The 72,089-nt window shown below is 39.9% G+C and overlaps 3 protein-coding genes and 1 non-coding gene across 11 annotated transcripts in view; 3 read left to right on the top strand and 1 right to left on the bottom strand.

Moving 5' to 3' along the window:
• The first annotated feature begins 2,452 nt into the window (after positions 1–2,452).
• frmd6 (FERM domain containing 6) lies at positions 2,453–38,816 on the top strand. 2 transcript variants are annotated; one of them, XM_067613509.1, is made up of 14 exons: positions 2,453–2,595; positions 22,633–22,949; positions 24,079–24,169; positions 26,590–26,669; positions 27,803–27,879; positions 28,005–28,191; positions 29,388–29,543; positions 29,733–29,798; positions 30,154–30,222; positions 32,881–33,055; positions 33,202–33,510; positions 33,821–33,952; positions 34,232–34,323; positions 35,204–38,816. In XM_067613509.1, the coding sequence occupies exons 2-14, from the start codon at positions 22,851–22,853 to the stop codon at positions 35,492–35,494; spliced, it is 1,824 nt and encodes a 607-aa protein (XP_067469610.1). In that variant the 5' UTR covers positions 2,453–2,595; positions 22,633–22,850; the 3' UTR covers positions 35,495–38,816. The 2 variants fall into 2 exon arrangements, with proteins under 2 accessions (XP_067469610.1, XP_067469609.1); XM_067613508.1 differs by lacking the exon at positions 2,453–2,595 and adding an exon at positions 8,402–8,605.
• A 1,877-nt stretch (positions 38,817–40,693) lies between these two features.
• Positions 40,694–68,877, top strand: LOC137200479 (guanine nucleotide-binding protein G(I)/G(S)/G(O) subunit gamma-2). 3 transcript variants are annotated; one of them, XM_067615353.1, is made up of 6 exons: positions 40,694–40,773; positions 41,667–41,748; positions 48,011–48,123; positions 59,653–59,730; positions 65,919–66,049; positions 67,889–68,877. In XM_067615353.1, exons 5-6 carry the CDS (start codon positions 65,963–65,965, stop codon positions 68,015–68,017), a joined length of 216 nt encoding a protein of 71 aa, XP_067471454.1. In that variant the 5' UTR covers positions 40,694–40,773; positions 41,667–41,748; positions 48,011–48,123; positions 59,653–59,730; positions 65,919–65,962; the 3' UTR covers positions 68,018–68,877. The 3 variants fall into 3 exon arrangements, with proteins under 3 accessions (XP_067471454.1, XP_067471453.1, XP_067471455.1); XM_067615352.1 differs by lacking the exons at positions 40,694–40,773; positions 41,667–41,748 and having other exon boundaries at positions 47,904–48,123; XM_067615354.1 differs by lacking the exons at positions 40,694–40,773; positions 41,667–41,748; positions 48,011–48,123 and adding an exon at positions 48,265–48,355.
• A 1,436-nt stretch (positions 68,878–70,313) lies between these two features.
• Positions 70,314–72,089, top strand: part of dusp23b (dual specificity phosphatase 23b) — a 6,965-nt gene continuing 5,189 nt past the window's right edge. The window contains exons 1-2 of one of the 5 annotated variants that reach the window (XM_067615349.1): positions 70,314–70,476; positions 71,209–71,303. The gene's annotated coding sequence lies outside the window, so the exon portion shown is untranslated. Of the gene's footprint in view, positions 70,477–71,208; positions 71,304–71,860; positions 71,949–72,031 lie in introns of those variants that run through there. The other 4 variants (XM_067615350.1, XM_067615351.1, XM_067615348.1 and 1 more) reach the window with 4 other exon arrangements.
• Positions 71,866–71,948, bottom strand: trnal-cag (transfer RNA leucine (anticodon CAG)). The gene has a single exon. It is a non-coding gene; the product is annotated as a tRNA-Leu (tRNA).

Below are 72,089 nucleotides of genomic sequence, written 5' to 3' on the forward strand. Positions count from 1 at the left end.
TACAGTGGTGGTGCAGATACTGAGAGTTAACAATGACAGCAAACAAACATGAACATTCCATGCAGTGGGGGTGGGGAGGAGCTGAGGGAGAGAGGTTTGTTTGTTTTGTTGCTTCCAAGCCTCCAGCCTTTCTATAGCCTCCAGCTTTGTGACCTCTACGACCGGGAAGGATCAGTGATTACAATCAACACTAATCCCATACACACCAACAACAGATATTCTAATCCCCGCTGTGACAATCCTCCATAAACCTGATGTTGGACAAGTTTAGCCCAGGTGATTTATGACTCAGGAATAGCCAGTGACCTGTGGTGGGACAGACAATAACCCGCTGACTGACAGCTGCTGTTGAGCTTTCACCAAAAGGTAAACATCTTAATTCATGTTAATGGACTTCGGATGTGCTTCTTGGTTTAGGAAGTAACAATAAACTCTATCCTTTCTTAGTGCAGCTAATCGCCCGTAACTTGGGTGACAGTAGCTGATGGACTTGAGGGAGGAAAAGGTTTTCAAGGTGTCCTGTGTTTGTGCACATCAGTCACAAGGCAACTGCTTGCTCAGGAGCTTTTCACTGGCACATTTTAACCTTGACTGCCAGACAACACATAACATTAATATATATATGGTGGTTATTAATAGCACAAGTCACAATTTATTCACCAGCCCCAGGTAAAGAAATCTCATAGTCCAATTGTGTGCTATTTTTATCCCAGTGTTCAATACGTATTTACAATGACAACACGCAGCAAGGACTCAAAGTGACATGAAAAAATTATTGTCGACCCAACAGTGAAGCAGAAGATAAATCTGGTTGTGACAGCAAAGGATAAAGCTTGTGTTGAACTCAGCTTAAATTTGGCCCCAGGACAGCCATCCACCCGTTCCCTCTCTCTAACCTTGCTCAAAGGCACAACGACCAGCTGCGACTGACTAGCATCAAGTCACACAGAGTCCTTGATCTTTGGCTCTGGTCTACCACAGCAAAGTTGGGCCAGCACTGACAGACAGAGAAGATCAATAATCGTTTATGATTGTTATAAAAAGGTCCATTAGCCATCTATCTTACTAGTCTGTTCAGCACTCTCCTGTCCTGATCTTTTAGTGGTCAGAGAAGTCACACATGGGCAAAGCACATATAAATTTTGCATCACGCAATACTTTCAGAACTGCATTCAATACTTGTAATGAATTATTAATGGCATATACCCGTCGATGATCTTTATGAAAATAAGTGCAGTTCCAGTCAATGTTTGATTGTTTCAAAGTCAAATATCCTCTGTTTTAGAAGGTGACTCCTACTCTGCCAAATGAGTTGTGGAGCAAAATAAAGGCAAATGGCAAAAAAAGGTAGTTAAATGTACTTTTTAAGGTTTTAGTGAGCAGCTTCAGACCATAGTTGACAAAATTCAACTCCCAACTATCAGCTGCAGTGACATTAGATGAATAATCTATGAAAACTGGACATTAATCCAGTAATACAATGATGATTTAATTCACTATCAATGAATAGAAGCATTTATAGTTACTATTTGGTGCTTTACGCACACATCTTTCCCTGGCACTCAGGAAATGATGCATTTTACTTGTGCATCAAAGGCAGGAGCTGCTTGTTTGGAATAAATAAAAGAAAAAATGGACAAATGGAGCTCTATCTATCCTTCAATCTATCCAGATTTCATCACTACTTGCTTTATCACAGGTTGATGCTCAACCTGTGAGAAATTCAGTGTAAAAACACCACAACAATAACTGCTTCTTACTGAAAACATCCCCAGACTTGATAATTGTTTTTCTTAAATGGAGAGTATTTTGTATTACACTGATCTTAGTCTAAATGGACCAAACTGAACTAGGAATACAGTGCTGACAAAGTCCCAGGTGGCAGCGTGAATGGGGACAAGGCCAGGTATGACAGCTGGTGCTTGGATCTTGCCCGTATTGACTCTCAGCTATTAGCATGACCCCATGTTGCTACATGTGCCACGTGGATGCCGTATCAAAACAACAACATCCCTCTGTTCCCAGAAACACACACAGCCATACTGTATATCCTGACTCATACTACCACAGAGCCTTGCACACACTGAGATGAGACATTCAGATGATTCTCAGTGATGACAGTCTGCGAAAAGGTGGGAAAGAAAAATGACTCAGGTAAGATAAAGGCTTGATAAAATCACAGACTTTTATGTAACCAGGGAGCTACCCCTCGCCTAGCTAGCCTCTGTTCATCTATGAGTAATGCTAACAAAATAATGATGTTTTATCCAGCCTGGTCTCGCCAGTATGAATAACACTCCAATTTCTTAAAGATGCAGTATGTAGAATTTAGTGGCATCTAGCGGAACAGACTTGGCAGAAATGGAATATAATACTCATACGTATGTTTTAATTAGTGTATAATCAGCTGAAAATATGAATCTTTGTGTTTTTGTTACCTTAGAATGACCCCTTTATATCCACATAGGGAGCGGGTCTTCTTCCACAGAGCCGGCCATGTTGCACCACCATGTTTCTACAGTAGCCCAGAATGGACAAACCAAACACTGGATCTATAGAGGGCCTTTTGCGTTTTTCGCGAGTTTCACAGCCACGGTAGGTTCTCCTACACACTTGGAAGGGGAGGGTGAAGGGAGATGTATTCAGTTTGTTGCAATCTGCATCCTCACCACTAGATGCCACTAAAGCATACACACTGCACCTTTAAGTCATTTCACGTGTCATTTCACACAATTTCGGTTGTAAATTCCGTCCACAAAAGCAAACTATAGTTACGTTTGAGTGACAGGGGAAGTGAGGCATTTCAGATGACATCAATATAGTGTGACTTTATTTTGTTTAATAAGGTGATTTTAGCTTGTTAGGAGGAGGCGAGTTGGGTGAATGTCTAGATGGTTAGTTGGCAAAAAGTTGCTAAAGCAGCAGGTGAGCACTGTTTGAGACCACTAACCTGACATTCATGTCATGTTGGGACATTTTTACCACATTTTACTGATCATTTTAACCCAATCCATGATCTAACCAATGACGTGAAATGACATGACAAGCTATTTATACACCATCCCATAAGATCACGTTCTTTTATCCTTGTTAAAAAAAAGCAGAATGTTAAAATCTTACTGTCCAGTATATTAGTAGATGCCATTTTACTTTAGAATAAAGACAGAAAATCTCAGTATCATTTTCCAGCATTTTAGAGGGTTAAAGATTAATGAAAGAAGATTTCTATGCTCACAGAACAGAACGGCTGATGGTCTAGGCTAATGCTAAAACTAGACAAACTGGACTCAAATTTCCATTTGCATTATTTTCACACCTCTACTGGTCAATAACAGCACTGACAAGCTTTGGATTCTCCAAAAAGTATTACATGAAAAACTACAACAATAATGGCAATCAAACAGTCAACTTATGTCCTTATTTTATTTTCAACTAATGGACTGAAATCTGCCGACGTGTCTGTTGAATAATTCAGATTTACTACAGCTTGGGTCTTATTTTTGTATGTTTAGCCATCATTGAGATAATGGCTGAGATGTTGGAACCTGGCAACATTGCAAAAGAATTTCAACAGCTAGGAAAAGAAGTACAAGCAAGAAATTTATTACCCAAACTGTCTGTTGTGAATAATCCAAATAAAGTGGTTTACATAATCTGGCTGCTGGAGTTTCTTGCCTGAAACGTGTTGATGTTTAAACAAATCTCAGTTACTTTGGCGAGTGCATTATTATCATGACCATTAGAAATGATGGCCAAAGTAATGAAAATAAGACCTAAGTTGCAATTACAGCAATGAATGGTTTGATCAATTGAGTTGAAAATGAACTATTATTGTTATTAACCATTTTTCGACAATTGAAAAATTGCTTGTCAATCGTTAGGTAAATGTATTGCTGGTTGCAGCTTCTAAAATGTGATGATTTGAGGCTTTTCTGTGTCACAAGTGATAGTAAACTGAATATCTTTGGATTGTGGACTATTGATCAAACAAAACACCATGAGCTCTATTAAATTCTAACAGGCATTTTTAACTGTTTTCTGAAATTTAATTAACAAAACAATTCATCAGTTAATTAAGAAAATAATAAATAGGTGTTGCAGCCCTAGTTGTAATAAACCCTTTAGGCTTGAGTCTTAAGACTGAAGACTGAAGATTTTTATCTACAGATAGCCTGAAAGCCATTTTATATTATATTATATTATATATACGGATAGTACGCCAATATAGCTGTGTGTCTATAAATAAAATATTATGTCTTCTTGAACTATCCTCATGTGATGGTTTTGCAAATGATATCCCAGGCCAATGATGCCACCATAACGCTACACTCTGCATCTGAACTGTGTATAATAGCAATAGTATTTCAGTATAGGCTTACATAAGCACATTGAATGAAAGCAGTATAGCATTACCATTGTGTATTCTTTTCACTGTACCATCTGGTGACTTGCACCCCTCCACCCCCCCTTCATCACTCTCTCACTTTCTTTCTCTTTGTTTATATTTTGCTTTCTCCCTGTTGTTGTCTGTGCGGCACCGTCCGTCCTCCAGTGAGAAGCGCATTGAGAGACGAGCTGGTGACTATGCAGATGTGAGCATGACTTGAATGATTTAGCGGCAAATGCTTGGCTCTTTTGTTTCAGCGATACAGGAGCCATTGTCTCTGCTAAACAATGAAAAAAAGGTCAAGGTGCTGTTGATGAGTTGCTCTTTATTAACAATGAGAACAAACAATTTTCAAGTCTAAGGGGAAAAGGGGGAAATATGTTGGGGAAATAGGGTGTTTAATATCAAAAGCTGCATCACAACAGTTTTGTGTGTATAAGAATTAGACAATATAACAAGCTGCCTAATCTCTGCACCACGATTTCTGCTTACAATGCCATTACTGGTGCCTTAGAGAAATTAACAAATTCTCAGACAGCATCTGAAGAGGGTTTTGGCACAATAACTTAGATCAATGTCCTCATCTAGCTGTCTGCCTGCAGGGATGTCAGTAAGTTTCTACAGTACTGTTCTTCAACAAACTTTATAGTGCACCAGGGCTTTAGAATTACTGCTGCATTTTCCCTCCCAATATTGCAAGATGAGGACGTTCATTCTTAAAATTTTCAAGTGATCTGCTACAGTGCCGCACTCCAATAGAATTACTGTGCTCTAGAGTGCACCTCGTAGCTTTTCCCTTCACCATAACACTTTGTAATTCATCTTCCAAGCAGATATCCCTCCCCTATTTCCCTGATATTTCCCTGAGGGGTGAGAATATTGAATCAAGGGTCTCATGCAACTGACCAGCCATCTGCCTTATTGCCTGAGAATAGATCTTTGTCCAAACTCATTCAAAACAAAATCACATAAAATAAACATGGTCAGCGATATCATTCAGAAAGTAATGTTTTATCTGGCTTTCAAAGCAGGGAGACTTCAACACTCTCTTGACCCAACACTAAGATTGGTATGTATCCTTACGTAACGGAGCACCAAATGACCACAATTAGACAACATCTGCTGGGCTTTGATTGAACGGACGGCTTCTTAGATTTCGAGTCAGCTTTCAAAAGCACATGTTTGTTGTCAGATTTAAACTGCAGCAGTTAAAACGCATTCCTTCGCAAAGGCAAAAGAAAAATAATCAAGTCATCAAGTTTAGTTCAAATAAGCACAATTGTCTAGCGTGCAGAAAGTTTCCAGTAAAGGAAAGTGAGGAATGCACGGCCTCTCCAACAACACCACAACACCTTCCAAATACAAAAAGGTGACCACACAACTATTATGTTCTAACGAAGAAAAAAAAGGTGGCGGCAAATTTTGGTTTGGCTACAGAGATAATCCTAACCTGAAACCCCTGTCCACATACTTCTGTTTTAGTTAGTTAGTTCCAGTTAAGGTCAAATCTTATTGCTACAGCATACAGTGATATTTTAGACCATCGTAAGCTTACAATTTTGCGGCAAACATTTGGTGAAGGTCCCTTCCTCTTTCAGCACAACAATGGCCCTGTACACAAAGCCCGGTCCATAGAGAAATGATCTTCCCAGTTTGGTGTGGAAATACTTGACTGGCCTGCACATAGTTCTGACCTCAACTCCATCCAACACCTTTGGGAATAACTACAACAAAACAAATCCCTGCAGCCAAGTTCCTTATAGAAAGCCTTTCCAGAAGAGCAGAGGCTGTCATGGTTTTGAAATGAGATGTTCAGTCATCACATATGGATGCAATGTTCAGGCGTCTGCATAGTTTTGTTGTATCCTATTATGGTCTCCTCGAGCAACTACACTGAATCCTTATCTGCTTGCTCATCTGTATACTGCTTTAGATAAGATTGACTAAAATGTAAAATGTGGCGAGCCACAAAACGTCATGAATTGTGGCTCCAACCATGCTTGTGGGGGTTGAGAGTAGCTACATATGTCACATTAAGCCAAGGGAAGGGCTGATGGCATGGATATGGTGGGGTGGCGACTCATCTTACCCTGGGGAGACAGAAACGTAGAGAGAGTTATTTCAATTAGTCAGATACTGCCACAACAAAAAGCCCAACCTGCCCCCTGCTCCACCTCCAGAGGAAGCTAATCAAATCAAGACAGGGAGGATGCAGACAAAGACTGGAAGCACTCTGCGGTTTTAGAGGGAGAAAGAAGGGGGGATATAATCTGAGGTACATGTCAGGTGAGTCACATTTGGAGTGACATTCGTTAAAGTGGTTTTGGAGTATGTTTAGTAGTTCTACAGGGCAAAGACTCTTATTAGGGATGCAGGCCACAAGAAACTGGTGGGCAGAGTGAGAGAGAACAAAGAAAACTGCTTAGATTACCAAAATTATGAATGAAACAGTTTTAAATATGTTGTATAACTCAGTTGGTATTGTCAGCTTTAATGGTTTTTTTATTGGGACATCACACACAATGTGTCACTCTTAATTATCCACCAAATGATGTTAATATTTACATTCTGAATCATCGTTTCTCACTTCTGAACATGACGGTAACCTGATCAGTTCAATGTCTGATCCAGGGATTATGGATTTATGGTCTGCAGTTTTTGGGGTTTTTTTTTTGAAGATAATAGTCTCAGGGTAGCTTTGTTGTTCACAGGTCCCTTTCTGATGTCACTTCAAAGCAATCTGGGCCAGAGGGGGTTTAGCCTGGCTTGACCAGCTTCACTTCTGCGCCCCTTTTCATGTTTGGCACTCCATTTCTCCGTCTGACAAGCAGTTAGAGCAGAGTCCGGCCCCCGAGCACTAATTATGGGTCAGCGTGTCAACAAAGGGGGGCCTCTCCCCACTTATAAACCCATGGCTGACATCATGAAGGGGGAGGATTGGTCTCTAGGAGAAATATGAGGATCCAATATACAAACAATTCATCTTAATAAACAAAGGAGATGAAGCATGTGTACATTTATTACTGTAGCACAGCTGGTGTCCACTCAGGGCCTAACATTTTTTCTCTCTGTATGGATGGCAGGGGATTATTTATCATTATAACATCCTTTCTGTTTCCCACATTCCTATTTCCCAAACTAACTGTACTTGTTGACTCATGTTTTTATTAAAAGTGAGAAGCACAAAATCTCCTTTATTGCTTGTTTATTCTACAGGCCATCAATGATTCAAGGTATAGCATAGCCTTGATATTTTAATACCCGGCAAGTAAGCCACTCAGAGACCTTATTGTGAATCATCTGACACAATTGTATTCGATTTAATTTATTTTTGATTTAAAGCGCATTTGATTTATTTTATTTAATTGACTCTCACAACAAATCTCTGCTATAATATCCATGTATATGCACTAAAGTTTTGACTGCTCATTAAGTTCAAAGTCAGCTTATGATAGGCTGCATTATGATCATTTTATGTCCCATGATATCACATAATTGGGTATTTTATAATTGGGTCTTGGTAAGATTTATGACAAGGTTACTACATTTTTTTCTGAATGATCTAGCTCAGAAAAGAAAAGGCACATAAAAGAAAACCAGCTGCTGGGTGTTGGTGATCTGGACGTAAAAATAAACTGGCCTACATCACAAAACTTTTCTGAGCGCGCTTTTAATACATACGGGCGACGCCGGTACTATTTCTCCCCGCCGCGGCAGAGTTCCAGTCCAGCACAGTCGGGAGGAATGGAATGAGAGGCAGCCGTGGGCGATACCAAATCTGACTGGCATTAGGGGGGATACGCTGCGAGTACCACTACATTTCTCAACATTAAAAGGCATAAATACCCACTAACAACATCAAGCATATTATCAACTGATTCTAATTATATATTAAGCTGTGACTATGATTATTTGACTCCGCATTGTTGATTTTAGCCAAGTATGAAATCTCCATCTTCATCCCGCTTCCCTCCTTGTACGCTCCCACTCACCGCACATGTATTTCTATCTGGTAGTTACGGCTCCAGCAGGGACAGAATGTGGCTGCCGTCGAAGGCGTCCGACCGACGACTGATCTCCGAAACTTACTGAACTCTTTTTTTTTTCTTTTTTCCTCCAAGTGTGGATTTTTGCTTTCTCTCCGCTTTCCTGAAAGAACACAAAGCAACCCGGTTGGATTAACATTCTTTAAGGGAATAACTTGTTTTCTCATTAAAGGTGAGTTTTGCTTTGAATATCTTTTAACGTTTTTTTTTTGTATTTCTTCGCGCTGAGAATCTTAACGGTTACGACTTTTTGCTAACAGTGGCCGTGACGTCATTTCAGCAACTAGAAGCCATTTAAATGTTTTAAAATGAAGTCGTTCATGTATATTAATGTACAGTTATCAGTTAATATGTGTGATTTAAACTGTTTGAAGCTGTTATAAAGCCAAGTTATGGGCAGCTAAGTTGCCTTGCTTCTTACCTCACCAACGGTGATGCTGCCAGGATATTTTACAAGGAATGTTGCCACGAAATATGAGGAACCAAGTCGAGTGTTTTCCTGTTAGTTTAGGCATTTTGTCTTTATTTTTACGCCTTTAACACATTTCATCTAGTAAAGTAGGGATAATTTATTTGATAGGAAGTTATTACTTCAAATGTTTGCCCACTTTTAACACCGTTCCCTTCTCTTGAGACCAGTCTGGTGCCCTCATGGAAAAGCAAATACGTCGTGTAGGAATGTCTTTACTCGTTGTATATTGACAGTAAAGTCTAAAATCATTTAAAAACTATAGCCGAAATTCCTCCCTTGTTATTGTTGTGTAATTACCATGCCACTAATGCCCCACACATCCAGCGACGTCACCTTCAGTTGTACCGCAAAGTGTTGCGGATGTCAGTACTTGAATGGCACAAAATGAAGTGTAACCTATGTTAATCGATCCTGTTTGGAGCTGCAAATTCCCGTCTGCTTTGCCATCACTTTGACCAAACTGCAAAGTGGTTTTGTTAGAACTCAGGAATGCCAACAATTCCCTCTTCTGTTTAATATTAGACCAGAGGGTAATCGGGAACAGAAAGGGAATGGGAATCCTCACGTTTTCCTACAAAGTTTAACTTTGACATTGATAGGGTCCACCCCTTCTAAATGAATCAGATGGCTCGAGCTGTATCTAAATAATGTTACTTTCAAACCAGATTATCTTTACCCCTACCCTGTTTCCAGTGATGTTAAAGGTCAGAGTCAGAAGGTGAGGTGAGCACTCCCTGGAGCTACCATAGAGGCTTTAATATCTTGCTCCAGGGCACTTCAGCTCTGTTGTGTCCTGTGGTTTGTTTTAACTACTCTGTCACTCATATGTCCTTTGCCAAGTAATTAAAGGTATACTATGCAGGATTTTCCTAAAAAACAATGTATAGACAAAATACAGAAGTAATCGCTCTCAATCATCATTTATGACCCACTAAAAGTGTGTGGCGGTGTATTTATCTGTAGAGGCTCTGCCCACTGCATGTATTTTCTTACTTTCTTATTAATTTGCTGTGTTTGGGAAGCTTCTGAGTGTTACCCTTCAGGCGGTGGGTGTGTAGGACTTGTAGCGTAGCAACCAGGTTACATCACTGTCTCCGTCTCTCTCCTCTGCTCTCTGTCTCTGTCATGGACGTATAAAGAGCTGCAGGTCTGTGTGTCTGCTTGACCGAGGGCGGGGCTGAGCTACAGACACACACGCAGAGCAGAGAGGCCACAGCGGACGGGATGAAGCTCTGCATTCACACAAAATCTGGCATTGCAGCACCTTCCCGCAGGGTTGTGCAGAGGTGTGGGTGTGTTAATTGGTGCTTTAGAAAGTAACCGCCGTGAAACAATCAGAAAATAAAGTTTTATTTATCTGATTCACGGCTTTGCTCTCGCCAACGCTTGTTTTGTTCACTCACTCACTAGCTCACTCGACCACTCTCCAAGGGGCCAACTTCGAATGCTAACTAACTTGCCGACAAATCCTGCGTTGTTTACCTTTAATGTATTGTAATAAATCTTGTTGCACTATGTACAGACGTTGCACAATAATCTTTATTGCATTTCTCAAATTAGAAATTTACAAATGAAATCAAGATTCTTTGCTTGCTCTGCAGACATCAGCTCCAGTCAGGGTATCCCCTGTATTAGGATTGTTATTAACACTTGAAACTCATCCAGTACACATGGCAAACTAATCAGCTACCTTGTGTGGCCTACTCCTCAGCATATATGACATGCTGCTCAGGTCTCCATTCCAGCTGTGGTGGAAAACGGAAGAAAAACAAAGCATGTTTTTGTGTCTTGGCTCGCTGGTGTAACAGGGCAAAGTGAATGGGGGCCAAGAGACAAGAGAGAGATATGGTGCAGGTGCTGTCTGGACAGGAAGACTGCGGCTTGAGTAGGAAACAAAAAGGAAACGTGTGAACAAAGATGGTTGGTGTGTGTGTGTTGATGACTCATTCATATGAATCTGGGTAGGAATGTATGATGGGATGGCCCATAATTGCACAAGGCAATTCCCCATCCAACTTCACCAATTATTCTTTGTGTGTAACGGATATTGTGCAATCTGGTCTTGGAGTTTTTTTTGTTGTTTTTTTCCTTTTCACCATTTTACTGTGCTGTCACATAGAAACCACACATGACATATGACATTTCTTGTCACATACGTGCTTAAGTGAATGCTGGATCTATTGTTTTTCTGACTTCATCTGCTATTTCCTCAGTATTAAACTCAGCATCAATAGCTCAACTTAAACCCTAGCCCCAGGGCTGGCTTTCTCTGATGCTAAAACTGATGCAGTGAATACAAAAACTGTTAGACACAGTACCTGAACTGAAGAAATGTCTCTGGTGCTATACACAGGTAACGGGTGATAACCTGTTCTACGCATTTTACATAATCATCTCCTCGCAATGCAAATTCTCCCAGGGAAGCCCGATACAAGTTCAGAGGAGATTTTCATACTGTGTTAGAAACTTGATTATAAAATGCTCCCTCCTGAATTTATCATTCAATCAGCTATTACTAAGAGGAACCATATTTTGAATCTCAGGACAATGTAAGGGAGGAAAGAGGGTGCCACAGCTTCATGAGAAAGGATGAGATTACTAATATTGCCGTAGAGAAGGAGGAACTCTCTTACCATCCTATTGCAGGTGTTATCGCCACTGCACTCTACAGTATGAGGGTGTCTGTGAAGTTAGATGTTCTTCTTGGTGTAAGCTATACAGGTGCCCTGGGCTTTCCACTGCTATCAGTCTACACTATCTAGCTCATCAGACTGCTTTTGGATGCATGCATTGTATCTCAGGAAAGTGAGGTTTTTATAGTGTTGAGAAAAACAGAGGGATTACAGAGTAGTGACTATGTTTTTAAAAATTTAACCTTGTGTTTTGACTTGATTTATGGTCTGAAAATGATCAGAAGACCGCACAAAACCTGATTTTATGTAGGGTTGGGTACCATTCACATTTGAACCGATACCCGCACTAGTACCTCGTATTTGGTACTGGTACCCAACGATACCTTTTTTTGGTACTTTACTACCTTTGTAATAACAAAAATGTCATTTAAGCTGTAAAAAATAAGTCCAAACTTCTCAATTTCAACATTATTTATTAAGAACATTTTCTTGTGTACGGTAAAATAAACAATAAATAATAAATTAATAATAAACAAGGTAAAATAAGTTGTTTAGGTGACCTGTTGGAAATGTTCTGTTTGCCGAAAATGGCCTAATAGCCTGTTGTCTGCAGCTCTTCATCAACCATTGGTACTGTTCCTCTCTGCAGTATTTCTAACTGATCCGATGAACAAATAGCGCTAAATATCCCCAGATCTTGGTTTGTTTTTATTGAAGAATAGCTCCGCTAACTTAGCGGAAAAACACATTTAATTTCCTATAAATTCTTCACAGTAAAAGCCTTCCATTAGTTTGTCAGCGGACAGCTTTTAATAAAAAATGAAAGCAGCAGGAAATGTTTTCATCAGCAGTAACTTAACACTGCTCTGATACGGCTGAAAGCGATCAGGAAACAGTAAAATAAGGCTGATATCTGAAAGTACAAACAGGAACGCAGGAGATGAAATTTCAGGCGTACGTGTGTCGGTAAACTAGGAGGGATTTTTCAAAAGGCTCATAAGGAATCTTATCAATATTTATTTGAATTCACAACACAACCCGCTCTCAAAGTACCGAAATTTGGTACCAATTGATCTAACGTGAATAGGTACTCAGTAATACCAACGTAATTCGGTCAGTACCCTTAAAAGTGCTGAGTTCGCTACCCAACCCTAATTTTAGTTGCATGCTTTTTCTGCAACTGCAGGAATGTTGCATGACTCCTCATATCCGTGTCTCAAGCGCACCAAAGGGGACAGAAGAAAAAAAAAAAGGGTCAGTTCTTCCGGCATTTGTCTTCCTTTCTCCCTTTTCCTTAGATTGTATGTTTTTTTTTCTCTGGTTTCTATAGTGAAGCTTGAGTCCTTTGAAGGAAGTGGACCAGAGAGATTTAACCTGCCAGCATCCCCTGAGGATATTATCGGCTTATCTCACACGCTTCTCACTAAAGCTCTCAGTGTTTCCTGAAGGATATTTTGTCGATTTTGGTAGGATTGGTGGCAGGTGGACATGCTACTGAGACCCAGGTTCAGTCTAGATACCACAGTTATCCTGTAATTCCAACTGTCAGTCTAGTATTGGTTTTGCTGAAGGCTGTGGATAGCCCGATGCTGTAACACTACCAAGTGATTGGGAGAGATGAATTCATGCATGTTTGTTGTGACACACTCTGCCAAGCTTCAAACATTTACAGGGTGTTTTTTTCCTTTCAGTTTCATGGAATGCAGCAGATAACTTTCGGCACAGTTAAAACGTTTTTCCTGAGAAAAAGAAAGCCACGCCACATTTCAGTCTTGTGACTCTCCTCAGGTGTGACAGTGTAAACAATAAGAGACAATCCTGCTACAAAAGCTTCACACAGGAAACAGATCAGATCACCTTCAACAGCCCTTTTGACTCTGTCAAAACAGAAGATCTTTAAACAAAACAGCAGGGTTTGGTTGGGGTTTGTTATAATTGCAGCCCGTTTTTTAACCCTCTCCTTTAAGGCTGCTTGCTCTATTTTGAGCATACGTAATGGTCGGGTTGACATCTCCGCGGTGTGTTGCACTGGGATTGCTAGTTTTGCAGAGTTACTCATGCACAGTCCAGGCCTGAATGCTGGGCGGGGAGCGAAGGGAGCGACTGCTGACTCTGTTCTAACATGTCTGGCAGTGCCGGCGGTTTGAGATGCTGTGTGTGTGTGTGTGTGTGTGTGTGTGTGCTCTCTCACTCCTCGCTCCTTGGTCAGAGCCACATGGAAGCCAGATGTCATGGATGTTGAAATAATTTTTCCATAAAGGTAGCTGAGCTTAAGTTGCAATTCATTGAGAACTCTCCAAGTTCTAACTTTGCTTCTTGAGCTCTGTTACTTTTTTATTGTTGTAGATAAATAACCATTTCACCTCATCATTTCTTACATGTTACAGGAAGTGACTTTAACTTGGGACGGGGGAAAAACGATTCACACAAGAATGATTCACAGTTCCTATCTTCTACAATTCTGAATCCATTCACAGAAAGTTTGTTTTTGTAGGTTATTAATAATGTTATGTTGACTGTAGAGGCTCTACTCCACTGTGAGGGCACTGTGCAGCAGCCAGATGGTGAGCAGCACACACACTGTAGAGTTAGCTAGTTCGTCTTCAAACAAGTCAAGTGTTTGGATCCCCTCCACACATGTATTAAGACATATAAAATTACTCTGCTTAGAACAATAATGTGTGTCTGATATGTTTTTTCCACAAAAAAAGTATAATTACCATGTTGAAATCCTTTATAGTGCATCTACTCCTTCTCCCTCATTAAAAAGTCCAGAATCCATGAATAATGGATGCATGCTTCAAGTTTCCAAATCAGACTTGTGTAAGTTGAATATTGGACCAAGATTGGCTTCCAAACTAGTTGTGATGTCACAAATCATGCTCATAGGCCCACCCCTAAAAATCAGATTTACAGTGAGCGCAGAGAAAATTTAAACTTTGAGCAGATGAATGCGAAAAGAGGCTTCTACTGTCAAACTCTGCACATACATCATCCTGCACAGTGAAGCTCAAACATCCAACTGTAGGAGTAAGAAGAGAAACACAGTTCTGAGTGGAGAAGGACTTTAATGATTAGCTTTTCAAGATGTATGGACTCCACAATGTAGTGGATAACGATGGCTTTCCTTGGTGTGATGTAGGGCTGCATTCAGACCAACATCAGCCCTGCATGAAAAAATGCAGTCCTCTTATCTTTTGAATGGGGGAAGCACAGCGGGGGTGACAACACAGAGAGCCCCGGCAAAACAATGCAAACAAAAAAGTTGAACCTAGCTCAACTTTTGCTGCAATGCAACATGACGTAATTCGGCAAGGCACTGCGTTGACTAGTCACATACTGAACATGCAAGCGCACATTCCTGTTGGATTATTATTATTATTATTTCATATTTCTCCTGTTTACCTTGCGATTGTCGCGGCAAAACATGAAATAGCAATAACTTTCAAGAGATGTAAAATCCTGTCTGTGAGTATTACAAACCGTTGTGCAATATTTTGGTGTCTGATAAGCCTTTAAAAGTATTAATCTTATACTCCAACTAGCCTTCCTTGATCATATTTCATTGTCTCACTGGTACTTAAAACAACATGCCCTCATCAACACCGCTACGTACAGTTAGCTTAACTGTCAGTTTTGTTTCATATTGCATTGCAGTAATAACTGAAAATAATTAAGTAAAAACATGATTGTGAGAGAAGGAAAATAGTACCCCTTTTCTATTTATCGAATCGTGACACCAAGAATCTGAATCTAATGAGATTCCCAAACATTCCCACACCTAATTTTAACCTTTATCTGTCCATGTAGCCTTCGCCACGAATGAGCACTTCTCTTTGTAGTGATAGCTGATACCATAAGTCTTTAACCGTTGGCCAACAAATGGTTATACTGTGGCAGTTGATCAAGGTTGTTACTGAAGGCTTTCATTGTCACTTTCATTATTATATCTCCATCAAGAATGAGGGTGACTCATGAAGCAGGAAGACGCTCCAGTTTCTTAATCCGGAGTGATTCGTGGACAAAGGATGCAAGACTAATTGAAAGTCAAAAGCCCAATGATGTGAAAAGTCTTTAAAATTCCTTTCCAATGAGATTACCTCTCCAGTGAATTCAGATAATGTGCACTAAATATTGCAGCTGCATTTACTACATGAGTTGCATTTTAGCCTGAGGCTGCCCACCATCCACTCCTCAACTTATATCTGGGAATTATATAACAGCATAACAATTACAGTAGCGTGCTGTGTACAACAGCTGACCTTCAGCAGTTAATGAGCGTGACATTTTAATTCGTGTTTGATTGACACACAGGAATTAGCCTCTCAGATCTTGGATTTGTATGAGCAAACGTCTAAATTATGCTCTTATCTTTACTGGGTCTGTCTGTGCTGTGGATAATTACCATAATTAATATCCTACATGTCAACAGTGTGCGATAAGTCCTTAAAAATCTTTTAGCTTGACTCTGCGCCAGAAACAGATTGTTTACCCTCCCTGCTAGCTGGGTGGAAATAGAGGAGGAATTTTGACAGTCAACATTCAAATATCTTGTAGATGATCTGAGAGGCAGAGGATCATGGGAATCAAGGTCTTAAATAGAGCAGCGTGTTTTCGCTCCGCATGAGATTAGGCTTTAAGGCTAAAAACACACACACAGGGCATCCAGGTATTTATGGGGGAGAAGGGAAACATGCTCAGCAGGCTCTATTAATATCAGCAACTTGTCACAGTTATTTGTTTACACCGTCTATATACTGTTGACAGCAAAGAAAGGCAAATACATAAAAGACAGCATTATCAGAGTCAGAGCAGTTTTATTTGCCAAGTATAATACACATACGAGCATGTTTCCGGTGCAAAATGACAGCCACTTCCCGACATCACGACAAGCCAGCCAGAATTCAAAATAGATGTTTAGACGATCCAGAATTAGTGGTTCTGGTGGTCAAGCATGTCGCCAAACGCTAACATGCTTTTTCCTGTTTATTTTTTAACACTCGGCCCCTCCTTTCAGTGTATCAGAAGGTTTAACAGAGAACAGGAGGGATGTTTGGCTGGCGAGCCTCACTGTGAAGGCTAATGCCATCTTGTGACCAATGTGATTTAGAGCTACTCGTCAGCTCAGCAACATTTCTCATCAGCTGAATAAACAGATATCTTGGCTGGGAGCTGAGGGGAAAAAAATGACCTGTTCCCACTCAGATCCAGTCTTTGGCACTATTTATAAAAGTCATGCTCTTTGAAAGGGAGCCCTTTAAATATTTCAGCAAGGGCGATTTGTGTCAGCATCTGCAACCCATGTAACAGGCCTCTTTCCTGATTGGTGGAAATTAGATTTTCTTTGTCTTTTTGCCACTTACGATCCAGCCCATTATAAAGTCTTTTTTAGCTCCTACAACAGTTCAACTCCAAGAAATAAAAAGGCATAAAATATAGAATTGGATTTGATTTTATGGTTAGTTAGGTGAACTTTTAAATGGCTGCAGGTGTTGTTAAGAGATTTGTTGAATGTCTTTGCATTAGATATGAGTCCTGAGCCTACCTGTAGTGTTCTTTTAAAGATCTAATAACAGTTTAGTTTAGTTTAGTTTGCATACGTCAACTTAATTAAACTTAATTAATATAGCAGTTTAAACATTCACAGGGTGAATCTTACTCTAAATGCTTTACAATACAGGGAGAAATACAACAAATTAAAGTAGAGGACATGAAAATAAAGTTATATTAGAGCTAAAAGGATTAGTTGATTAATGGATCATCTGAACATGTATCGGCAACTATTTTGATAATCAATTAATCATTTAAGTCTTTTTTCCAGCTTATCAAATGTGAGAGTTTGTAGCTTTTTCTTGTTTTCCTTTATTGTAAAATGATTTGCTGTTCATCAGGCCCAAAAAAATACCTTAAGCTTTAGGAAATGATGAATGGTCGTCTTCACAATTTTGTGACCTTTTATAGACCAAATGATATAAAAACTGTACATTTTTCATGATAAACTGACAATGAAAATCATTAGTTGCAGCACTAAATTGTATATTCATGATATTCAGTGCATGGACAGATGACAAACTCCTACAGAGAGACAACAAACAATGGATGGCTTCAGAAGTAATACAGTCAAAAGGTCAAAGTCAATATTCTAGTTTAGGAAAAGTAATGAAAGAAAGTCAGTTGACTAGGCTTTTCTGTACCTGAACATACTGTGACTCTACCTGAATGGTCCCGATGCAGTAAACTCATCCATTAAGTTTTGAATTGTATTAAACAAAACAAAATCAATTAGTTAAACTGAAAAAAACTTATGTGCAAACACATATTTAGCTCCAGATCTGAGCCTTCCCCAAGGATTACAGTTAATGTGTGTTTTTCCAGGTTTAAGGATGCTGTCAGGGGATGCAGTTTGTGGGCACATGGAGACGGTGGCGGTGCTGCTCGTTGTGTGCATCAGGAATCAAAGGCCGCCATTGTTGGAATGAGAAGCAGATGTTAGCGAGGAATTCTCCTGACTGCAGCAGTTTTTTCTTTTTTCATGCCTAAGCTTTGAATGCTGCCTCACTCCATCTCCCTCCCCTCTGCTCTCTCTCTCTCTCTCTCTGTGCTCACTGCTGTATTTATTCATCCTGTGCACTCTTCTTTTCCTCTCTTTTTTTCAGCTTTGACACATACTGTACCTGCAGCTATTCTTAAGTCAGCGTGGTGACAGCCTCCTCCGGTGGGTCTGAGGAAGTTTTTCTCTTGGCTTCACCATCCTCCGCTCCTGTAGTTCTGCAACAGTTGGGGCATACAGACTCTCCACCCCTCTGATGTCAATGGAGGAGGGAAAGAATGAGAAAAGGGAGACGCATAGTTGTGACAGGGGCCCTTTCTCTGTATCCCAGTGTGGGATTTGGTGTCATGCCTGACTCTGAGGTTTGCCACGTTGACAGAATCCCTGTTTCGGGCTGAAAGGCAGGAGGAAGCTCAGTTGGGTGCTTTTTGTGTGTGTGTCTTTACATGTGTTACATGTGACTTCAGTGTTGCATCACACTTTGCATGGCAGTGAAGGGGGGGTGGTGGAAAGCAGCAGTAATTTCATTATCCAGCACTCCCTTTCCTCACGGTGCAGAACGTGTAAGAGAATCCACCCTTTCATTTCACGGCGGTGAACGTTGACATTCCCTCTGTGGTGATGTCTCATGTGTAGACCAGACATGACACAATAGACCTTTAAACCCATTAGAAATGACTATACTCAGTTATGTCTGAATTATCCCTTGTGTCTGCATGAGACCAACATGATATCCACTTTCAACGTTAGCATTCAACGTTGTTATAAACAAGTCATTACTGGGATGTATCTGTTGAAGTCAGGAATCATATTTCTGGCTGAAAACAATATGATCTGACTTCAACGGGGCCTGCTTCAAGGGCCATTAAATTTTGCTGGATGTGTGAATGTTTCCACCTTGTACACCCTGTAAAGATTTCAAACCATGGCTATAAAAAAACCAGGCTGAGACAAATAGTTTTTAAAATACTTCTTTAAACCATTGGGGGTTTTAGGTGGATGGTTGTAGATGCTGTAGCATCAGCTGAGTAGTTCTAAAGAAAACCAAATACTTTTCTATGATATCATAAGACTACATCCAAACTAAGCTGTCTAAACCAGGAAAACACTGTTTACATGTGAGCGTCCAGACTAGCAATTTCTGGTAATTTTTGAAAAGCTCACTGTCCAGACTAAAACACCTCAAGTAGGACAGACACAGCTGACTTGAGTCTTAGCTGTCATTTCCTCCATTCTGTCCCTCCTGCTGCTCCCCAGCATCACTCACACAGTGTTTAATTATAGCCAAACTCACAGTTTAGCTTTGTCATACTTAAACATGAGGCTGGCCTTTTCAGATTCATCCACTCTGGAGATTGTTTTTTAAGAGATCTGTATCTCTTTGTTTTAAATATGCTTTGGGGAATTTTTTTCGTTATTGGACAGTTGAAAGTGGAGAAGCAGACAGGAAACTAGGGGACAGAAAGGGCCATGACATGCAACAAAGGTCCCCTGCCGGTGTCAAAACAGGACCATTGCAGCTATGTGGCATGTAACCGTTCAGGACCATTCAGAGATCTGTATTTTTGAGTTTAGAAATGTTTGCCTTTGTTTTTAAATGTAACTACATATCGGGGTACAGAGCTCCCAGGTGGTAGACCGCAAGAAATGTGATTGGTCCAAGTTTCCAAGACCAGTAGAGATTGTTGATAGTGAAGAAAACGTTAAGTAGTTAAAGGGAATAGTTCGACATTTCGAGAAATATTCACTGTCTTGCTGAGAGTTAGAGAAAATTGATACTGCTCTCTTATCTGTCCGGTAAATATGAGGCTACAACCAGCAGCCTGTTAGCTTAGCACAAAGACAGAAAGAAGGGGGAAACAGGTAGCCCCACTTTGTCCAAAGGTAACAAACTCCACTTACCAGCTCTAATTACCATGACAGAATGACAGATTGTGGCTTTGTGGTTGTTGGACTATTTCTCTGTCGGACAAAGTGACTTTTTGGAGTCTCCACTGGTTACGTGACAATTTTGACAATATTGTGTCATGCATTTACAAATGCCCAGCCCACATGGGCTTACCAGACACTATTTAACAAAAAAAAGACCAGATCTTGCATCCCATATGATTTACAATACCACTATCAAACAAACAAACCATCCTGTCTTTTTCCAGGCTTTAGAAACAAAATATGCCAACTTAAAGACACTAAAATTAAACAGCCAGTCCGTCTTTTCTTCATCAATGCTCAAAATATTCCTGAATTTGTATCATAAATTTCACTCATAATTCTCATAACTCTGACTCTTATAACTGGGACAGCACAAAAGAAAATGTGATTCATCCTCAACTTTTGTTCACACAGCTCACACAACTGTCCTCCTCCTCCTCCAGGATGTTTTTAAGCCTGCCAACTTCCAGAGCCAAAGGGAGGGTCAGTATTGAGACAAAGCAAACCTTCACTCTATATCACGTGTGGGGAATATAATTAAAGCTTGATACACGATGAAGTGTGACGTCTGATCACACACAGACATCTAGTGTTGCGGTGGTGTTATCAACGGGTGAAAGCCGATACTGAGCTAGAAATCCGTTTTCCGGTACTTTGTCTGATCCATTACCAACCTTAAAATATTATATCTGTCCTGGCTCGCTGGCAGCACTCTCATTCTCTGGAGGCGAAGCGAGTGATGTATGGAAGTGATCCAATTAAATAGATCCCACTTCTAATTAACCCAATGGCATCACACAGCTCAGCTGTTCTATAGTAGCACCTGACATATGGTCATGGCAAGAGAGCAGGAACATACTGAGTGTGTGTGTGTGTGTGCATGTGTGTGTTTGTGTGTGTTGATGGGCTTGTGGATGCATCTGATGCACATGTGTCTCTGTTTTGTCTTCATGTACATGTTTATGTGGGAGTGTGTGACTGAGTGAAGTAAAGAGGTGTTTAGTCAATGTCAGCAGCAGCGCAGAGAGCCGTCCCAGTCATGGCTCATCAGCAGACTTTGCTGAGTAGCTGGTTGCCCGCCACAGTGCACATCCAATGACCAGCTTTAATGAGAACTGATGCTGTACGTCAACAGTATGTGTATTTATGGCCCGTTTGCCCACAATGCTCCCTGTCTCTGCTGCAACATAGCGTTGTTGTATGTCAACAGGAGGCGTACTGAATGGCTTCTTAGTCCAAAAAGCACTTTCTGACTTTGCAGCAGTAGTCCAACTCTACAGTTAATGCCGTTGTTTATTGGTATCAGTCTGGTTGGTAATTTAAGTGTTGTTTCCACAGCTGAAAGATGGTCGTTTGCTCCTGGCTTCATTAAAGTAACGATTGATTTTAAAGCACTTTTTTTTTTTTTCTCTTTTACAGCTTTTAAAAGCAAAACTAACACTGCGTGCCTTAAATTCACATTTTTATGTCTTTGAAAAGCTGTGAAACCTGCATTTTTATTTATGGTATATTGGTACAATGGCTAGCAGAAACTCTCAGAGTCAAATTCCTCAGCTCTGTGTGTTGTGAAGAAACCTAAATTCTCCAACTGCGTCTTTTCAAATGCTAATTGTTTGTCACTCTGTAATGTGATCTGTTTTTAATGACAACATGGCTTGAAGGTGAGTGACTTTCAACAGGAAGAAGTGATGATCAGGATTGATTGTTCTTTAACATTCTTTTGTCTGGTCTGAGACTTTTCACACCCGCCGAAGGTCTCACACGTCCTCGGGTGCTGTTCATGCTGTGAGCTACGTGCTGCTCACACGACAACTGTTAAAGTTGGAGGTGTGTCGCTGTGTGTGTGTGTGTGTGTAAGAGGCATATAGTTGGTAGAGGACAAGGGGACAAACACATTGCTGTCATAGAAAAGAATATCCGACTTGACTGAGGTGCAGGATGAAGTAAAAATTCAGAAACACATTGTCAAAACATTGCACACTTAGAATTCAGAGTGCAGATATTCTTTCACCTTCTTATAAAGATGTTACATGTGGATTTCAGCAGACAATAAAAACAAATGAAGTCAAACAGCTGAAAGCATGTCAACAAAACTGAATGAGTTGACAAATGTGATGCCAGGAGGAAAACTGTTTGGCTTACAGATTACACCCTTTACACCCGCGCGCATTCGTTTCTTAACAGCAGTTCAAGTCAAGCATGGTAACACGTTGCTTTTGTTGTATTTCTGATTTGGTAAAAAATGCCCTAAAGTTAAAGTTCAAATCTGGTTTTGTTGTGTTTTATTTGAGAGAGTTATACAAATCAGTAACGCTCTGCTTTCTAAATACCATCATTACATTTCATCAGTTCCTCTCCAGACAGATGTTCACATGTTCCTCAGGAGTCACTGACATTCCCCTGCAGTGAAGTCACGTATTCATGGACACTGAAGGAACACAAATAGGAATGCTGGCCTCCTTTTTTTGTCTTTTATTTCTGCTATCCTCTCAGACTTTATTAGCAGGAACAGCTTTTCTCTTTTTAAATGCTAATTTGGATCTTCAAACAACTTCATCATTTTCATCTAAACTAACTTTCCATCCTTTCTCCTGTCTGATTTGTCTCCACAGTGGCTGACTGCAGCTCGGGTCCCCATGCCCTGCCTTGTGTGTGCTGTTTGGCCTGCTGAGCCCATAGGAGCTGGTGTGTCTGTACTGGGTTGCAGCTGAAGCCGGGCTACAGCTACCGGGTGGTGGTGCCGGTGCCTGTGGTGGTGCAGGCGGGTCGTCAGAGGGCCTAGAGCCCCAGTAGCAGGCGGAGGCGCCTGTCCTGTCCCAGCCACACGAAGATGAACAAACTGAACTTCCACAACAACAAAACCATGCAGGACCGCCGCTGTGTCTGTGTTTTTCTGCCCAATGATGACACACTCAATGTCATAGTCAATGTGAGTAGACATGTACAGCTGCTTTAAAAAAAAGGAAAAGGCAGATCTTGTAGCTTTAAATTTTAAAATAGAAAGTCTTTATAGATGCGTCCAAGAATTCACTGCACCCTGCGAAGAAATAATCCCACACATCACCACCTGTCAAAACACAACTCGTTTTTACATGTCAGTTCTTGTCAAATTAAATAAACAAGATATAAAGTCTTAATTGGTACATTTCAGAGGTATTGGTAGGTGGATTTTGTAGAGAGTCAGGCAAACTATTTTCCCCATTTCCAGTCTTTATGCTAAGCTAAGTTTAAGCTGCTGCTGGCTGTAGCTTCAAACCCAGATAGCATGCGGAAGTGGACCACTTCAGGCAGCAATGCGGCACTGCTGGCCTTCTTCTGGCCACAAAATGGATGTGAGCCTGAAGTGGCCCACATGTAAAATAGCAAATATGGCCCAAATATCCCAAATCAAACGTGGCCCTTTTTTGGTAAAAATGCGGTGCTCTCAGGTATGTGTGTTCTGGATGTTGGACAGTTCTGGTTTATCTGGTTTGTTCTTGGTTGATATACGGTTGGCTTGTGGCCCAGATCTGGGAAGCAGGAGCGGACCGCCCAAGTACCATCATTCCATGAGGTATGTGGGCCAGATGAAAGTGCCGCAAATGTCGGGTGTGGGCCTGATCTGGGCCACAGCAATTTTGCTATCTAGGTATTCACCGTACATACATGAAAGTGGTATCAATCTTCTCATCTGACTTTATGCAACAAAGTGATTGAGTTTCCCAAAATGTCAAAGTATTCTTTGAAGTTTTATTTCATAATGTATTGTGGTCAGTATTTCTTGGCTGTCAGTTGGTATTTGCTGTGGTGGAAACCTCAGGAATTTAATCTAAGCCAATTAACAGCTGTTTAATTTCTGTGTTCCCACTTCAATTAGAATATTTGTAGGCCTGCACAACAGATCACAGGAAATGAAACATGAACTTACTGGGCTGCATATGTGGCTCATAACAACATGAGATACATACCAGGCATTAGCAGTGGGGTTACTCATGTGATATTTTTTGTGTTATTTATATTTTGAATAACCTCAAAAGCTAAATCAGATCCTCCTCCTCTTCTTCTTATCTCCTCCTCAGGTGAAGACCCTGTGCCAGGAACTGTTGGTCCAGGTGTGTGACCTCCTGAGGTTGAAGGACTGTCACCTGTTTGGACTCAGCGTTATTCAGAGTAAGACTTCTCATCTCAGGGATTCATTCAGGAGAAACAAACAAATACTTCCAACGTCTGTTTGTGCATTTCCATAAGTTGTTTGGTGGCGTGCTGAACACAGTTTATCTATCTTCTTAACTTGTTTATCTGTCAGCGGAACAGAACAACCTTTGTTCTCTGTGATTATCCGCCTCACTCCTCCTTTTCTGTTGAGGTTATTCAGTTGTGTGGATAAATTGTAGTCGAACATCATGTGGTTATGTCTTGTAAATTGTGAAATCCTGGTGAATGCTTGTCAAAAAGAGCCACATAAAAAACATCGTAACCAGGCAGTTAATTCCCTCAAACCAATGACTTGGCTGGGAAACAGGATTCAGCCATAAATGTAGCATCTCTCACCTATCTGTCATGAATCTGGGCCTCCTTGTTCCTGACTGGCTCCCATTGTACAACGAAGTTAAAGTTGTTTTTACGGTGACGAGGCTCGGTGAGGGTCGTACGCATGGAATGAGTCATCGTGTCTGTCCTATGGCCTGGCAGACAGCGGGTGACAGTTGTAGGCAACTGCAAAGGGAGAGTAAATTGCAAAGGCAGTGTTTTCAGACAGCTGGCCTCCAGATGAGCCAATGACGGCGCAGCAGGTCAGTTGAGCCGGAGCCAACGGGTCTGATTGTGGGACATTCCTGAAGTGCTTGTCTGAACAGCGTGAAATCCCCAAGGCAAACAGAGGCCACCCACCCCCTGTGTGTCACCTGCTGTCCCCCTGACCACAACGTCCACGGCCAGGCTGCCACACCAGACAGGGGTTCATATACGTCTTTGTTTGCTTGCTTTTAGGAGCACTAGAAAGATATGTAGTATCAACTATCTAACATTAACGAATGCAAGAAAGTCTGTCCAGTGACTACTCAGAGTCTGGATGTAGTAACCCCAGTAAGTGCTTCTAATGTTTGGTTTTATTATAGAGCTGAAATGCTACAACTATTTTGGAAAATTGATTCAGTCATTTTTTAAGCAAAACTGCCCAAATTTCAGTGGTTCCAGCCTCTCAAATGTGAATATTTGTGAGCCCTCTATGATAGTAAACTGAATATTTTTGGGTTTTTGACTTTTTGTCAGAGAAGAGAAGCTCTGGGAACTTGATGAACTTTTTTTTTTTTTACATTTTATAGACCAAGCAGTTGGTCGATTAATCTAAATATTAATCTGTAAATTATCAGATAATAAAAATAGTTGTTAGTTGTTTGTAGCCCTAAAACAGTGCTGATTGATTGGGTTAGTTTTCTTCCTCCATCACGCTACCTTTTACCTTTTTCCAAACCATCTAATGACACCTCCCCCCAGTGGTTTAATATACTTAAATCATTTGTTTTATATACATTCACCAAATATATAACTGATATATAACTGATTACTCTGAGGTCTCATTTAAAATAAGCTGTAAATCTCTACAGATTCTGTCACAAGTTATCTCTCTGTCTATGTAAATTGACATAATGTTCTGAAAACAGAACACAGACCACAAAAATTAATTTTAAGGGTCAGTCCATCCAAATGTCTGAAAACATATACCACCACTAAACCCTGGCCCACTTACTTTTCTCTCGATGTACGACCACAAATAGCTGTGAATGAAAACTTTTCACAGTGAAGTCTGTGGATTAGCCTGAGCAACAAGGATATTGTTTCTGGAAACAGACATTTTCTGTCGAGTTTTTCAAATGTAATTTTTAGATTCCTCAAGGGCCACAAATCAAATGCCATTGACCTCAATTGTATTGGGATGGCGGCAGAAGTCTCAGCGGTGGAGATCACACTAAATAAAACCAAAACTAGCTTCATGGGAAGATTTGACTGAGGGTTAGTGGGAAATGTTTTTAAATTGACAAGGCGAAAACAAAGTGTTAACATGAAGCGGCATATTCTGGACAACATATCAATGTGTTTCTGAACATAAAATAACCATGAGTCATAAATGGTATATAAATATAAACACACTCCAATAGTCTGATCTAATCCTCATAACAGTTTCCAATTTTGATAAAAATATGCATCGACGTCCTGTCAGGGAGGCTGCTCTTCATGCGTACTGGTTTTTCAGTGGGTTTTTCATTGTATAGAAATTCAGAGTTGTCAGATCAGCAGGCCTGCAGCTCATGAAAGGCGTCACTTTAGGAGCAGATTAAGACATGACAGCGTGAGGTGAAGAAATGAGAAAGAACACCAGAGGCTCGGAGTACAAAGAGAAATGCAGAGGCTGTCTGATGCGATTGCTTTGAGGCGGTCTTTGAACTGTGCTCATTCATCAGGGTTTTCTCTGTGCATACACACTCATGAAAGCACCTATACAGCCACATGTACACACACACACACACACACAGACATTGATGATGCAGGGAGTGAGTGTTCAAACTAAACTTATGCCTCTCCTCCAACAGATAATGAACACATCTATATGGAGCTGGATCAGAAACTATCCAAGTACTGCCCTAAAGAATGGAAGAGAGAAGCCAGCAAGGTAAGAAATTATGTGCTGGATTAGGGCTGGGCGACGTGGCCAAAAAACCTAAACTCAATTTTTTTTTTTCAAGTTTTGGGTCGATTCAGCTGAGCAAGACTAATAAAAGACTTGCACCATTTGCAAGGCTGTCATCATTTCACATAATATAATACCCACATCATCCCACACAGCTACTTACTGTCAGTAACAGATGGTTCAACTAAGTAGATCAGTGTGCAGAGTCATTTCAGTCCGTCCCTTGACATGCGACCATTAAATTCAGATAGCCAGAGACAGCTAGCTACCCGGTGTCACGACAGTCCACTAAACTGCAGCAGGTGGACATGCAGTGGAACTAATTATGTCACAGTTTACAGGACTTTTTGACTAAAAATAACCTTTTCGTGCGTATTGTATTCACTCAGTTTTCATGATTTAGACATTTCACTCATCCGTCTAAAACAAAAATGTTGAATTAAATTCATTCAAGATATCTCCCAGCCCTATGCTGGATTATGGATATTGACTTTCATTCAAAAGTTTAACAGCGAGCAGATTAGTCAGGGGTTCCCAACCTCTGGTCCCGGCCTGTGAGGAAACCATATAATTTGGCAAAAAAAGCTGAATATAATGATATTATTATTATTATTATATAATGCTATTGTGGAGGTCTGTCTGTGCTGCATTTTTCCTCATCACCCCGTCATGTCTTGTCCTTGGGTTGCAACTAAAGATTATTTTTTTATCATCGATAAATCTGTCGTTTATTTTCCCAACTGATAGAAAACAGTGAAAAATGCTCATTACGAAATGCTACAGCACAAGGTCATGTCAATAAATGTCTTGATTAACTGTCCGAAACCCAAAAATATTTAATTTACTATAACGTAAGACCAAGAAAAGCAGCAAATTCTCACATCTGGGAACCCAGTACATCAAATGTTTGGTGTTTTTCCTTGAAAAATTATTCAAGCGATTAATCGATTATCAAATTAGTTGGAGATTAATCGTCTAAACGTTGCAGCTCTACATGCCCCCCCACCCCCCTCTCTCTCTCTCTTGTTACCAAGGTGTAACAGTAGTGAACAGACCTTGATGGAGTGTGGATGTTGTAGAAATTAAACATGGATTTCCACTTGTGTGTTTTCCAGGGCATCGATCAGTTCGGGCCTCCGATGATCATTCACTTCAGAGCTCAGTATTACGTTGAGAACGGGAGATTGATCAGGCAAGTAAAGCACACATGTTAAGCCAAGTTATAGTTACAAGCAATGTTAAATACCTCTAACATCACTCACTTCAGCTCCACTTAACCTATAAGTCAGTTAATTCTTCTGTCTGCTTGCCCTGCAGTGACCGGGCAGCCAGGTACTACTACTACTGGCACTTGAGGAAACAGGTGCTGCTCTCTCAGTGTATCCAAAGGGAGGAGGCCTACTTCCTCCTGGCAGCCTTCGCCTTGCAGGCTGACCTCGGCAACTTCAAACGTAACAAGCACTTTGGGAAGTACTTTGAACCTGAAGCCTACTTCCCCCCGTGGGTGAGTATGTCTAACACGCACCGTATGTGGGCCTGAACCCTCAAACTTATCAGTGAAGAAGAGATGATTGAAGATGACTTAGCATCATCCAGCTCACTTTTTTGCCTTCCTGCTCACACCAGATCACATCTTCCTCCCTCTTGTCCCGCACCTGCACCCGATCACGTCTTGTATTAATATCACAAACAAACAACACTTGACATACTTTCTCTCTTATTTCAATACCTTTTGCTTTTGTCTTTAGGGACACAGGAATATTTATTTTAGATTTCCCTTGGGTTATTTAGCTCGCATACACGTGCTCTCCTTTCTTTTGGTTTTATTTTCATGTCTCGTTGTTCAGTAATGACTATCACTGGGCATGCACAAAAAAATTAAAAGCAACGTAAATTGTGAGTAATGCTGTAAACACAGTCTGTGGTAAGTCTGTCTGATATTACAGTGAGTCACAACGAATGTCATTCTAAAGATCCATGACTCAAATGGGTCTAAGCTGAAAAATACCAAAAATAAATTGCTGTATCACTGACGGAGAAACTGAAACGTACAGTGGAGGTTTGCTCGTGACTGTCGGTGTTCAGTGTCCTGGCCTGCAGTGTGCATGTGGGTCTGTAGCCATCTTCCATTTATCATGCTGACCAAACACATCTGAGCATGTGGGATAATGAGAACTGGGACACCAAGTTTATTTTTGTCCCTGGAAGTGGCACACACACACACACACACACACACACACACACACACACACACACACATACACACACACACTCACTTTTTTTGTAATCTTAAGAAATGCACAGGCTGACATGGCAACACCACCTCACCACCCTCCACCTCTCTGGTTATCACGGCCACACCCGTCTGATTGCCCTTCACTTCCTGTGATTAGCCTCCTGCCTCCTTATCGCCACTTGAAACAGGAAATTGTTTGATGATGAGCGTCGTACACTAACCGACAGTAAATCGCCCACAGATTTAGGTGCTCGGAAAGCTTACTAGAAAATCTTCAAAAGCAAAGCTTAGCGAGTGTGTTTCTAGTTCTTCTCCTTCAGTCTTTCCAGGTTAAGACATCTGTTTGCCGTGCAACACGGATTTTCGTTACCATCACTGGCAACCTGTGCTGCCAATCTGCTGTAATGAGTCTCTACAACTTAAGCAGCCAAGCATAACGTTTCCATTTTTCTCTCCCCGCTCAGGTGATAGCCAAGCGCGGCCGTGAGTACATCCTGAGGCATATCCCAAACATGCACAAAGACCAGTTCGCCCTCACGGCTTCAGAGGCGCACCTCAAGTACATTAAGGAGTGTGCTCAGCTTGATGATGTCACTGTCCACTACTACAGACTTTACAAGGTGAGAGATGAGACTATTTCAGATATGCAGTACAGCAGAGGATCGGTCTCTATGTGCAGGTGTATCAAGTCTGTTGTTTGACTAGTTTTGTATTTGGCTACATTCGATGCTTTGACACCTCATTGAATTTCAGGTTTTTCTGCTTAATCATATCTTCTCCTCATCTATGATGTCACCTCTTTTTAACAGGACAAGAAGGAAGTAGAGGCATCTCTTACATTGGGGCTGACTTTACGTGGTATCCAAATATTCCAGGTACAGTTTCTTAGTAATTCGTATTCCTAATTCCTAGTAATAAATCTCCATCTTTTCAAGTTCATTTTTGTTTATTTTTGTGTCTAAAATGAAAAAAATCTGCGTGTTAAGATACTTTCCGCCTGTTTCCAATACAAATCAACTTATTTTAATTTTTTTTTAGAAATAAGTTTCGATATCTTTACAGAAAACAGAATAAGGCAGATTTCTGCACTCTTGATTCCAGAAAATTCATGACACAAGTCGATTGCTGAAATAAACAAGTTGAAATAATCTAACTGCACTGGCAGATATTTTATCTGTTTTAAGAAACTCATCACCATACCTCCGATCATCAACTTCTTTTGTGTTGCAGAACGTCGGGTCTGTAAGGCAACTGTTGTACGACTTCCCCTGGACCAACGTGGGAAAACTGGTGTTTGTGGTGAGTCAGATGCACCAAAACAACTTTGTGAGACACATAGAAAGCCCAGAGAGGTGCCATGTTATGTTTTGTTTTGTTTTGTTTTTTTAAACTCATTCCAGAGATGACGAAACCCAAGCATCCGCCAGCTTATGGCAATGTTTGTGAAAGCCTAGCTCCTGCTCAGGGTCGTGGAAATTTTTACGCAAGGCTTCTTTTCTCCACACTGCTGTTTTATCTTAGCCCTGCAGGTCCTCTGGAACTAATCAAGGATATAGAAAGACTTTCTTCTCATGCATGCACACTCACACACACAGACACATACTGTATACTACATATATACATATTTTTATGTAATCAGCAGTGGATTTTTTTTTTCTCCATATGATAGACATGTCTTGATTTATCCATTTTATCAATTATCATCGGTGTCCCTGTGCCCTTTAAAGAAAATCCTGTAAAATCTTCTCATCTCTGCTCTGAGTCAGTCCGTCGTTAAGCTCATCATAGCAGTCGGTTAATTTGCTTCCATAGGGTTTCTGTTATCGCAGGAAGGCAGAGAAGCTTACTATATATCTGTTTCACTCTGTCGGCGTCACGTTTTCTGCCAGTTGAGTATTAATCAAAATAATCCGGAGAGGTCGTTATTGCTTATCAAGGCTCTTGCACAAAAACCAGATCCTTGTGACTCTGATTCTGGCTACTCTTTTATTTTTATACATTTGAGGGGACTTTATAGACAGGTTTCATGACTTTCAGGCCCCTGAGAAACATGCTTTGTTCCTCCAGAAAGGTTTTTATACAAGAATGGTGAGTTTTGCTTTGGCCTAATTTTAGCAAAAACATCCGATGCATCTGCCGCTCGATTTAGGACAAAGACATCCTGTTTTCCTCATTCTTGTTTTGTCGGTGGTTTCACAGCATCTGCTGTCTGCAGCATCGTGAGAGTGAACCAGCGGTGGCGTGGCTGTGGTTTCACTGTGTTCGCGAAGGGCCTCTCGTGGCCCCGTCCCACCCTTCTCCTGAATAACAGGCTTTCTCCTCCACCCCACCCACGAGTCACGTCATCTAACACCGCTGCCACCACGGCTGCAGCTACGGCCCGAACGAGCCAAAGAGCGGAGCAGGGCGGAGGAACGTGTGGGTCAATAAACACCAGATGTTGGTTTCGACGGGGATTCTGGATTCAGTCTATCGGCCGAAATGATTCAAACTTGTCTTTGGCATCAACGTTGAAAGGAGAGAGCGATGTTTTTCCGCTCATTGTTAGAAAAGGGTGTAATTCAGTATTTCTGATGCAAGAAGAGAAAACAAAGTTGCATTCTTGCTCCTCCTGACCCCGTGATAGTTTGATCTTGTCCTCCTGAACGCTGGAGTGAGGTCATCCCCCATGTGTCCTGTACTGCTGGATCTAAAGCTGACTTGAGACTTGCCAGTGTTCTGGTTGAAGCTGGACTCGTTGAGGGATTGTTGGACACAAACGGCCCCTGGATGATGCCGGGAGTTTTCGATGTGTGTGGCCTTTAGGGGAGGTCTTGTTGGGAGGAGGAGAAAGTTGTCCAGCTGTCATAAGCAGCAGCAGCAGCAAAGAGTTTAGACGGACTGACCATACTGCATGAAAAAAGAAGCTTCTAAGTGACGTCTGAACACCTTTTAATAACCCGCCACTTGACACCAGTCTGCTGCTGTGTATGTTTGGTCTAGAGTAGAGTTACCAAAAGCAGGAAAGCTGTCGATTCAATATGTCTGATTTTTTAAATTATCTTTGCCTATTTTAAGATAAAAAAGAGATTTTATGCTTCATGCATTTCACTCAGTTTGGCTCATTCTCACCTGGCTGCTGCCCAGTCAGATTTGAGTGTTTTACAGGAGGCCACTAGGAGCAGCAGAGGGGCAGTTTGAGGACAAATACTCAACTTGAGGCATGGAAGAGAATTTCTTCATTTTCCCACCCAGAGTTTTCTTGCCAGTCCGGGGTTTTGAACAGGAAATCTTCCTGTCTTTAGTAACCACTGACCAGAGAAAATAATCTTTTACAGGAAAGCCACTGTCAAAGGACTGTCAGTTGGGTTTTTTTGAACTACAGTACAAAGTCAAATACCTATAATGTGCTTCTCTACCTATGCGTCTTTAAACATGCGTGGATTCAGCTGGTTTCTTTAAAAACGTCTGGATAAATAAAGTAAAAGCTCAGTCTTGTGGTCAGAAATGTGCAGTTCTTTGCATTTTCAGGGTGCTTTAAACCCACCCGTCGCCTTTGAAAGTCCAAACCCTTGCAGAAATGTTTATAGGTCTGTATTGAAAACAACCCCGCTGACACTAAAGACAGCTGTTATTGGGTCGAGCTTCTGCCAAAAGGCGAGGGAGAAAGCACAAACCCACCATTTTAGTTTTTCCGTGCATTCAGCCAACATGTCCTCTCCCTGGAAAATCATCAAAACTGCTCAAAAATGCTCAGTTTCAGTCTCGGTATGGAGAAATGAAGAGCAGATACACAGACTGATTGTTCCTTTGTGTTTGGATGCAAAATAGTTTTCAAGAACAGACTTTGTTCCTCCTCTGAGGTTTCCCTTCGGGCCTTTCTGGCATAATCATATGTCAAATTCACATTCCTGTTTCATAATCTTATGTTATTAAGTGCTGTAAATCATCAACGTTTTTCTCCTCCTGCTCTCTTAGGGGAAGAAGTTTGAAATCCTTCCTGACGGACTCCCCTCGGCCCGTAAACTCATCTACTACACAGGTTGTCCTTTGCGTTCTCGCCACCTCCTGCAGCTGCTCAGTAACAGCCACCGGCTCTACATGAACCTGCAGCCTGTTCTCAAACAAGTCCGTCGGTTGGAGGAAAATGAAGGTACTTTTCCAGAATTTCTGGATTTATTACATTGCTCTTCTGGTGTCTTATTTCGTCTTTTATTTTGTGCCAAGGGGCATGACAAAATTTGGCACTTTTTAAACAGTACAATCTGTAATAAAGGTCTTATGTGTGGGTTGTTTCAGAGAAGAAGCAATACCGGGAGTCGTACATCAGTGATGCTCTTGAACTGGACATGGAGCAGCTGGACAAGCGTTCCCGAGCCAGCGGCAGCAGCGCGGGGAGCGTTTCTCATCACAAACGTCTGTCCCGCCACTCCACGACCAGCCACGGCAGCTCGCACACTTCCGGCATTGAGACGGACAGCTTCAGAGCCCCGGGCCAGGCCCCCCACAGGCCCCTACGAACCTGCAGCTCATCCACAACCAGCCACGGGAGCTCACACACCTCCGGCATCGAGAGCAGTAGCAAGGAGCGCATACTAGATGATGACGGTAAGGAGCAGAAAGTATTAACGGTGCCTCGTCCAAAAAGTTACACGTAAAAGGTTTTATATATTCGGCATGACCTTTATCTCATAGAGAAGAAGAAGTATGAGAGAAATGATGAATTAAGCACTTTGTGTAAAATAAGGAGGAGTAAAGAACTACAGGAATTGCAAAAACACAACAGCATTGACGACTGTGCAGCAAAGATGATGCAAAATCCATGACAAAAATGCAGATTACCACTTCAAATATTTTGTTATCGCAGAGCTTTTGTTGAAATGTAATCATCCTGACACAAACACTTCTGTTCCTGCAGAGATTGAGATGCTGGTGGACGACCCTAAAGACTATGAGGAGCTCCACGAGATGGCTCTCGACCAGGAGCTGTGTATCCACATCACCGAGGACATGCTGACGATGTCCCCCGATCAGACCAACGGATACTCCGGTACGGACCAGTTTCTCAATGTTGCTGTTCCACCTTTATTTAAGCTGACACTCGTTCAGAGTGAGCTGCAGAATTATATTTAGTTTGGCAACGTTATGAGTGAAAAGTAGAAGGAGAACAAGAGTCAAAGCCACAGTAAAGTAATAAAACGCAGGTTGTTTCCTCAACTGTAAAATAGCTTGTTAATAGTGTCCTTTAGGTTTGTCCAAGTGAGCTGAGTAAGGCTGTTTAAGAGTTTTTTTCACTCTCAAACTAAATGTTATGATCTGTTCTTCCCAGGGCTCATAGTGAAAGATGTCAGCTCCTCCACCTCCAGCTCCTCTGAGACCGTCGTCAAGATGAGAGGACAAAGCATCGAGTCTCTGCCACAGGTAACTCACTTTAAATTTTCACGGCACTTGTTGCACAAGTATTAATCACACACAACATACAGCAAGTAACTACGCTGTATTTGTGTAGATAGGTGCACAAAAATATCCTGAAATGTTTTTATTTATTAAATGTTTGAATTATTTTGGATCAAATGTTGCTGTTTGGTTATTTATATATTTATAAATATATTATTTATATGGACAACATTTTAATGACAGGAAGTCATATGTCTACTGTACAGCTGCAGTGGAGTTTAATCAGCTGTTTAACTCTGCATAATAATAATAATAAAACTTTATTATTATTTTTAATTTTGCTATGTTGGTCTATTCTGAACACACAACATGTATTGCACGTCTGTGCATCCTGGAAGAGTGATCTGTCGCTCTTCCTGAGGTTTCTTCCCATTTTTCTCAGTTAAAGAGTTTTTCATTATCCAAATCAAGGGTCTAAGGATGGAGGATGTTATATTTCTGTACAGATTGTAAAGCCAGTAAGGGGTAAAAAGATGCTAATCAAACGAATGTATTGATTTTGCCTCTCAGTAGACCAGAATATATTTCATTAATGGCCGACATCTTTTGCATCTCTTACATCTTTTTCTCAACTGGAAGTTCAAGAAAAACCGCACTGTTGTAACTTCTTTGCATTCACAAGAGAACTGCTTTAATAGTCAAAAACTAAACCAGAAGTACAACAGAGAGAGTGAGTCAGCATGTGACTACAAAGTAATTCCTGGATAGTATTTAACATCACGGACTGATGATAATTAACAGTGTAAAAGTTTCCGATGGCCGCCTTCTATCCCGAAGTGATTCATGTTTTTTGACCACCTCCAGCTTTCTTCATAACGTTTGATTTGTCGCTTTCCACCCACAGACGTCTGCATGCAGGAAACCTCAGTCTTCAACCGACCGACACAGCCAGTCGCTCGATGACGTCCGGCTCTACCAGAAGGACTGCCTGCAGTGGGCGGAGCTCTGCCAGGACACCGCCCACAGCTACACGTTCGGCTGCGCCCAGGAGCACAGCGACGGCTGCGGCTACCAGGGCCTGGCCGATCAGTGCACCGGCATGCGTGGCGAGCAGCACCCGTTCCCCATCAAAAGAACCAACAAATACTTCTCCCTGGACCTGACCAGCGACGAGGTCCCTGAGTTTGTGGTGTGACGGAGGGCGACGTGGAAACAAGGCGACCTCAGGGTGACCTTTTGTCAGATCTGGTGATGTTTCAGCCCTCAGGGAACGAGACAAGAGAGGAGTGTTGTGGGAGAGGTGGTTTCTATTCTTGGCAGCAAATAGCAGCGATGAGTAAACTGGCAACAAGTTGGCTGCCCCTTCACTTACCACTTGCGATGTTTAACACATAACAAATGAACAAACATGGAGGACTCTGGCTGAAATGGGAATTTTATAAACGAACACTGGGTTCAAGAGAACCTGTGTCTTTAAAAACGTAACCCGAGCTGCTCCCCTGTGTGAAAGGAAACAAAAGGGATCTTCTTTAAAAAAACATTTATATTCAAATCTGTCCGCTAAACTGGTTTCAAGATCCACATTTGCCTGCTTAATAAAGTCATAAAAAGACTGTGTGTGCAGACATGAAGAGCATATCAAAGATTTTCTGCGGTGGAGGCAAAGGACGAAATCACTCTGAGCTACGAACCAAAGACAAGAAATGGAAAACTTATTCACCCAGCGTGCAGCCACGACAAAAACATTTCAAAGTCATTGTTGGAGGGAAGATGAACTCATGACCCTCAGTCTTCCTCTACGCCACTTCATTTTACCTCAACAGGAAGTGCAGTGTGCCAACTCCCCCCCCCCCCCCCCCCCCCCTTCTCCCCCCCTCTGTCTCACAGACTGGACTCTTAATCATGTGAACACACACCCACGATGTGCCTTCATCACACTATGCAGGTGTCAAACCTTCGCCGTGACAATCACACACCTTCACCTTAGTCATGGGGATCATTTTAAAGATCCAGCCATCATGATAAAGTTCTACTTTACTCTTAAAGCGTTACACACACACACACACACACACACACACACACACACACACGCAAACACTTCATCAGCAGATCAGCCTGCTAACTGAAGATGATCTTTGTTTTTCAGCATCTTAAATATCAACAAGATCATGGTTTCAAACTGTTTTCATGTCCTGTGAAATCTGACCGGCTTTCCTGGGGAGGAATGAGGTCGAGTAAGTTCCTACATGTCCCGACTCGCGCTGAGTTTTGCGGCGACAAAAGCTTCCCTGTAATCTAAACTCAAAATGGAGCCCAGTTGGCTGTCGGCCAAAACAAACCGTACATTTTGATGCATACATGTACGTCCTCCTTTCTCCTCATTTGTCTTTGATTCTTATTGTCTTCAGTTTTGTTAACAATTTAAACTGGAATTTGTTACATTTTTTTTTTTTTTTTAATTCTTCATCCTCATCATTTTACCTGAAACCTTTTACATGTTGTATTTTTGTATGAATTGCCCAGACTTGTATATGTTGAACAGTTATTCTGCGTGCAGTTGATGTCATTCAGTATTACAAGCAAACGTATGTGACAGTATTATGGACGAGTGATGTCAGATCTTTTATTTTGGGGGCTCTGAACAAGGAAAATTGGTTTTATGGTTTTTATCTCACAGTAAAATTCAACAGAACTGAAGCCTTGTGGTAGCTGGCAAGATGTTTTACAAGCTGTTTGTGATCATTAATGAACTCAAATTTGAATACATTACAACTGGTGAATGAGAACAGGTTAAAATAACAAATAAAAGGTGTTTTATTCATAAATCATGCAGCTCAAAGTGCTACAGCTTTAAAATATTCTGATTTATCAGATTTAAATCAATAATGTCACTGATTTTTATCTTCTCTGTTGTAAAACACAGTTTTACTCTTGTTTGAATTGGGTGGAAAACACTGTGACCACAGAATTACATTTTGACTTTGAATTTTACTCTAAAAATGATGACGTTCTACACACAACTTTTCATGTGGTTTAAGTGAGAGTTTAAGCTATTAAAAAACACTGATGGGAAAAGGCTGGATTCTGCTCTGTAAAGCAGAATAGTTAGACAAAGGAATAGTTGGACGTTTTGGGAAATATGCGTATTTGCTTTCTTGCTGAGAGTTAGATGAGAAGATCGATACCACTAGGGCTGCAACTAATGATTATTTTCATTATCGATTAATTAGTTGTTTGTTCTTTAAAATGTCAGAAAATGGTGAAAAATGTCGATCACAGTTTCCCAAAGCCCAAGGTGACGTCCTCAGATGTCTTCTTTTGTCCCGTCCAACAGTCCACAACCCAAAGATAATCAGTTTACTGTCATAGAGGAATAAATAAACCAGAAAAATTCACATTTGAGAAGCTGGAATCAGAGAATTTGGACATTTCTTCTTTAAAAAAAATGGCTCAGAGTGACTTATCATTGCAGCTTTATTTGCATTAGCAATTAATCTGACAGTTATCTTCTCGATGAATCGTTTTGTCTATAAAATGTCTGAAAATAGTGAAAATGCCTACTAAAGTCCAAGGTTACGTCCTTAAATGTCTCGTTTTGTCCTGACCAACAGTCCAAAACCCAAAGATATTCAGTTTACTGTCATGTATGACAAAGAAAACCATAAAATTATCACATTTGATGAGGGTTTTTTTGGCATTTTTACCAAAAAAAAAAACTGAAAACGATTATTCGATTATCAAAATAGTTGCAGATTCAGCTGATAATCGTTGCCGGTTTAGATTCCACTCCTATGTCTGTACAGTGAATATGAAGCTAGAGCTAGCAGCCGGTTAGCTTAGCATAGCATAAAGACTGGAAACAGCTAACCTGGCTCTGCCCAAAGGCATGATGTGTAATATTGTATGCGGCCTAAAAGCTGTTAGCTCAAGATTAATTTTTAATTTTCGATCATTTCTGTCTCTTCAGTTCTGCTTTAAAGGTAACCCCGTGTCTTGTTTTCACAGTGTGACGATACAGCATCTGAACAAGGTTTTTAAAAACACATTTATGAAATACATTAAACAAAAAACATGAATTTGATACTGATATGTAATTAAAAACAACTTCTATATTTCTTACAGGTTGTTTCTTTCTGTTTTCAACATACTTATTTCTACTCATTAATGGAAAATGTCATATTTTGATGGACAATGATGTTTCTTATATTAAAACAGTATGTGTTAAGGTACATAGCCATACAACCATAACCCATGTCCTTAAAGTCTTCACGATTTGTTCTTGACTTCCTTTTCTGACTTAAATATATGGTCAAACTTACACTATGTAAGAGTCTGTATGTCTGTGTCCATAATCCTTTCTGTGAAAGGATCTCCCTTCAGGAAAAAATATTATTTTCTTTTTTTTTTTTTTGTCACCCTGTAGTTAATAAGAAGATTTGTTATTATGAAGTCTGGTCCGTGCCTTCTTGGTACTAATGCCCTCAATATCCAATAAAAAGGTACATTTATTTGCCAAAGTTCTTGTGTTTTGTGGTGATTTCAGCATTGTGGCAATAACAATAATAATAATGTCGCAATAATGGAATTAAACATCTGTTTTGTTTTGGGATTTTTTTTATTTATTTATTTTTTAGATTTTTACAAAAAGTCAGTGTGACAACATTTTTCATTGTCTTTTGTTGTAATTTGATCCATTATATTGCACAAATCTGAGGTTTATATCTCTCCAGGACAGTTTTTCTCCTCAGGAAGAATAACTATTTATATAATAATAATTATTTTATTTCTAAACAGAGTTACAACATGCTTAACTGTAGAACCAACAGAGTTAACAGTAAAAAATGGTTTAAAAGAAGATAAGATTACAAGAATAATTAAACAGTACAACAGAGTAAAACAGTAAAACAATGAGGAGCACAGAAAAATGAGACAAAAACAAGACACACATAGTTTGAATTTAAGAAAAGGCTATCTGATATAAGAAACACAGTATAAGTTTCACACAAACAGCACATTAAAACTATTAATAAAATAATATAAACCTGGTCATCAGGTACAAATATTTATGCTTTGGTCCTCAGAGAGGAGTCACGTCTCTAAAAGTTAGTCTGTACTGCCCTCTGCTGTTAAGAGCATTTACCTCCATATAAATCTGAGTTTAACCAGTAGGAGGCAGTATTGTCTGACATATGAGATACCAGATTGTCAGCGCTTATCAGACTCTAAAAAGCATCATGTACTGTCCAGAGCAAAGCAACAAACATACAAATCATGTTTATGATGCCAAAAAGGAAGAAAATGAGCCACAAATAGAAATTTGGCAGGTTGGATGCTGAATAACCGGCAACCTAAAGTAGGACAAGAAACATTCATGAGATATTTAAATCTTGCTGTTTGACATATTTGTATTTTGGGAGTTTCTTTCTCACATGGAGCAACCAGCTTTTTGTATCGCTTTAAACAAATATAACTGCATAACACTGGACGGCTGAACTTCCTACAACTTAACGTTGATATAACAAATGTTGTTATTCTTTCTTTCTTATCTTTTCTTACCAGTATTTGTGTTAAAAGGGTCTCATGTGGCTTATCTTTACTTCTTTACACTAGTAGAGTACAGTAGAGCCTTAATGTCCCAGAAGGGCAATTATAGACATCAGCCACTGAATAATACATATAGAAAAGTACAACAATAAATTAAACAATATGAAAGCTTACAGCAGCAAGAAGACGCCAGAGACCAGGGGACTTTTGTTTAAAAAGCCAAAATCTGTTGAAATAAATGTCCTCTTACACCTGTTAGTGCCCCCTTTAACCAACAGACTATGTTAAAACTGATTTAATAAATGTATAGAACAGTTTTCAACACTGCACTGTTAAAGCTTAGTTAATAAAAACAATCTTCAGTTTGCCTTTTAAAGAATAAATTAAGTGTTGGCATGGTGGATTTTGTGATTTGGGGGCAGCAGGCAAACACTGCGTTATTTTCACGCTTTCTCACAGTGGTAGAAGAAGCTCTCAAAACTTTTTTTCTATTTTTATAATATCACACAGTAAAAATACTGTAAAAGTTCTGCATTCAAATTTTTACTTAAATGTGAAGAGTGAAAGAGAGGTATTATCAGCACATTTGTTCTTAATTTTACATCTGTTCAAGGTGGAGCATTTCATTCTAACTATTTTATATAATGCTGTTTAATCAATAATAATGCATAATATTTATATATATATATCTTTCTGTTTCTAAGAAGCTTGTTTAACTCTCTGAACTTCAGTTCGCGGCAGTTATTGTTATTCGTAGTGTTTTTTCGGCGTGTGACGCTAAAGCCGGAAGTTAGAGCGGCTAGCTGACGTTAGCTTAGCATGCTTGCCGGTGTTTCGGTTTAACCAGTGACCGTGTTAGCTGGTGACTTTCAGGGGCCTGTGGAGTGGTTGTCGTGGTGACGGCAGCTGATGAAAACACTAACAGAACACGTAGGTGTCCTCCTAAAAGTCTTATATACTTGTCTGGTCCTTTTTGTATTACATTATATAAATTAAATGGTTTCGCCAACAAGATATATTCATATTTCCCAGCCCGCCCATGAAAACCAAATGCCCGACCAGTTGCTTTCCTCTGGCACCGGACTGGGCTGATCCACCGGTGGACCAGAACGCAGTAACAAACCATTGTAGTTATTTGGTTAATATTTAGTTAAGACCAGAATTAGATTTTCCTTTGACTCCAGTCCACTCTGGTCTTTAGAGGCCGTCATTCTGTCACAGAGAGTAGATAACTAGACAGCAGGCTAAAGAATGACAGCTATATCAATTGAAAGCTAGCTAGTAAAGCTAAAGCTAAATTCACTTACTGAATCTTTTCCCAGCTGTTATCTATAACTAAAAATATAAAATTTGATAAACCGATATGTTCAGCTTGTTATTCATGATAATTAAAAGAGGCAGTAGCCAAATAAAGACAAGATGGAGGAAAAAAACCCAGCTAACGTTAAACTCCTGCTAAAGCTAATTAGCATAACATTAGCAGAGTAACAGAGGCAGAGGATTTGTTTGATTTTGTGTTTTTAAGCTGCCTTTAAATTACATAAAAACCTGATATTTTTATTGTTATGAACAATAGCTGTATAATTATAATACATTTCATTTCTTAAACTAGTTCAAATAGACAAGAAAGCTGAAAGCTGTAGGTAGATATATCGCATTTTTTCCCTCTCATTCAGGTCGATGGCATGGGGTTAATATATCAGCCCAAAATGTATTTTAAAAAAGGAATTATAGCCTTTCTATCTGTTATGTAGTTTGCTGACCAGTCTTAAAACTTTAAACCTATTTGGTTGTTTTTGTAATTACTGCTCTCTGTTATTTAGGACAGAACATCCTTCTGCATTACTGAACTCCATCTGCTGAGGAAGGCCAATATTTGTGGTTGAAAGCTCCATAAACCACAAAGTAAGTGGACCTTGCTTTGAGAAATTTTATTTCTTATTTCTTATTTTTTGACTTTTTTACTCTTTGGAGCAACAACACATTAGATACATCATATGACAACGTATGAGCTGAGAGACAGGACACAGAAACAAGGTCACACAGTTACATAGCTGATCAGTCGACAACACTGAGACTAAGATTGACAAAAGGGACATTCCAATTAATATAAAATAAATAACTAAATAGAAATAGAATAGCACAAATAGAAAATACTTCACTGGCAGATAAATTGGTTGTTGAGTGTCACGTGTTACAGTCTAGATAGTTCTCAGGGACTTGAGCCGATGTCTTATCATACATGCAGAGACCTCAGGGTCCTTTAATGAAAGAGATGTTATTCACCCACTTAGCATAATATTTTTCCATCTGGTTGATGAGTCTAAATGAGAGGTCTTCATGAGCTGCCAAAATACCCAGCTGAGAGAACCACACCCTGGCCGGTGTCAGGGCTGCAGCGCAGGTGGAGCTCACGCTGGAGGGATGTCTGGACCCAGTCCACCTGCGCTGCAGGGAGGGCTTTTAGGAGGAGAGGACCACCCAGAACAAACAGGCTTGGACAGAAAGGGATGTCTGATTTAAGGATCAGTTTGATATTCTCATGTAGGGCTGACCAGAATGTTTGCACAACCGGGCAGGACCACAACATATGGAGGAGTGTATCAACGATACCCCCAACACCTCCAGCAATTCGAGCTGTCCCTTAATTTCACCTGTAGGGGGACTAGTATACCCTGTTCGTTATTTTGAACTGCATTAATCTTGTTCTAAGTTCCTGTGATGTTTTCGTACATTTCTATAAGATGTTGTTCCATTCTGTGAATGAAAGATTGAGATCAGGCTGACTTCACATTAGAGCCCTTACCATCGCTTTGGAGCCGTTTCTAAACAAACTATGGTAACCGCTCTCTTCAGAGACGGAGGAACATGTCACCCCCGTGTTTTTAATAGTTTTTGGACAACAACAGAGGTCTACAGCACAGAGGAATGGGATATATTAGACTTTGGATACACACACAATACTTCTAAGTAGTAGAGTTCATTGTTGGTTTGGCTCTGCACATGAAATTTGTTGACAATAAGAAAAATATCTGTCTCTCCAGGATTTCGCAGAGGATTTTTTGTGATTATTGTGGCCCAAAACGCTTGATTTTGCAGCAGCTTTTCTCAAAAATTGTGATACAGTTTTATCTTTTTTGCAATACTTTATGTGCTCTTATTGGGGGAAAACTGAATTGGGGAAAAATTGCAAGCAAATTGCAGGAAAATAATGCAATTTTAAAAAAAACTAGTCTACTATCAATGAAGAATCATATTTAATCACCTCCTTTGATAAAAAAGCATACTGCATGTCACAGGGGCTCAAAGTTAAATAAAAAAGAAAATACTGTACTTGAGTTCCATTTATAAGCCTTTTTAAAATAAACTTTCACCCCAACATTAGCACCACATAAAATCTGTCAATAATGCCATTAAAATAAATTAATTAACATAAAATTATAGTTTCATTTCCAAAGTGCACATTGTTATGTTTGAGGTAGTTTATGTCCATCTTTGCTGTATTAACAACACATCAACTTGTATTCTTCTCACTAACTGAATGCAAACCTCATTTGGGAACATTTGGGAATTGTTTTTCAGGGTCTATGGCATCATTCTTGTTGACAGTTGAGATTTATCCATCTTCCACCTGAAACCTTGCTGAATACACGCTGGGATGGCGTAAGTTACCATGACACAAAACGTGACAATTGGGCCAAATCACCATATATATATAAATATCATCATATATATATAATATATATATATATATAGACTGCTTCAGCCTGTTGCTACAATACGTCAACATTGCTGCCATATTAGACCAGGCAAGATTGGCCTGTAAACAGATACAGGTAAATGGGGGAGCTCCCACATGTACTTGTATTTGTTTACAGGCCAATCTTGCAAGCTCTCGCAAATACTGTGGAAATTTCTTGAATTTGTGTTAATTATTGCGATCGCAAAATCACAATTCCCCGGAGGGACTGAAAGTATAGAAAGTCACCAGCCTTATCCTTTAACTGTCCTCTCTGTATTCACACTGTGGGTGCAGATTTTGTTGACAAAAAAGACTAAAGTGGCTGCTTTTCTTCCAGGTTTTTGACCTTTAACTATCTTAAGAAAATCCTTAATCATAAAAACAGTCTTGAAGAAAAATTCCAGCTGCACCATCCAAGTGAGAAACACTGATCACAACAGTGAAACTAATGTACAATTTAAGAGCAAACATGGATGCTTTTCCTCAGCGAGCGCCACCTCCTTCCTCCAACACAGATAACATGTCTCTCTCTCTCTCTCTGTCTCTCTCTCTCTCTCTCTCTGTCTCTCTCTCTCTCTCTCTCTATCTCTCTCTATCCCCTCCGAGCTCCACAGCTGTACAGGAAATCAGTCATCCACCATCCACTGCTGTCGCCATGGCAACACAGAGGGGGAAATCCATTCTCTGTTTCTCTGTCACCTCCCCCTTCTCCATCTCCTTTCTTTTGTCTTGTTGGATTAGGTGTAGCTCAGTTCTGACCATTTTCACGCAACATTTTCCAATATAAACAGTTGAGGTTATCTTGTGGTGACCTTAATAATGTTTTCTAATGTTTGATTCATCAGCAGCAGACAATGTGGTGGTTTAATTTTGTTTAATTTTCCATTGAGATCTTTTTTTATTTGTTATATTCTTCATTTTACAGTTTCTAACTGATACATCCATGCGTCTTATCTCCTCATCTATGACTGTGTGGGTGTGCGGGTGATCATTTGAGCCGATTGTTTGAGCGTATTAGGTGACAGTGTATCTCCAGTAGTGCTGACCTCTTGGTAAATCCCATGGGGCATTGGGGCAGGACAGGCGGAGCGTCTCGGCTCGACTCGGGCCAGCAGCTGCTGGAGGAGCCAGATGGTCGCAAATCAGAAATGAAATCCAGGCCCTTCCCCCGCTGCCTGCGTTCAGTCGTGATATCCCCACCCCACGTGCACACGCACACACACACACACACACACACACACACACATACAGTACATACAAACACTGCTCGTACAGGAGTCAGGACCATTCGAGCATCCTTGATCCCCCTCTTCACCCAAAATGACACCGTCACAAAATGATTTTGATTTCCATGTTTTAACCTCAGCTGAAGGTTTACACTGTGCTTTATGGGTTATTTAGCAACCTTTTTGGCTTATAAAACCCCCAAAAGGCATTCAATCTGAATCCAAGGCAGTTTTTTTTCTTTTTCCTGAAAAGCTGTCATGTATTTCAGTTCCATCCTGACACAAAACAGCATTATTTATCGCAGCAGAAAAGGCAATTTTATGGATACTGAAGTCACCACATCTGCCCGTGTCCTCTTAAACGTGGACTAACAGCACTTAATAAACCAGCCTATTAAGCAAAACAGCTGCAGTGACACCACAAGGGTTAGAGATGATCCCCAGAGCCGATAATAAAACATAGTAATCAGATTACAAATAAACAAATCTCTGGATTTATCTCATCTCCAGTGATGGAGGGAGGGAGGGGTCACCCTGTCACTGCTGATGCTCAACAAGGCCATAACACAGTGTAGCCGAGGGCAATGATTCACAATCAGGAGTACTGGAGTTTCCAGTTTAACCAGTACATTTACAATAACCAGTAAGCTTCCCATCAACCTGAGTTACTTATACACACCATGTGTTGCTATTGAGAGTGTGTGAAAACTATAATGAGCACAGAAGTTAAAATAGAAAGTAATTGATTAACAGTTGCAGTTATAGCTAAAAGTAGCCTAATAAACAAACAGTTAAATATATTTGGGTAATGGATAAATGGTTGAAATAGTTAGGCAGGCTAATGGATATAACAGTCACAATGGTTAGCTAAAAAAAATGGATAAACGATTCAAAATAATTGGTGGATTGGTTGAACCAAAGCAACCTTAACAATGATGATTATATTGTAAGAAAAATCAATCAATCAGTATGCATTTTTATATAATTAATAGTGTTAAATACCTCCAGTTTATATCCATTGGTAAGAATATATTTTGAACATGATGGATGGATGGTGGCTACTTGAAGATTGGGAACCATTGGCCTTTGGGACCCAGGAAAGGCTATCAAAGATCACTGTGGTTTCCTGGTGACAGAGGCTTCCTGTGTTCGCCTCCACAGGAACCATGACTCACTAATTCTCCATCTTCCTCCTTTTCTCTCTGTCCGTGTCTGTCTAGATGTGCACTGTTACTGTAAGTTCATGGAGAATAACATCTGCATGAATGGAGCTGAGGAAAATGTGATTCACAGAAAACGTGACGTTCAGACTGTGGAACGATGAGTAACGTTCGCCGATTTTTACCTGCAGGCAAAACACACGAATGCATGAAAGCAGATGTACAGTTTGCTCATACAAACACAATCGCATAGATATGTGGATACATTTAAACATGTCAGTAATATACAAGACAGAATTCACAGACTAGGAAGCTCTCAGATAGTGTTCAATCCTCATAATTTGTTATTCTAATCATAGGAAATGTAACGTGAAATGTACAAAAATACACATAATGACAGACAGTCGTGCTAGTTGATGGCTGCATTTTTTAAGGGAATAACTAAATCCTGTTCAGGAATATATTGACACTATTCAAGTGAGTCATGCTCATGACTAGTCACATTTAACGTGTTGCTGTTGTGAAATTCCACCAAATTTTGCAGGATTGCTCAGAGTTTGTTGTGTTCCTGTGATCTAAATTTGGTAGCAATGGGACAATTTTTTCAAGGCTTGTGGCAATTTCTATAAAAGGCAACCAATTACAGGAAAACATGTTTTTTTTTTTACAGCCTCCTGGAAAAATTTAACATACCAATTTTGGTAAATATTTTGTGAACTAAACACAAAGCAAAGCTCAGGCTAACGGGAATGTAAGTTTTGGTAATAAACCCAAGTTTGGAGAAAGTGAAACGTTGACCTGCTGGTGGCGCTAGATGAAAAGTCAGGAGATCAACAAAATTAGTATAATTCATCCTGAGGGGGGTCCATGATTGTCTGTACCAAGTTTCCTGACAATCTATCCAATAGTTTTTGAGATATTTCATTCAAAACCACAAATGTCAACCTCATGATGGCGCTATAGGTAAAGTCAGGGAGTCATCATAGATATTTCAATCTGGACCAACAGACTGACATTACCATCCATAGAACCATGTCGCTAGCAGCTAAAGTCTTCCAAAAATGAAAAACAAACAACAACAACAACAACAAAAAAGTAATTACACAAGATTGTACTGAAACCTGTTAAGTACTTTTTGCGATATCCTGCCTACAAAATACACATATGGGACCAAAAACATAATCTCCTCAGTGAATTTAACACCCTCTCTGGTGTACACACACAAGCTGCATGCATACGCTCACACACTTCATCTTGTTGATCTCACCCTAATTGAGCGTATCCTGGACATGCAGAAAATCCTCCGCACATAAACACCCAGATGTGAAAGAGCAACGTGAGTCCACATACGGCACGCTTTTGGTTTGTTGTTGTGTTGTTTCCAGCTTTGATGTGTAGTTGCTGGGGCACTGTTTCTTTTTTTTTCTTTTTTTTTTAATCTTTGATGGTTTGCTGTAACATACAAGTGGTCTAAAGATTAAAAAAAAGCCTCAACCTCAAAAGCAGGGACACATCTAGTGTGTGCAGTGAAGGATGTTGTTGTTGAGGGTTTTCTCATGCAAGACCTGAAGTCATAGAGCCCTAAAAACGTGAGTTAAAGAAGGAAAAAAAATGAGCAGCTAAAACTATGAATGTATGAATATTTATCAAGATGGGGATCCAGCTAGTCTAGCTAGACTGTCAGCTGTCCTGGTATGTATTTGTTTACTGTAGGTGTTTAGACAGACAGTTGAGGCTTTTCCTGTGGACCTCTGGGAGATGGAGGGAGTGTGTCTTGATAGCAGAAAAAGAGAAGACAGAAAGAGAGAGCAGGAGAAGGGTAGTTTCTTGCAGCCTGAGCATTTGGCTGAAGGGTGGAGACTCAGAATAGCAGTGAGGAGGGAGGCAGGGAGGATCTCAGCTGGAGCAGAGAGAGAGAGAGAGAGAGAGGGAGGGAGAGGCATACAGAGAGGGGAGTGTGTGTGGATGTACTCGCCTGCCTCGCTGACTGACTGACTGACTGTGTGTGTGTGTGTGTGTGTGTGTTTTGTGTGTGACAGAGAGAGAGAGAGATCAGGAGAGGGGAGAGCGCGTGGATACTACTCCACAGGACTGGATGTGTTTGCCGTCACAAGAGGGGAGCACGCACACGTAAAAACAAAAAAAAAAAAAGGTAGGATTTGTTTTAATTTTTTGAAGCAGGTATGTTTCTTTTTTAGTTTCTGTGTTTGGTGGCATCTAGGTTAATCGCATTCAAAATAGGGTGTGTTCCAGAGGAGGAGGGTTTTTTTTTTTTTTTTTTTTTTTTTTCATATCCACGCTGTCGTTTTTTGATGCCGCTGGCTGGTTTACATCATGGAATCCCCTCCTCCCTCTAAAATCTCTAAAAACCTCCTTGCTCTGAGGTGAGTTGCTGCTTTATTTCCCCCCCCATCTCTCACCTCCTTTCATACATGTGTGAAAGGGGAGAATGGACTCCCTTCCTCTCTTCTCTCTTCTCCGCCACCACCTCCTTCTTCTTCTTCTTCCCCCAAGGATCGGGCAGATCTTATAATGTGGAGCCAGAGGAATTAAGGGCATCTGTTTCGGGGGGGAGATATTTGCAAGAGCAGAGGGGATGAAAAAGAGACAGATGAAAAAAAAGGGGGGTGGTGGTGGGGGTCGGGGGGGTTGGGGGGGATGTGGCAGACAGTAGGGGATGCCAAAGACAGAGGCGGCAGAAAACCAGAGAGGAATCCCACAAGACTCCCGTGAGGTTTTCCGGCCATTCGCAACCCTCTCACCCTCTATACCACGAGGAGAAAGCAGTCGACCACACACAAGCTCCGTGTAGTGGTTGTATCAAGCAGATGGCCGGGAGAGGAGGAGGAGATGGTGGTAGAGGTGGAGGAAAGGGGGGGGGGGGGGGCGTTGATGTTTTTATGTTGCTTATAGACAGATACAGTCTCTGAGAGAAGCATGCATACGCAGGAAAACACACAGACGTGTTGTTTTTCCCACTCTCAGCTCGTTTCACGAAGGCATCGTCGCGCACAACTCGCATTAAATCATCCAGTCATGTGTGTGTGTTTTGTTTTGCGTGTTACATCTCCAGGCCTGTTACAAACACACACAACAAGTCAGAATTACACAATAGCTCCGGTCGAGGCGGCGCACAGCGTATCTCGGAAAGCGAGTCGCTTCAAGGCCACAGACCTTTCCACACACGTCAATGTTGAGACTAGAAGAGCAGTTCACAAAGTATTCAAAGATAAACAAGACACATTCAGAGCACAATGGAAAATGTTGTCTGTTACAGATGAGGGAGGAAGGGAGTGAGGAAGAGGAATTATGGAAGAGAATGAAGTAGAATAAGTAGCCATCCACACCTTATTGACCACTTTGACCTCTCCACTCCCTTCATGGCCTTCCACCAAAAAAATCCTTCCAAAACATCAGGAATTCTCCGAACCGAGGGCTGGGTTTCCTAAAAGCATCTTTCTGGCTGAAGTCATCTCTGTGTGAACCTGTTTGTTTGAACTCTTTTTTTAAAAATGACCCGTTTCTCAGAGATGCAAAAGGCTTCAGAGGTGAAGATGGCATAAGGTCGGATGGATGTTGTCGCACTCGAGGCTCCGACCTTTGTACTTGCTGCACTTGTTTACCTCTAACGGTGTTGATTTTGAGTCTTAAGCTCATTCAACCGTACGCTTGTCTGTCTACAGAGAAAAGAAACCTCCATTGCTGCCTGTAGGACTTCTGAGGAAAGTCAAGTCCCAAATCTTGTCCGCCCAAGCCTTGTGTCAAGTGCCAAGTCATTCAGGGCAAGTCTTCAGTCTACCAAGTCAAAACTTGTGACTTGAATGCTTCTGGAGATTTGAATGTTGCTGTCAAACCTCAAGTATGACTTGACTTGTGACTTGGAAGCAACATTTGAATCTCCCTTTTTTTGCGTTTTCAGGGGGTCAGTGCTCACAACTGTCAAATCCAAGTTAAATTCTGGATGAATGTAAACTGCGCATGATAAAATAATTTAATCCTGCAGTATTTTTGTAATTACTCTCACTGCCAGAAGAGGGAGACAAAAGTCCCGCACTCCAGCTTTACAGTAAGTCTGACTCAAGTCTCGAGTCTAGCAGACTTGTTTTTAAGTCCTTTGGGACAAGTACAAATCAAGTACCAAGTCTTGCCCAACCAATACTCAAGTCAAGTCAGGTCTATAGAGAGTCAAATCTAATGCCTGTCAAGTCCAAGTCTCAAATGTTTTTTATGTGACTTGGGTCTGACTCAATCCAACTCTGAAGTCTAGCAAAGACTTGAATGTTTTTGCTTTCAAGTCTCAAGTCAAGTCTTTAGGGAGTCAAGTCTCACAGCTGTAAATTTAAGATCTAAATCCTCATTTTTATGTGACTTAAGTAGGACTCAAGTCCAACTCTCAAGTCTACTGTTTTTAGGTCCTTTGGGGCACATCCAAGTTAAGTCTCAGGTCTTGTCCAACCAAGTCAGGTCAGGTAGACACTTTTATTATAAGCTGTTGTCACATATGAGTTCCAGACAGCGAGCAGTGAATTAGGTCCTGACATTGTCTGGAGTTGCCCGTACACATATGAGGCACACAACAGGAGATTGTTCGTGTCAGACACGTTCTCACTTATTGGAAATACTCCATTTTGTTTAGAAGAGGGGTGGTGCCTGGGTAGAGCGTGCAGGAGGCAGGACTTGATGCAAAAAACACGCTGCGGTTGTAATTTGGCGTTTTTAAGCTTTTCACTAGAAATAAAAAAGCTTTTATTTTATGAAAAATCACAGGAAGTCCTCTCTCCCATTAGCCGTAGCTTCACAGCAGAGCGTTCAGGCCAAGTTAAAACAATGCTGGCCTGCTATGTTTATCCAGCACCAGCCGCATGATAGCAACGTCATCAACATGTCCACTCGCTCGCTGTGAATTCTCTGGAAAATTACCTGCTGTATTCACACATGGACTCAATCGGACATTACACGCACTTTGTACTAGGGAGTTGGCAGGGTAAATTCCAGATAATGTCCAGAAAATTTCAGGGATGCAGTGCATGTGTGAAAGGGGCTTTCCAGTATGTCTGAGTCAAGTCTGAGTCTCAAGTCTTCAGCTCTGAAGAATCAGCTCCATGCAAGTTTCCGACAGTTTGGATGAAATCTATGATAAGGATCCTCCCCAGATACACTTTCCTTACTTCTCAAGTAAAGTTGAAAGAAGTCAGGGTTTGAAATGGTCCAAGCAGCACACTCACTCTCTCAGCAGAATCTAAACAAGCCCGGATGTTTGTAATATTGTTAACAGCCCAGGAGTCTGGCCTTGTTATTCTTGGCATGCTGATTGGTTCCAGAGGAAAAGTATGTTTATGCGTCCTCACTCAAGGCAAATGCAAAAACCCTACTGATTCCTCCAAGTTAAAACACAGAGAAAGAGAAGAGAGATTAACATACACAAAAGCTGTCATTTGTGTGACACACAGGGCAGGAAGTTAACCTTTCAAACTTGGCAACCACACCGGCGTCTTTCAAATATGATTTCCAGAGTGGAAAATAACCTCCACATGATGGCTGATTTCCTGCCAATGTGGCCGGTTGAATTTAAAACAACCTTCTCACTCACAACCAAAATTTCACCAGCATTATTTGGCGGAGGCTGGTGTTAATTTTCCACCCTGGTCACCCCCAAAACACATGTTTTTTTTTTAATGTTTCTCCTGCTCTGTAGCCATTCCTGCGACAGCAGTGTCATGCATTCTTTCTACCCCACTTACTACAGCGCTGTTACATAACACACATATCAAAGGTTTTAAACGCAAGGCTTTAAATGTTTCAGGAAAAGAAAACCACTTGGTCACCGCTTTAATCTAACAAAGAAGAAACATGCCAGGCCCTGATCGTTTGATTTAATAAACATAATAGACCACATTTGCGCTCCCTGGAGCAATAAGCTTCCTCCCTGCTGCCTTCTTGACTCCCAGGGGATGCATCATTTCCTGGGCCACTGCCTCCTACCCTCCCCCCATCTGGGGCCTAGATTAACCCCCAACGCACACACACACACACACACATATATATGCATACACACTCAGACCACAACCTCTAAGATGGCAGGATGGGCAGGGCATGATAAGGGTGGCACAGATGTCCGGGCTAATCGAATGATCACAGGTGGTGGTGGTCTGACTGAGAGGCAGCAGCAGCACGACGGAGGAGGAGGAAGAGAGTTTGGGTTAAAGCACGATTTAATGGAGGCTGATATATCTAGAATGAAGTGCTTCATGTCAAATGTCAGATCTACTTTGGGAAAACAAAATGTTACCTGATGTTAGTAATTAAGAAATGCACATATGAGTGAGTGCTCTAAATTTGTAATATTACATCACTGTAAAAATGGGGAGGGGGGGGTTACAGTTCCTGAAAAACATTTTATTCAAATCTGCATCTTACAATACACAAAGAAACACTATTATCTGCAAAAATTACAAAGATACTTATTTATTCACAGGAGAGATTTCTGTATTTGTGTTTTTTTTCTGTGTTCTTCTCACTGAATCGAAGTAGGTGGGGCTCTGTCGGGAAAAGCCTCGCCATTTAATTTTCACATCATTCATTCATCCTGACATCATGCTCGTGTTAAACCGTTTCTTAAAGGGAGGGCTGGTCTTCTTGCTCTGTTTAACCCCCATCGATCAGTAACAAGTGACGTAACCTCCCTTCAAACGTCATTTTCAGTCTGCGTGGAAGCTGTGGTAGCAGTCACTTGGAGCAGTTAACCAATTAACCTCTTATACTGATATAACAGTTTTTTGTAATATTTCTGTAAGTCGACTTACGACGACTTGTACAGCTTCATCGATTTCACCCACACTTGTCACCAGCTCTCTGTCCATTTGTCATGAATGTAGCTAGGTAGCTATCTAGCTATGTAGGAAGATAATTCTTAATTCTGTCTATTTAATTCTGATTGGACACAACACCTAACCTGACCTATTAAATAATAGGTATAAATCAGAGATGTCTGTGATGAATGAGAGGCAACTGATGTCAATGTTCCAGTGACAAACAAGACGATTAATTGAAGTTCAGTACACCAACAATCAATCTGACTTTTAAAAGACATACAATAGATGCAGATATAGAAAAATAATTTAAAAGAGACAAAAGAACATGTGTTAATAATGCTAAAGAAGCTATTATTATTATTACTACTCACTTACTCTCACTTTTTAAGACATTTCAAGACATTTTACAGCATAAAACAACATTAGCACGACACTGTCATTAGCTCTCGTTGTTAGGAGAGTAGTGGTAGTAGTACAGCTATTGTATTATTAGATGTCACAGTAGTTAAAAGTGCAAATATGACACAAATTACTTTTCAGAGACTTAATTTCCAACATGATATTACTTAAGATCTAGTCTGTGGAATTGTTTGATTGGTGTTTTTCAGTGCTCTATATCTGTCATCTGTTTAATGTGTAACACAGTGCTGGTGGCTCCTGTGATGTGAGTCTAGAGGCCAGCTCCAGCTCCAGGTCTGCGTCTGTACTGTAGCGTTTACAGAAATAGTGATGGAGCAGGAGGCTCAGCTGTCCCGCTCAGCGTCATCTCCCCAGACGATCATGGCCTGACAGCTCTGCTCCCTCTGTGTCCCTCTCTTTCTCTTTGTGTTTATGTGCAGAGGGAGGCGGTGTCCTTTCTCCTATTCAAGGGCAGGGATCCGTGCTATATTACATTCAATAGTCAATATCCTCTTGATCGTGTTCATTAATAACTCCGGAGGTCAGTTTTATGTTACTTCTCCTTGCTGCGGTCGCTGTAAAAGCCACTCTGGAAGAAGATATTACCATCACATCTCGGCCTCTTTTATCTTCCTGATAAATTTTATTTCCGGCTTTTATTTATTTATTTTCTCATTCTGTGTATCCTCTCCTATCCATTTACAGCTCTGTAAATCTTTGTCTAGCTGAGTGTGCCCTTTACTGCCTCTGTTTCACGGTGACATCGCAGAGTGTACCTCATTGTCCTATGACACACTGGGGTATGGTACAGTCACTCGCTCAGTCACTGTTAGATGACTGAACTTTATGCATGTGTGTGAGCTTGATTGCATACTCATTGCACCACTGCCGTTTTGACATTAAAGTCATAATTGAAAACAGGCGTTGTCTTCGGATTGATGCTCGTGCATTTCTGAAAATCCGCAGTGGGGTTTTGGATTAGTTTTATGTTTTATAGTCAAACACAGAAAAGAAATGACTCACTCAGCACAATAAATGAGCGTGTCAGCTTTTTATCAAAACTGGAGTCAAGAGGTTGCTGTGTGATAAACAGAACTGCACCCCCTTTTTTCTCAAGCATGACATGTATCAGCCCTATTTAAAGGGTCAGTTCACCGGAGTTATAAGAAAGTATGCTGTATTTTCTCACTTACGTCTCATATTGTCTTCTCATGTATATAGTTTTTGAGTAACTCGGATGAAACCTCTCAGTTCAAAACACCTCCAATTACTGATTTTCAAGACACAAATTTCGTTAAACCCCTCCGCCGAACAGTGATTGTCCAGTCATAGTATCTTTTTTTACCCTTTCCAAAACCAAAAAAGCAAAAGTGAAAGGAAAGGATTAAATTGTGTGTTTATCTGCTCCAACGTAACTGCAATCGTTAGCATATCTGGCTAACTAGCATGCTACCGATAGTAGTAACCTTGGTTTAATTACTTCCCAGGCGAAGGAGCGTATCATTAGCAAACTACATTAATGTGTGGGATCAAAGGTTATGTTAAAAAAGCCTTGTTCACAACTAGCACATCCACTCTGTCATATTTAAAGTGGACCTATTATGCTTTTCCTTATTTTCAGTCCTATAATATAACGTTACAATGTCAGATGTTCATGTTAAAAGTGGCCAATGTGTCAAATAACGAGGTAAACACATATAGAAGTAATCCCTGTGAGCAAAAAGCACCGGCTTCAGACTGCTCTGAACGCTCGGTTTCCAATATTTTTTTCTACTTTCAGCCCGAGTTGACATCGGCTCGGGGCGGATTTCCTTATGTGGTCGTCTGCTCCGCGCACAGCACATCAGTTCACTGCTCCGCTCCGCTAACATTATGGGATTTTCTTGTTTCGGGGATAGTCACACTGAGCTGTGACTCCATTATATAGCAGTGCAAGGTAAAATAAGTAGTTTACCTGTTGGAGGTGTGCTGGTTGTCTGCAGCTCTTCATCAAACATCATCATCACTGTGGCTGTTTCTGCTTGTACTATTCCTCCCTGCATTATTTCTAACTGATCCGCTAAGCAAAGAGCTCCAAATATCTCCATATTTCTTTCGACTGGTTTTTAGCGTCGCTAACAAAGCTCCGCTAATGCGGTGAGGAACATGTTTCACTTCCTGAAATTTCTTCACAATAAAAGTCTCCCGTTATTTAGTCATTTTAAAGCTATTAATTTTAAAGCAGTAAAGCAGGAAATGTTGGGTTTCCATCGGCGGTAACTTAACACAACTCTGACATGGCTGCCCCTTGGCAGGCTTCCAGAAAGCTGGCCAATCAGAACAGAGTGGGCTCATCGGGAGGGGGCCTTAAAGAGACAGGAGACTGCTTGGTAGACACAGAGGCTGAACTGAGGGGCTGCATAAGATTAATAAGGAGTTTTTTGAACTGTGAATCATGCAAAGCTACTCTAGTGGAGTCCAAAATAAAAATATAGAGCTGGAAATTAGCCTAATAGGTCCCCTTCAGCCACTATGTGGAAGCGGCCCTGGATGCTATCAGAATTTAGGGTAACGTTAGCGGCTCTGTCCTGCTTTCTATCTGATTTACACTCCAGCAACCTCAGCCTATTTTACCCAATATAGTGTCATCTTTAGTCCTCATCATAAAAGCCTTTTATTGTGTAGTGTGAAACATAATGTTAGAAAATATGAACAAGTAATCTAAGCAGTCAAACAGGATCATGTTACAATGAAATAAGAGTCTAATCTTACATTTTCCCTCATACATACAGAACTAACTAGCTCTACACTGCAATACAAGAACAATGCTGGTTCTTTATTTACATATCTTCCATCAGGAGTGAGAGTGAGATGCTGACTTTTTGTTGGACATGCAGCTAGAATGATATCATTTATGTAGCCGTCACATGTAAAAGTCCTTTTACAAGATCCTCGTTTTAAGACAAGTCAGCTGGAAACATTACAAAGTCAGTTTTCAACCAACTCATGGAGCTAGCTAGCTACAGCTGATAAAATATTAATTTCTGTCATTTTTACTGTCACAGGTTAGAAATGAGAAGCCTGTTTTTGTCTACCTCATTCTGAAATCAAGGACTCATTGTTTCAAAAATTACAAAGAATATATGTGCATATGTGCTGTGCAAGAATGGAAAGCTCGACAGGCGTAAGAAACGGTCAGTTGTTTGCATACTATACATTCTCATATACAGGAGGAGGTTTATGCTGACCTCAAAACTTATCCACGGTTATCTCTGAGCAGGGGTCCCAACCTGCCTCCCTGCCCTCCCTGCAGTCCCTCACAGGTTAATCACTGGCTCTCCAGGGTCCAGATGGCTGAGCCAGGGACAGATTTTTAATTACCACGCTCTGATTTCACACCCTAGGCATCGCAGAGGACAGGAACACTCCCTGCCTCGTTGCCTTAATTTCTCTCTTTGGATGGTGTAAAAAAAAGGCAGGATAATAAGGTGTGCACTACAGAAAGAGAAAGTAGGATAAAGGGAGAGGGAGAACAAAGCGGAGAGTCAGCATGTGTGGGAGTACGTGAGAGATCGTCACTCTCGACAGGCCAGGAATTATATTTTCCACACCAGGATGTTTCCTGCAGCGCTAAATCACCCTTTAAGGCAGTGACACCCAGAGTCGAGCAGCAGCTATAATCACATCTGTGGAGGGCCTCATCACAAACACAGACCCCCCGAAAACCCGGAGGAAGGGGTTCAAAACAGCTTCAAATGGCAGGGGAAGGATGGCAGAGAGGGTCAGATTGATTGGGTGGTGTTAGCAGCAGGACGGAGCGTGCTGGGGGTGTTTCAGTCCCATCACTGAACACCTGTCTGCCACACAGGGAGGAACAGGAAGCAGAAGGCTGGAACACAGGAGAGAATTGGATCACTGGTCACGTCCAATAATGCATCTTTCTGTCTTTTTTCTCCTCAGCAGAGTTCACTTCGAGATGCTTTACTGGCATAAAAGTAGAGAACAATATCGCCAAAGCATTAAAATAAAAATAAAAAATGCTGGCACTCTCTGTTTTAACTCTCTCTGTCTCTCATCCCCTGATCTTGCTGCTGCTCTGCAACATAAATATGATGACACAAACAGTCCCCAGGAAAATCAAATTCAGCAACCATGTTTTTATTTTTTAAGAACAGTCGGCCTTCTTGCCCCTTTTTTTGCAGAAGCAGCATACAGTAAACTGATGTAAGAATAAAAAACGTGAAACACAGAAGGAGAGATGTAAGAGTGCAGTCAGGACTTAGATTGGACCGACTGGTGCCATTAAAGTTTATAATTTTACAAAAATCACAAATTTGAAAGCTTTTTAAAAATGTTTGCACCTCATTATCTCCTTTTAACAGATTTTCATGTAGAGCAAAAATTAATGGAAACTAGGGCTATGAAATGTCAGATAATAGACATTTGAAGAGTCAAAGATAATGTCTTAAAATGGATTTTTTTTTAACCAACAGTCCAAAACCCAAAGATATTCAGTTTAATATCATGTATGACAAAGAAAAGCATTAAATCATCATATTTCAGAAGTTGAAAACAACAATTTTATGACATTTTATGTTTAAAAATGGCTAAAACAATTAACCAATTATCAAAACACAATCAAAATTCCAAAAAAACTTACATGTTTGAAATATTAATTGTTTAATAAATAAATAATAAATTATATGTGATTAGTAAATGGGCCAAAATATGCAAAGATATATGTCAACTGTGTCCAAACAGCAGCTCACAACAACAGTCAACTGTATAGTTTTCCAGGGAAACTCCCACATATGAATGTGAGTCTGATGAGTGACGAGCCGGATGTCTCGTGCTCCGAGCAAATAAAAACCTGTTGTGTACTAGTCACAAGTTACAGGTCATGTGACACTGACTGTTTGTCATCCGGGAAGGTAATGTCAATAACGGTGACAACTGGGACATGCTGTGTTTTTCACACTTGCTGTGTGTAAATACAGTATGTTTTTACTCACATGTAAAAGAAATATGGGAGTTACTTGCAAAACTTTATATACAGTTAGCTAGTTTAGCCCAGTGGTTCCCAACCTAGGGGTCGGACCCCTCCAAAGGGTCACCAGGTAATCTGAGGGGTTGTGAGATGATTACCGGGAGAGGAAAGAAGAAAAAACAAAGTTCTGATATACAAATCTGTTTTCAGTTTGCTGAAATTAAGTATAAAGTAGTGTGAAAATACTTAAGTAAAGTACAAGTACCTCAAAATTGTACTGAAGTACAGTATAGTAAATGTTACTCTCCAGCACTGCTCAGGGATTTGAGTTTATAAAAGTAGATTACATTTGTCTTGTGAAAACCCAAAGGACAATCCTGCTACATACTGAAGCACTTCAGCTTATAGTTTAAGAATCGCTGCAGTAATAATAACATTACACATCTTGCATAACACTGTAACAGTGTAGATTAATGGCTCCAGTGAATCAGGAGTGGTGACAATGCACTACAGTAAGACGGCCCACTCGTCCTTTTTGTTTGTTTTAAAGTCTAAGCATTTTCAGCGTCACTGGATTTGTCCGGCTCAGAGTTTTGGCTGATGTTGGCGAGGTTTTCGTTAATGGATGCCTCAGTGTAAGGACGCTTTAACGTTCTGTGCTGCCATGATTTACGATGGGTGGAATTCCCTTCCTCTGCAGATCTCCTCATGCAGGGTAATTGGCCCATTTATCAGAAGCAGCAGAAAAATGGAGCTGCAGAGTCACAGATGCATTAAGAATGAATCTGTTGGAGCAGAGAAACGGAGAACGAGGGGCAGATAGAGGAGGAAGAGGAGAAGAGGTGAATGGGTCAGAGCCAACAGAAGATCAACTTAAAGGAAAAGTTCAGGAAATACACTTATTATATTTCTTGCTGAGAGTGAGATGAGATGATTGATACCACTCTCATGTCTGTATGCTCAATATGAAGCTATAGCCAGCAGCTGCTTAGCTTAGCTTAGCATAATGACTGGAAACAGAGGGAAACAGCTAGCCTGGCTCTGTTCAAAGGTAACAAAATCCACCCACAAGCACCTCTAAAGCTCACTGATTAACATGTTATATCTAGTTTGTTTAGACCGTACAAAAACCAAAGTGTAAAAGACAAGTTGCAGTGTAACCGGGGGTCATATGTGGGATTGTTTCTTGGCTGGGAAAGGTGACTTCCTGAAGCCACCACTCCCAGCCAAGAGACAGCCTTGCAGTTTTCTCTAAAAATTCTTTTATTCATCAGCGAAAAGTCCTTAAAGCTCGACTGAAGTTTTGTTCTGTTGCGTTTCTCCATCAAGTCAAGCCGAGTGAAGTTTGTGAGAGCGAGCTGTGACATTTGGACACACAGAGGCTACACAAGCCTGAGTGTAATTTATCAGGAATGCAGGAATGAATGCGAGCAGAGTGTCTTCCTGATCTGAACGCTCCAGTCTATGATTCTCACTCTCTGTATCTGTTTCTCTGTATTTGCAGAGAGCCGGGGCGAACACAAACTGCTGACTGAACTTCAGGCAGACACCGGGCCAGAGTGCGGAGGAGTAAGCAGACAAGGTAAGTCAAGACAAGAGGAGGAGGCAACATAACACATTCAGTTTCATAATATTACAGCATAAGTGCACAATGATGCACAGAAACTGGTGCAAACTGTGCAACAGCAAAAAGATGGTGAAGCCTTTTTTTTTTTTTTTATGACAAGAGTTGTCAACAGCTGGCACAGTTAATGCCCGTGTCCATCTGAATGCATTATTTAACAGCGCCCGTTGGGATGTCACAGTTATCAGTGTGTTGACACCATGTGCAACACCTCAGGATGTTATTTTGGGCAGCCGACTGATAGGAAGGAAGGACAAGAGCTTTCATGATGATATAAATGAGCAGAATATAATAGCAGCAGTGAAAGTTTATCTTAAAACAGAACTCAGAAAAGCATCTCTCAAAGCTAAAAAAAAACAAAAGATAGACAACAACCTAATCTATTTATTGTTCCTGTTAGCAGTTTTTAAGGTACTGGCTATTCCTCCTGGAGTCAACACACACATGGGCATCTGCTACATGCCATCATCTCCTCACCCATCCCTCTCCAGATAGGAAAATGTCAGGGTGGCATTTTCACACGCACCACTGACAATAAGCATGAAAATGACTTTGTAGACACAGTGACAGCTCTGCTAAATATCTTATAACGTCTTTTATGTGCTGCTTTTTTTTTTTTTTTACACATTTTGCACAGAAAAGTTCACTTTTTGTTTTGCAAATATAAGTGAACTGAAACACAAAAGTGATTTTAGGTGTGTTTTTTTTTTTTTTGGCATTTTAAGCCACACTAGCAGAGCGGCTCTTTTTAATTGGAACAGCAATGTCAGTAAATTAGCATGCTAACACGCTAAACAAAGATGGTGGAGATAGTAAACATTATACCTGCTAAACATCATTGTGTGAGCATATCGATTAGCAGTTGCTAGCATGCCTGTGGCTTCTAAGATTTATTTGACTTTAAACCGGCTCTAATCAATATTTTTTACAATAACATATAAAATGGCAATGTGTAATGTCAGGTGTCGCTTGAAGTGATGAACCTACAGAGAATTATCAGTGACTCTGCAGCTCCTCTCAGCTTTACAGAGCTTTATAGCGAGTTTCAGCTCATTGTTTAGCTGTCCGGCTGCAACTTTACTGTTTTGGTTCATTCTCACAGCTCTCATAGTGTTGTTTTCAGCTACAGCAGAGAAAAAGCTCTAAAAATTTTAGCATTTAGCATTTAGCAGCTAAAGAGATATTTCCCTCAGGAGTCAGTAGAGAGCAAAACAGAGCTAAAAGGAGAGTAAATGTTCAACTTACATTCATCAGGCGGACAGACACATGACCCCAAATGAATGATAATGTTGCTCCATAACTGCTGGATGTGTAAATAAGCGACTGTTTGCTAAAAAGTTTAACATATCAACTTAATAAGTGATAATATATCGGTTTTGTGTTCACAACTTGTTTCCACTGCCCCCAAGTGGCCAAAAAAAACATTTAATGCAGCTTTAAGCTGTGTGCAGGAATTAAGTGTCTCTTGATCACAAGTCTTTCATTTCGATGGAGTTTAGCTGCATCCGACAAATTGTTTTGTGTTCTGGTCAAACTCTCCAATGACAGGAGAGATAACCAAATCTGAATTGGTTGTTTCTTTCCTTTGTCTGCCAGCTGACATTATAAAATCATCGTCTCTCCTTGTCTGTTTCACACAAACTAGGCTATTGTACCACAGCGTCTGAATATTTTCTGGTAAAGAACAAAGACCTACTTTTCTGTAGACACCCCAGACACCCTTAAAGAGTGACATCTATCCCTATCAATAGTCTGGTGATATACTGGCCTGTTTTGGCGTCTCCCCTGAGAGTTGAAACAATATTATGGCCTCAATACGAATCACGGCAAAGACTAATTTTCATTTGAAGTTGTCATTCATGCCCTTGTAGTAAATCTCTGCCCTATTTTTTTATTTTGGTTAGTGAGATTGAACATAATTCTCTCTTAAAGTCTCTTATAAAGACATGATTCAGTTTTAAACCTGAAATATAATACTAAATGCTCTGTCTGTGACTGCAGGATATTGCATGAAAGTTGGCATATGGCTTCCACAGAAGGGCACCAGATTAGAGTATTTTAGCCTCCCAAGCATATCAATACACTGAGCCCACAAGTCTGTTGGGAGGAAGTAATCCAAAAATCCCTCCAGTTGGTGTAAACAAGCTCTGGAGTCTTGCAGAGGTGCTGTTACTTCGTATTTCTTATTACCTCTGAAATAAATCTTTCTTCAGTGTTTCTGCTTTTTGAAACAAAACCATAATGAAATGATCAGTATTTTCCAGTCAAATTATGTCAAATTTCATTTTTACAAAGAAGAAGAATCCAAAATGTTGACGTCTTTAAAAACTGACGCTAATAACAACACAATACTGTGTTATTGAAACTGTTTTTTTCGTCCCACCCTGGTTTAAGTCTAAACACTACGACCCTATAAGGTGATTCACTCCTCAAGAGTGAGAACAACCAGGATCCCTCAGCTGCACTGACTGTAAAACATGTTTATGTTACGCTGTTAATACTGCGCAGTCTGCTGCAAGTTGAGCTCGTAAATCCTCTTCAGATTGCCGTTTGGTTTGGAGGTTCGAAATTTTCCAGCTCGGTTCAGAGGAAATGTTTCAGTCCTAAAAAAATGTGGAAATTTGGTAGATCTTCACTTAAACTTGGATTTTAAAACAGTTTCCAGTAACTCTCAAAGTGACAGAGAATAAAATCCAAGTCCCGTATTAATTCCCATGTAGACAGCTCATATTCCTTTAGTGCTCTGAGTATTGGATCAGTCAATCAATTAATCAAATTTTATTTGTATTGCACCTTTCATACAGGTTAGTGCAGTTCAAAGTGCTTCACAGATGACTAAGAAGCCGATAATAAGACAGAACAAACGTAAACAGTAAAACAATGAACACAAGAAATAATGAAAATGTAATAAAAAGCAATAAAATAGATTAAAATAATAATAGAATAAAAGAAAAACTAGACAAAATAGATTAAAAAAGTAATGACAAATAGAATCGATAAGGGAAAAAAATATTTGAAACACAAATACAATAAAATAAATGATCAAATAAAACAGATAATGTCCATAAAACATTCTAATCAAAAGCAGGTTAAAGAGGCTAAAAGCTCTCTTACTGTAAATCTGCTTTATTTATTTTAGTGCAACAATGCTAAAGTGATTAATTAGTCGTTTAATCAATTAGTCACTTAACAGTAAACATTTTTAACAGCAGTTTTTGGTGAGTGTTTAATATTTTAAGTCATTTATCAAACAAAAATTTGACAATTTCCTGCTTTTGTAGCCTTAATAGTGATGTAAAGGTAATATTTTGGGGGTTTAGACTGGTGGTTAGACAAAATAAATAAATAAATAATATATAAATAATTTGTAAATGTCTCCTTTGGGGTCTGAGAACATGTGATTTTTCATTATTTTCTGATATTTTATAGATTAAACCGTTAACTAATTAATCAAGAATGTCAAATGGCTAATTGATCATGAAAGTAATTATCATTTGCAGCCCTAAAGTGCAAACACATCACTGTCCAAATATTAATCACATTAAATCGATATGTTATTGACCTCAGGTGGCTTTTGTAGTGTTGAAGGAAATATTCAAACTTGCATCACTGCATCCGGAAACTACTACAGAAGAATAAAAAAGTAAATAAAACAAGGAATATATCACTTTTTGTCAGGTTTGGCTGATACTTTTGTTTACGACCCCTCAGCACAGGAACTGTAACTGCTGAGGTTTTAATTGATGAAGCTCATGCAGGATTCGGGGCCCAGCGAGCAGGTGTGCCACCGTGGAGCATCAATATTCAAGCTCAGCTCCAGCACCTCGCTGAGATCAGTCTTAACCTCACACTGCGTCATACCACAGCGCATACAGACGGACGACGGAGGGGGGGCGCAGGGAGGATTGATCACACAGCAAGGATGACGCTGTTTCAGAGCGCCCGCAGCTTGTTCCATTTAATCAAAGAGGTTTTTAAAAGACAGAGGAGCATCTGAGGACAGGAAACCAAAACTGTCCAAATTATACCCTCTTATATTAAAAATCTGAAGTGGAAACTACAGACCAATGTTTAAAGTGTGCTGTTCTGGCAGTTAGGATACAAAAAAAGTGGTTTATTTTAGCATTTTGTGCAAACAATCAATAGATCAAGATGTCAGTTAAACTGTTGCTGTTCATAATAATTCTCAGCAGGGTTTGAGTTTATCTTCACACTGGGACAAAAGTAATAAAAGTATACTCAAAGATGTCAGTATCCATAAAAAAAATATGTGATTGTTTTTTTTAGTTTGATGCAAGAAAATTAAAACAAATTGCAGATGGTGTTTGGACAGTTCAGGGAAGAACTACTGAACATTTTGATTAACTTTACAAAATCTTACATCAACATCATCCTGACGTCCTGTATCATTTCCTGTTAGTACAAAATGGCAAATTACATTAATTTCTTGTATAGCAATTGCAAAAACAGTAAACAATGAAAATTATAGTGTATACTATATATCATAATAGTATAGAGCGCGACTTTGTGGCACAGCTTGTGACGTACGAGCACTACTGACAATTATAAATGTGGAAATTCAAGAGAGAGACTTTTTTTGCCCAATAATTAATCCTTATATAATTATGAATTATTTATTTTCATATTAAGATGTTTTTCTTAATCTGTCTCACAACGATCCACAATTTATTTGATTTCTTCCAGCTGTTAATAGTTCCTCTATGTCTCCAGTGAAAAGATTTTGTCCAGTGTTGTTTGGAGTTTAGTTCAGCATTGAGACTCAGGTTAACGTTTTTGTCCGTCTGTCCACTTTCACTTTAATAATTTAGATCTTTAGAATAAACTGAGACATCAAATAACGGTTGGTTTAATGCTGATGGCTGATGAAAATTTTATGTTAGCCAAACCACGGATCAACATGGAGTTACATTTTAAAAAATATTTAGAAAAAATTGTGAAAATACCCAGAGTTTATTTATCATTTTGTTTTGTTTACTGATGAGTGTACAAGTACTGCAAAGTGTGTATCACTCACTTGGACACCTTGTCTTTAACTTAATGTTAATTATTTTATTGTACTGTGTTTTCATGTTACTATTCTATTTACCTGTAATGTGTATTTCCTTGTTATAAACTGAGACTTGTGTGATTTTACACTTTAAATAAACTTATTTATCTTCAGCTAACAATGAAAGCCTTTTACATGTTAGCGATGGACCATGTAAATATTAAATAGCAAAACACACCAAGCTATGTGTAGATTTTAAAGTCGAGATTAATGAAAAATGCCTTTTGAACCCTTTAGATCACATCCCCAGTCATATTGTGCACTTATTTCACAATATATGCCAAAAAAAAAACAAAAAAACAATTTCTTTGTATTCTTATATCAAAATCCAATCATGTTTTCTTCTTCCTGTAAAACAAAATATGACGTGTGCTTATGTTTTTTCAACGTTCAAATCAAATTCCTCAGAACATTATGTCCCGTCTGTCTGTCCTGTTTCACTCAGAAATACATCACGATACGGAAATTACTGTCGAAATGTCGTTTCATCTGAACTTTAATAAAGATTACCAGACATTCATTATAATAATAAACATATAAATAAAACTTTATTGAACATCTGCAGCCTTAGAGGTGAGATGTCTTTGTGTCAGGGACAAACTACATCAATTTATTGATTTATCGTCCTTCACTCAAGGGGGGAGGGCGGGTGGACTCGGTGGCCTTGTGTGACACTGTGACGGAAAAGTGTCAATAATTCTGCGGAATAAAGAAAACCACCACTATCCGTGCAGAATTAGAGTTTTTATTTCGGAAACCAGTAATATTACTTATCAGTTTATCTATTTTAAATATAGTGCTGGACAAAGCAGTGCCCCCTCGCTCTCCACCCACCTTCTCCCCCTCCCCCTCACTGACATGGGCTGCCTAGCAACTGACACCATAAATAATATGCCTGTGTGTGTGTGTGTGTGTCTGTGTGTGTGTGTGTGTGTGTGTTCACAGGCATGTGATAATAAACAGGGGTATCTGTTACTAGCACTCCTCTTTGCATGCCTGCTATATCATAGTGCTCGTCTTCATCGGCGGCTCTCAGTGGGTGAGCTACAATGTTTGAATCTTTTTCGCCTCCACACAGACAAAGCACACGAGACCTGACTGACTGACTGACTGACAGCGCCCATGGCGAGCAATAACACGGCCAGCATCGCACAAGCCAGGAAGCTGGTGGAGCAGCTGAAGATGGAGGCCAACATCGACAGGATAAAGGTGAATTCACTTTGAGGCTCCTGCTGGAGTTTATTAACTATAAATTATATTAATTTTACAAAAAGTCTGGCCATCGCTGAAGTTTTAAGATCAATTTCAAACCCCTTCATGAAGCCGTTGAGTTTAGTAAAATCAACCTGCGTAGACTTGAAACTGGACTTCGAACACACAGTTAACATTTTGTCTCCTTGTATTTTATGTTTTTGTCAGAAATATATTATTATTGGGTCATAATGTCAATGGAAACAGACCTAGTTTTGAAAACATGCATTTTGTTGCAGGAAGCTCTTACAGGTTTAGACCTTTTCACAGCAGATATTTTAATGTCGAGGTGTAATTAATAACATAAATAACAACTATATTAGATTTAGGTATGTCCATTGCAAGGCTCTGGTATTGTGTGTTCTCATTCACTGAAATGGCTAATGATTAGAAATGGGAGAATGTAAGATTTTATCTTATATTGAGATAAAAACACTCAAGATAATTTAATTGTGGTGAATTTCCATTATCGGGATAATCATGATTTCCATTGACTTCCTGAGTCATCCAGTCATTCATCACCATTACTGAAGACTCACAATGTGAATGCTTGGATATCAGGTTGATAGTAGATTATTTTTATTAATGGATTTTAGTTTATAGAATAGTGTGTTTTTTTTGTTTCTTGTTGTCAGAAATTAAACATCACAGTAAAGATCATGTGAATCTGCTTGGTTTAGCTGTTCTGCAATTATTTTCAAATGCCTATTTAATTTTTTTTTTACCTGTACAAAGGTTAAAAATCCACCTACAAGCACCGCTAAAGCTCATTAATTAACACATTATATCTTGTTTGTTTAATTCATACAAAAATTGTGTAAAAAAAAGTGTAAAACTAACAACTTGTCATTTAAGGGAGGTTATGTGCTGCCTGTAAAACATCAAATTGTCAGTTTTTGCACAGATAAAACCAACCAATGCATAATTAATATTAATTAGTGAGCTTTAGAGGAGCTGGTTGGTGGATTTTGTTACCTTTGGACAGATCCAGGCTAGCTGCTTCCCTATGTTTCCAGTGTTTGTGCTAAGCTAAGCTAACTGGCTGTTGGCCCTGAGAGTGGTATTAGTGGTACTAGTAATCATTGTTTTGCCTTTGACTTAAAGCTAAAAGGATTTGACTCATCCATAAAGGGGACACATCATGCTTTTTCTGGTTTTCTGTTATTTTTATACTGTGATGATGTCAGATGTCTGTGTTAAACATGGTCAAAGTTCAAAACTTGAGGTTAACATATGTAGAAATGCTCCCTGTGAGTCAATAGTCAGGGCTTCAGCCTGCTCTCAATGCATCATTTGCGCATCGCACATGCTAAGAAACGGCTGTCCATAATGTAACCTTGGTTGCTAAGGTTGTTGCTAAGGATTTTCCATGTGTTGTTTTACATTTTCCACTCATATTTTCGTATTGGAAATATCAGCTTGAACAGTGTGAAGTGAAATCTTACTATTATAGTTTGTTTCATGGTTTGTTGACGTAGCCTCCAGATCCAGCGGAAATCTCCCGAGCAGCAGCTTCCAAGAACTGACCAATCAGAACAGAGCGGGCTCATCAGGATGTTTTAGTTACTGTCTCTTTAAGGACCCCCTCCTTAAAGAGACAGGAACTAAAACATCCTGTTTCAGAGAAATAGGAGTTTTTTGAAGTGTAAATCATGCAAAGATATTCCAGTAGAGCCCCAGAATAAAGATGTAGACCTGTAAATGTACACGATACATCCCCTTTAATTAAATCAAAAACTTATACTGATATACAGAATTTATACTGATATGTGTATGTGTGTGTCTGTGTGATTCCAGGTGTCAAAAGCAGCAGCAGACTTAATGTCGTACTGCGAAGCCCATGCCAAAGAGGACCCCCTGTTATCGCCGGTGCCAGCGTCAGAGAACCCGTTCAGGGAGAAGAAGTTCTTCTGTGCCATCCTGTAAACGCGGCGTGGCCCTTCAGCAGTCTGCTCAGTGTGGGACTTTGAACGCGGACGTTCAAAAATACGTAGAAATCTTCTAGTAGGAGGGCACGGCGATTATTGCCCCTCCCCCCTTTTCTCGAATGGCACCTTAAGAGTGCAAAAAATTAAAACCACAGAGTTAACGTGTAACCATTTAAGGGGTTGTGATTGCTTTTTGAAGGGGTGTGCAGCATGTTGAAGGGGTCTGTGCTTTTAGATAACACAAAAAGGATGATGATGATGATGATGATGATGATATGGAGTGTGATGATAACCCAGAGACGTGTCGGGCAACCAGTCAACCTACCAAGTCTTCAGGTTGTGATGTGTACAAAACAAACAAACAAACAAAAAAAAATAGATAAAATGAGAATAAAAAATATTTTGTGGTTCTTTTTTGAACTTCCAGATGTTCTGTTAAATGGTTTGTGAGGTGGGTCGAGCTCCGTAGGACAGCAAACAAAAATACGCCTACCACTAGACGCCACCTGATTATCGGAATGTTTTTTTTAAGTTGTGGTTTATTTTATGTTCATTTCAATTGTACCTATCACCTAGATATCTTTCTATAACTGTATGTGATTACTGAAACAGCTCTGTTCATTTTTTTTTTTTTTTTTTTACAGGTTAGTGAAAGCTTTTTTAAATGGGATGTTTGAAACATTCGATTCTGTGATTCTCTTTACAAATACCTTTCTGAAAAAAAAAAAATCAAGTCTCTGTGTATCAACATCTATCTGGCAAATGTGATACAGTTTGTCTCCTTCCGATATGAACCCTCTTTCTACTATTTGTATAAAATGACTAGCAAGTAAACTGTGCTGTGCTGTGAGATCTGAATGTTTGTGTTTGTATCATTAATTATTGCATGAAATGGACAAACAGTTCTTCTCTATTACCTTTCATGTGGAGATTGTATGAAACGGGAGCAACTTCCATCTGGAAAATGCCCAAAAAATATTAAAATAATAATGATTCAATACGGACTCAACAAGGACATCTGTCAAATACAAATAATACTTTATAATATGGATTTCTGCTGCTGTGGCACTTTCAGATTGGTTCAGATATTTCCTATGTTTATATTTACTTTCATGAAAACAAAAAAAGTTTTAATCTCTATAAATCTTGAGATATTTTTTGTAGTTTTTCTTAAATTTGGAAGAAAAATAAACCCAAAATGTATGATAGTATCACATAAATATTCTATATCTTGCATGTTCCAACACAGTTTGAAGCTGTGATACTTACAATGAAAGAAAGAAATATTCAAACTTTTTTTTTTTTTTAAATCCTTGTAATTCCCCCTTAACAAACAGTATTTGGCATCCTTAAAAACTCTGATACTTCCTCTACGGTTTAGAATAAAGTTTTCTGGCTTTAAACAATTCTTGGCCACACAGCATGTGTTTGTAGGAAGTGATCTAGAAAGGTTTAATCATCAGACGCAGGAAATAATGTGACCTCTACAGGCATTTAAACTGTAGTTTTTTTTTGTATGACACACATTTATCTGACTTTTTATCTCAGTGGTAGGCAAGTAGCGGTCCGTAGGCCAAATCTGGTCCTCCAGCAAAAACATTTGGCCCCTGAAGAAAGCTGGAGTTTTTTTTTAGTTCCATAATTTACATCAAAACTTTGTTATTTTTCACAAATCAACTATCAGTAGATAGCAAATCTACTATTACATTTGTAGTATAGCGGTGCAACACAGGAGACATTTTCATATATCAGTCATTTCTGCCAAATTTTTATTAATATAAGCTAATTCTGTTGTTCCTCACTTACCAATGGGGAAAATGACGTTTGCTGTTGGATACAGTCCTAAAAGAAACAGTTTTATCAATCAATTATTTTCTGAAAATAATGATTAGAATTTTTTTTAAAAAAACATGCTGCCTAGTTGAAAAATGCTACCACAGCGCAAAACGATAGCAGAGTATTTTCTTTAAAACTGGTCGAATGACTCTACTAAAATAATAGTGTAATAAATAGTTACGTTTAACCCGGTAAAAATAACCTTTTTTGAACTTATTTATCAGTGGTAAGGACTCCTTATGGTGGTTTTCTTATACATAACACACACTGCACGCCATTATAATCTTGTTTCTACATTCTGCAGCAAAGCCGGTGTGTACATGCAGATATTTACACACTTACAGCTCAAAAACACGCAGTGAGTTTTTTTTTTAAAGATATTGCTCACCATCATCCACAGATAGACCGCTACATAGCACATCTCGACAGAGGACCGGCTTCAGTTACATGACATTAACGTTAGGCCGTCGCCGAGGGCGCCATCTTGTCTGGGGGACGTTGGGCTCTCAAAGGAAAATAAATAAATAAATAAAATGAAAATAATGAAAAGGTCCAAACCTTCAGACACGTAAGGAAGAACAGGGAGAAAAGTGGAAGAGGAAAATAAAGCCTAATATCGAGGTATGTCGTGTTATATTAACTTTAAAAAAGTTTTGTGTGTAACCTTAGACGTTTCATTTGTAGCAGCTAACTAGCTAGGTAGCATTAAAGCTAATGCTAAATAATGATGCTACGATAGCTGCTAGCTAGACTCAGATAACGTTACATATTGAAGGATATGAGACTGAATGACAGGCTAGTAGCGAGTTATCTGGATAACTGCTTTTTCCTACAATGTAAGGCATTGAGCTTAAATTTCACTGACCAATATCAGTGATAATGTCTAACGCCATATCTATAAAAACATAGATTTCTGCACTGGGTTGCATCAGCTATGTGTAAACTGGCATGAGACACTTGGCATCATAGCACATGGTAGTAAGCTGGATCTATATTGAAATATCATATCAATAAATTAGGTCTATACTGGATTACTGTGTTGTAAAATGGCAGCAATTATGGAAAAAATGATGCTATGTGGAAGAAAAACTTGTGTTTTACCCATCAGTATGGCACCTTAGGGTCATGTGTGTAAATATTTAGTTGGTACCCAGAGTTATGTTGTAACTTATCTCAGTGGTTTAGTTTTATTTTAGTAATAAAACTTACAACTTAGTAATAATTTACATTATAACTAGTCTAAGTTTGGATTTACACACAGCTGGTGCAACAGGCTGCAGCAATTATTTGTCCTGCTCTGCAGCTACATGTTTTTCCTTGTAATAGGCTAATATCTACTCTATAACTGTCCAGATGCACTCAGGAAATATCTATATAATATTTGCAGAAGCCTCCAGCTGCTGGAGAAGTTACATCTGATCTCCCATCTACACCACCCTCTGAAGCAGGTAAGTCCAGCCAGATACGATATTTGTGTTCTCTGTGTTGTTTTATTATTATTGAATGTTACAGTTACACCTTGTTACTAATTAAATGTAGGTCTTAGTCAAATTAAATTAAGTTTATTTGTGCACTGCTACTTTATATGTAGTAGAATGACACAAAGGACTTAATGCAGTGGTGTAACAGTATGGATGTACTGTAGCCAGCACCATATCAAGCACTCCAGCTACCTCCAGTGAAACACAGCTGGTAATATTTAACAATTTATCCATAAGTGGGTGGTGATGAGGAAGTACTGGTGGGGTAATGTGGTGGTTAAAATGGTGGTGTGTGTGTGTGTCTCTGTGTGTGTGTCTGTGTAACGGATAAGAAGAGAAAACTACATCTACATTTGGCAGTAAGAGACTTCAGGGTCATAATGTATATTATGGGATAAAATAAGAAAGTAACCATCCATTTTTAGTTAATTGATAAGTATTGTTAATTCTACACAGAATAAACCCACAATAATAATGAGTGTAAGCATAATATAATGTATACAACATTTATAATTATGAAAAAGGTTGATGTCAGAAGTGGGATTCGAACCCACGCCTCCAGGGGAGACTGCGACCTGAACGCAGCGCCTTAGACCGCTCGGCCATCCTGACGTAAGCATGTTGTAAACCAGGCTACGTTATAAAGGTTACTATCACATCATGGTGGTTAACTGTTGTGGCAGTTATAATAACTTAAATATATATGCATATATGTTTGTATCATAGCAGAATAAAATGTCCACTCAAATAGAA

The sequence above is a fragment of the Thunnus thynnus genome, chromosome 16 (genome assembly GCF_963924715.1).
Source record: "Thunnus thynnus chromosome 16, fThuThy2.1, whole genome shotgun sequence".
Taxonomy (NCBI): domain Eukaryota; kingdom Metazoa; phylum Chordata; class Actinopteri; order Scombriformes; family Scombridae; genus Thunnus; species Thunnus thynnus.

Excerpts from the sequence above, each read along its gene's own strand:
- LOC137200479 (XM_067615353.1), top strand. The coding sequence starts at position 65,963 with ATGGCGAGCAATAACACGGCCAGCATCGCACAAGCCAGGAAGCTGGTG. Across the intron at positions 66,050-67,888 it reads CCAACATCGACAGGATAAAG|GTGTCAAAAGCAGCAGCAGA; the intron begins GTGAATTCACTT and ends GTGTGATTCCAG.
- frmd6 (XM_067613509.1), top strand. The coding sequence starts at position 22,851 with ATGAACAAACTGAACTTCCACAACAACAAAACCATGCAGGACCGCCGC. Across the intron at positions 28,192-29,387 it reads AAGCCTACTTCCCCCCGTGG|GTGATAGCCAAGCGCGGCCG; the intron begins GTGAGTATGTCT and ends CTCCCCGCTCAG. Across the intron at positions 29,799-30,153 it reads GTGGTATCCAAATATTCCAG|AACGTCGGGTCTGTAAGGCA; the intron begins GTACAGTTTCTT and ends TTTGTGTTGCAG.